Genomic DNA, 72,089 nt, shown 5'->3' on the forward strand with positions numbered 1-72,089 from the left:
AGCTGAGCCTAACCTTTGAGTCGTCCTAACCAGGCACAGACGTGAGCAAAACATACCCGAACACGATTCCAGCCTTGATGAATTCTAACAGCGAATGACTCATGGAAGGATAAAGCATTAAAAAAAAAAAAAAAAAAAGGACTATTTGGTCTTCTAATCTGATACTCTTTAGCATGCAGAAGTTTTTATCTCATTAATTACTCAGTTGAACAGAGTACAGTCATGAAGTAGAGGTTAGAAATTTGCTCCAAAGCATTTATATCCCTCCCCCAAATTTCCACCCTTTATGACCATCAACATAATGTGTAAGACAGCAGCAGTTAGGTGTCCAAGGTATTGAGAAGTGTACCCTGGGCCTCTAGCAGGCTCTATCAATACACATTTGAAACAAAAATTCACTCTGAATAACAGCAGAATGATTTCCCAATAGTTATGCAATTCTGCTATTTTTTTCCCCTATAGTCTCATCTATAAGAAAAAGACATGATTACTGAAGAGTATAAAAAACTGACATGTACCAAAAATTTATGAAATTTATCTTAGTCCAATGCCCAGACCCCAATAATCCCAAACACAAGGTTGGCAGGTGTATATGATAGGGACTTTTTGTTGTAAAAGGCAAACTGAAGTATACTGAACATTTGCTCCTATATGCCTAATAATATATTTTTTTCATTTGTCCAACTTTATTGAATTATAAGTCATAAGCAAAATAAAATTCCATGATTTTAAGTGTCCAGCTCAATGAGCTCTGATAAATGTATACAGTCTGGTATCAGCGCCACAATCAGTACACCAATGCACAGAATATCTGCATCACTTCAAAACATTCTTTTGTTCCCTTTCACAGTGAATTGCCCTACCCAGCCCCTGGCAATCACTGACATGCCTTCTCTTGTTAAGAGTTTTGACTTTTCTAGGTTTTCATGTAATGCAGTCATACAGAGAGTGTGTTCTTTTATGTCTGGTTTCTTTTACTTAGTATAGCCATTTTCTGATATTCACCCACGTTGCTGCATTTATCAGCAGACGTTTCCTGTCATTGTGGAGTTGTATTTTAACATAAGGGTATCTTATAACCTGGTTATCCATTTACCTGCTGATGGGTATTTCTGTTATTTCCAAATGGCTATTGAGAATAAAGCTGCTATGAAAACTCAAGTACAAAACTTACATTTTTCTTGGCTAAAATATTCAGGAATGAGGAATTATGGTTTTAGTACCAAGAAATATTCATCTTTCCTAAATCAACTATCCTAGAAAAAATGAAAAATAGAAACCTTCCTTAGTTATACTTCTTAACAAAATTTATCAGCATACTTGTGGGAAGAGAACTGAAGAAGTCACACATCTTCAAGCTCTGAAGAGTCACACACAACCATACATTCAATTCCAAAATAATGCTTAATAATGTGTAGGAAGATACCATTCCTTATAAACTACATTATGAATAAAATACATTCATATTATTATTTGAACAAAGAAGTTTCAGAAACTCTGTTGTGATTTTCTCCTAGGTGCAAAAGTAAGACTTTCAGAATCTAATTTAAAAAGAAGGTGATTTCAATTAGTCCACCTTCTAAGAAATGTTTATAAAATGCCTACATGCTTCTTACATTAGTTAAGCCTGCTCTAATTAGAGAAGGAAAATGTTTCTCACTTCCTAAATGAGAAACATTCCCTAAATTCACAACATCCCCCAGATTGTTCTTAGCCTAAACCTCTGTATAGAAGTGTCTGGAATAGAAGTGTGCAAATATCAGAATTCAAGGATATAAGCTTTCACGCTGAAAAGTGCGTAGACTTTCAACATTGACAAAAATCAAAACTGTCACTTCAATATCTCTTGTTTAAATAACAGTGATGTCACTTTACAGTTAACTGTAGGTAATCACTGAATTGTAACACATGTAGAGATTAAGGAAATTTCCAGTGTTTCTAAATATCTATCATTATAAAAATGAATATTTTACCAAATTATGGTCTCTAAAGATATAAAGATTATGATCTAAGAAACTTCAGCAATGACAAAGTAAAATTTTTACCTTCATTTCCAGCAGCTTTCTAAAATTACCATTCTAAATCTTATTGAATTAACGAAAATAAAATTTATCCCAAAACAGATTTCTGTGGCAGAAACTAAATCTTTAAAAAATACATGAAGTAAAAGTAACATGAGAGGTTTCCTGAAACAAATTATAAGAGTTAGATCCCCTTAACCAATTCTCAGAAATACAACATTGTTGTTTGTAAACTTGTCATATAAAATGATTCTAAGGTACAAATGAGTTTTTACATCAACCAGTTGACAAGCTGCCACCTCACCACCCATCACCAACAGCATCTGGTGGAAGCTTCTGGTACTTAAAACACATTTCACCACCTGTCAAGGAGGCGGACTCCAGGGTAGAGAAAGAAGACCGGAGCTCTAAGACACAGGTGACCAAGTGCCACATGGGGGTGGTGTTGGCCAGTGGAACAAGAGGGGTGCTGAGATCCCCCAGGCCCCAGGAAGGCTGCTCTGTCTGCATCAAGGTACCCAGTCCCTTGGGTGGCGCAAAACTTCTAGAATTTCAGCTTCTTTGGAGTTCTCTGAGGGTGAATGCATGTACTCCCATCTATGGAGGTTTAAAACAGAAGCAAAAACATGTAGTAACAATAAAAAATAAATGAACAACATACACACCTCTTTATCTAAACTAAACAAAATTCTAAGGGTAATAAAAAGTCCTATCACCCTTTGTCTCCACTAAGCTTTCAAAAAATATTTGCTGCTAAAGAAATAAAGTTTTTTAATAATTCCTGGAGCATAGTCTATGAATGAATATGAATATTCCAGAGCCAAAACACACTTTTACTACAATCGAGGGTTTTGTAAAGTATAGAACCTCAGATGATCCATGGGCAAACTTTTTTTTTTTTCAGCTTAGTACTTTTGCTTTTATTTTAATGTGTTCATTTCTATTTATGACAAAAATGTTGGTTTGCCTTTAATTTTCTCTCTGAAAAAAATGAGTATAAAATTTAAGCAAATAATATACAAATATATAGACAATGGTGAAAATGGCTAAACTGTAGTATGAAGTCTGGTAAACACCGGTTTAGATTGGGGGCTGGCAAACTTTGGGCTTCAGTGATGGTAGAAGACACAGGTTCAATCCCTGGATCGGGAAGATCCCCTGAAGAAGGAAATGGCAACCTACTCCAGTATTCTTGCCTGGGAAATCCCATGGACAGAGGAGCCTGGCAGGCTACAGTCTATGGGGTTGCAAAGAGTCGGACACGACTTAGCAAACTTTCCCTGTAAAGGGTTGAATAATAAATATCTTGGGCTCTTGGGGTCACATACATATTGCCGTCTGTTGCCTGTTCCTTTTTTGCCTGTAATTTTCTTATAAAGACAGCAAAGTCAAAACCAATGAAGTCTTTAGGAAAGCTATTTGTGGTATCAATGTTCAGGCTTTGTAGGGGTCAGAGGACTGGGGCGCGGGGTGGGGAATAACTATCATTCTCATGAGTTATTCTTACCGGGCAGTGAGAGGTAAAGACATCAAGATGCTTTCGATCCTGGATCCTGGAGTGAAGAGGCCAAACTTTGTACCGCGATCATACAACAGGTTAAATTCTACATACCTGAGATGAAGATATCAAATAAGATTAAGAGCTGGTGAGTAAAGTCTTACAATTAGTCCATAATAAGTACTTCATGGGGGGAGATGTGTTGGGGGGGGGGGGCGGTGTGGGGGTTGGTGGGCAACTTCCCACCCGCCCCCCCACCAACCCATCAGCTGTAACTGGCACAGGAAACACCAATCTCATCAGCTGACTTTTCTCCATCCGGACAGGCGTAAAGAAAAGGGTATTCTATCCAGCAAACAAGAGGATATAGATTCAGGCCCAGCACAGAGCAGCTACAGAACAATAAGGTTATGTTTTCCAATAAATAAACAGGATCAACACAAAGCTAAGAACTTGAAGCCACAAAAACAATTAAGAAGAGCGAACGGCACCCGTTATCAGGATAGAGCAGCTCTCTCTGGGCCTCCCCTAGAGTCTGAGATGTTTGAGTTGAAGACTTCATTCCACTGCTAATAACTCACACGAACTAAGACAGTGTAAAGTTCTTGTAACTGAAAAGCCAAGAACAGTTAACAGAACTCTATCTATAGTTACCAACATATCCCAGATACTTCCCTTCCTTAAAGTAGTTTACAGCATTAATAAGCAGTCATACAATTCTGTCTTGCTGCAGATTGATGACAAAAGTCATAATGAAAGGTAGTAGTGATTTGCATTGTGGTGATTAGCTTTATTTTCTTAGAAGAATATCCTTAACATCACCTAAAACGTGGTTCAGGGTATAAATCTTCCATTAACTGCCACAGAGTCAAAACTAAACTCTGTCTGGCTTAAAACTCTGTGATTTCCTTTAACATCAAAAGATTCTTTCTAAAAGGGTTTTTTTCAAAATAAATAAATAAATAAAAGGGTTTTTTCTCTCCAACTTCTTGGAGATATTTCAAAAAGATCATTTCTACTAGCCCAAAGAATTGAACATGACTCATAAAGCTGAAAATTTCAATAAACAGTTCCCCCTTCAAATCATTTCTCAACTCCTTCAAAAACTACTCTCTTGGTCCAAATTTCCCTCAGATATTATTATCATTAATGCACTGGTTACTGTAATTTAATCACAACTTTAAAAAAAAAAAATATTCTCTAGATTCTGACAGTGCTTCAATTTTTAGAAAGCACCCTTCACTGTGGAAACTTGCCAATGGCTCTGAGAAAATTTACATAAATTACATTCATGGACCCCTTTCTACTTCTCATCATTTATCACTGATTGAGTTTTGTGCACTAATAACTAATACTTTCTTTGCTGCTGCTGCTAAGTCACTTCAGTCATGTCCGACTCTGTGAGACCCCATCCCTGGGATTCTCCAGGCAAGAACACTGGAGTGGGTTGCCATTTCCTTCTCCAATGCATAAAAGTGAAACGTGAAAGTGAAGTCACTCAGTCATGTCAGACTCTTTGCGACCCCATGGACTGCAGCCTACCAGGCTCCTCCGTCCATGGGGTTTTCCAGGCAAGAGTACTGGAGTGGGGTGCCATTGCCTTCTCCGATACCTTCTTTAGTCTGTTTCAAAAGATAACTTAAGTGAATCTTCTTAACTTCTTCCTAAGACCACAGAAAAAAAAAATCAGTCTCTCAAATCCCTTTCTCACCCCTGATGTTATCTTTCTGAAATGTGATACTTAAGGAATGGCTGTGATTCTCTATTTGTACTAATGTCTTGTTCAGAGACCCTTGTAAGGAGCTCCCAAATGAGCCTCTTGTGCTCATGAGCGAATCCTTGTGCTGCCTTCCTGTTTGAGTGAACAATGTCCCTTCCTGTGTACTAGCCTGACTTTCACCAGGTTTTGCTTAGACCTGATCTTTCCAATCCTTTTCATACATTTATCCTTTCCGAGATATCTGTAAACTATGAACCTCAGCCATTCCCTTCAATTTAACTGATCTCTACATTGTATCCTGCTTCCCTGTCCCAAAAGTACAACAAAACAAGTTACAGACACTTAGTTTCTCTGAAAAAGAAACTAGAAAAGCACCTCCCAAGTCTGGAGGTCCAAGGTCTGGGGAGACCACAGAAGTCACAGGCCAAGCACGTGTGCTCAGTCGTGTCTAGCTCTTTGCGACCCCGTGGACTGCAGCCTGCCAGACTTCTCTGTCCATGGGACTTCCCAGACAAGAATAATGCAGTGGGTTTCCACTTCCTCCTCCAGGGGATCTTCCCGACCTAGGGATCCAACCCGCGTCTCCTGCATTGGCAGGCCGGGCTTTACCAGCGTTCCACCACAAGACCGAATGAGATTGCCAAAGAAGAGTCGGTAAAGTCAAAAGATAAGCAGCCTGACCACCACAGGAGAAAGTTGTATTTGGGGCGACAGGAAGTGGGGAAAAGTAATACAGATAATGGGTTATGAATGCCATGTAAGAAAGTGACGTCAGGGCTCATAACCGCACAAAAGAGCTGGGGTTATCCTAAGTCCCAGAGTTGACTGCCACTTTAAGGCCCAGAGGTAGAAGGGGTCTCTCTTTGCGAGTACAGTCACCTACCACACCACCGAAAATTAACCTAACACCCTGCACTTCTGCCAAATTCAAAAAACACGACATGCGATGATACACATAGATGGGACTCTCAAAATACGTTGTCAATTAATAACAATAATAAAACAAATAGAATAAGACATTGTTCCTATGTCCAAAAAGTTTTAAAGGCTTCACCTGATGAGTAGTCACAAACCCTGCTGGCTTTGCATTAAGAAATCTCATGTAAAACTAGAACACTGCACTTTCCACAGAGTTCGGTTTAATTATTTATTAATTTTTAGTTTCTCTTTTTTTGTTGTTTTGTTTTACTTTTGTTTTGCTTTTTTTAAAAAAATTTTTCCAGAGTTTTAATCTACCCTCTTGGGATGGTCTTCCCCACTAAACTGTGAACATCTCTGCCCAGCATGGGCCCTAGCCATGGGGACATAAAATAAATGTCAAGAGAAAGGGGAGGAGGAGTAAGGGTGTATCTGGGAAATCATAGGACCAAAAACACACCCGTCCTAAAAAAAAAATGCCCCTGTTTAATAAATGTTTGACGAGAACACAATTCTCATTTTCCCAAGTTTTATACATGGGGAGCAGGTAGGCACAGGCAGTTCTAAGCAAGAGTAAACAACAAACATTTATCTTTAGACTTGGGACAGTATCTAGGTGAAGTTTTCAGGGCATTAGCTTTATCTCCTTAAGTTCCCAAAGCTTCATATGCCCAAGACAGAATTAATGTAAGTGAGGAAATCCATTTTTGGAGGCATGGACCAGTAGGACACATGCAATTAAGCCGGGACTGAGAAACCACCGTGAGTTAGAGTGCTAACCTGCAGCAGATTCACAATCACACCCCGGCTGAAGATGCCCTCCTGCGGATCATCCAACTGAGCTCACCAACTCAACGCACAAAGCAGGGGGGCCAAGGTGGGCATCGTGGCTGGAAATCACTAACTGCTTAACCGTTCCCCTGGAGAAGGTCTGCAGGTTTTGAAGCCTCAGTGACCTGGTTCCACATCTGCGGTCTTTGCTTTACCAGCTGTGTAAACTTGGGCAAGGGACTTACTTCGCTGAGACTAAGTTTTATCATCTGTAAAACGATGAATAGTTATACCAATTCCACAGGTTTGTGAAGAAAATTAGATGCAAACTGCCTAACCTACTGGCCAGCACATATGAACAGTTCCATAACAAACAAATATCATTACAGTTCCATAACGAACAATTTCTAAAACAATCATTCTCATTATAATGACTTCCATGGAAACCTGAAGTTAAACCAAAAAAGGTATGATTCAAAATTTACAAAGCAGCAAAAACATTAAATGATTCTCCTACGTTGGCAGAAGGTTGGAAGGTATTGCTCAAAGACAAACTAAAAGAAATCAGCCGAATTAAATTCAACAGGTACTTACCATGAGCCTAATATGAGTCTCTAATGTACAGACAGATTAAACAGACTTTGCTCTTTTTATAATACTATTTCACAGGGTTTTTATAAGTCACTTTGTTATTTATCTAGTGATGAAAAGAAATCAGGGTGAGCATTAACACAGCTCTGACAAAGCACTGCCCAAGATGACCATCACCCCCTATTGCTGCAGTTGCTCCACCCCACCCCTCCACCTCTCCTGACACGAGAGGGTCCGTGCTCCTGTCGCTCACTCACCGTCCTCTTCGGAGCTGTTGCCACAGCTTCTCCTGGGGAGTGAAGGCGTCGTTACAGTGCCTCTTCACGAGGGGGACATAAGAAGGAATGATGGCCTGGGTACAGCTCTGCACAAAGCGAAACACCTCCTCCTTGGATGGAGAGTCGAGGTCATCAAAAAAGATACCCCCGATGCCCCTCCGCTCCCCACGGTGGGCTATGAAAAAGTAATCGTCACACCTGGAAAACAGCAAGACCACAGAAGGAAAGAGAGACGGACGTGAAAATCAGCGCGAGCAGTCCAGCTCCATCCCTGACTAACGCCAGCACAGTGCCCTTTCTTTTTGTCCACATCTGAAATGAAACTAGAGTTTTAGATTTCCTGCAGTTATTACCAATGTAGAAAATGCTTACGCTTTTACCTACAAATCAAGTAGGCAAGTGAATACATGTCTATCTAATGTGGCATTGTAAGACTGTTACTGAAAAGAAAAACAAAGAGTCCACCCTTAACACTCGTGTTTCTTAAAACAAGTGATGTTGCTGCCCTCGGTAGAATTGCTCCTTTCGCAGGAAGCAGGAACCCTCCACCAACAATGACGCCAACCAAGTCCATGACCAGGTGCTAACCCCGAAGCTGCCTGAATCAGTTCTTATTCACCAAAGGAAGGTACAGTAAATTACCTCTAAGGTCTCTCTCAGCAGTAAAACGTGATGACTCTACAGCACGCGTGACTCAGGGGAGGGTTGGTGGAAAGAAATGTTCAGAGGATAAGAGTCCTCAGAACGTTAAAGGTTGCCCTTGTGAGCTGGCACATGAGACTATCAATTTGTTCTAGAGTCTTCCCCATCTGTGCCTACTAGAGCACATTTCCTAAGTCACTTCTTAATTGCTAAATCTGTGGTACAGTTGGCTTCGTGGAAATAGTTGACTTCCTTCCATTATCTCGATAATAATCAGGGTTTGTAGACAGGAAAAATTGTACAAACAAAAACTAAAAACTATTGAAAAGGTTATTGTGAAAATAGTCTTAATAGTTTAAAATTTTTAAAAAAAGGGGGGGGGGGGGCGGTGGGCAGAAGACACAAATCTCTAGAACTGATGCACTGGTTTAATTCCCCTTGACTGCAACTTCTTGACTTTTTTTCACACATACATTTTATTAACAGAGTTAAAGAACAGCCTGAGCAAGGCTGTAAAGCCAGCTTTAGTGAAATCATATTATTTCCACATCTCTCTTCATGGGATTATGAAATTAAGAGATTTAACTAAATACACTAAAAACTTTTTAACTAGCCTGCATCCAAGATATTTTCTTAATACGACTCAGATAAAGTTCTCCAGCAACAGGGATAAAAGGAATCCAAAAAAAAAAAGAGAATACCCCATCCTCCTGCTGGAAGGAAGCTAATATGTAACAAAAAACCAATTCTCACACCTCTGTGTCCACGGCTGTGCAGTGCTCAGTGGTAATGTCAAATCAAAAAGAGATTATGTAAATGTGTTATCTTTTCTGAGGATTTTAAAACTGCACTCCACATTCTTACATAAATAACAGCAAGATTCAACAAATATTAGCACTAAAAACAAAGCAAAAAACAACCCACCCCAAACCCTTTCTGTTCCTCCTTTTGCTAGAATGGCATTTAGTTCTAAGCAGTGATGAGTACATTATTCTTATTCCAGATAACTCATGCAGAGATTCCATTTCATACCTATCAAATACCCTGGGGAACTCTTTTTTTCACCATTAGAGTTTCTTTCACAAAGTTTCCAATCCCAGTGTTCTCCTTGTACCCGATCTCAGTACATCTGCACCTCTCCTGATGGTTCTCCAACTCTTCCCATGCGCTAACACATTTCTATGGCAACAACGATGATAGTCCTCATGTAGGGTGAGGATTTAACACAGCAAGTCCCTTACGTACGAACCTTCAAGTTGCAAATTTTCAGACTCTACAGTTGCGCATGTCCAACCTCCTAAGCTAGTTCACATGTCTGGTGTACACTGCCACACGCACGCATCCTCTGCAAGTACACGTGCTTCCGTGCACTTCACAGTAAGGTACTACAAGTGTACAGTATCCTTATCCCAAGCCCAGGATGCTCAGAAGCAAGCATAAAAACGGCAGTCTGTAGCTGGTACTCCACTGTACTTTTCAAGGTACTGTACTGCAAGATTAAAAATGTTTTATTTCCTGTCTGTGTTTGTCTATTTATGTATTATTTGTGTGAAAAGCATTATAAATCTATTCCAGTACAATACTATATGACTGATTGGATTACCTGGGTACCTAGGCTAACTTTGTTGGACTTATGAACAAACTGGACTTATGAATGCACTCTTGGAATGGAACTTGTTTATTTGCAGGGGACTTACTGTAGCCCACCTTAGGATTAAAAAGCCTCTGATTCTCAGGCATAGATCACCTTCAAGTTTATATACTAATCATCTGGTTTAACGTTCAAACCATGTAAAACTGGTATCTCACGTCTGCTGGGCAAAGAAAACAGCTCAACCTTCATAAGCTGCGAAAGGTATGTAGTGACACAGTAGTGCCTTCAGGAGCTATAGAAGGAAGTGGAAACATGTAGGGATCATGAGAAGTTCAATAATTTTACCTACCACTTTTTAAATTTGGGATAGAGATCTGGACCATGCTGGTCACACGCCTCTTTGAGAGTCCTGTGAAAATGGACTGCATCCTCTTGGTTCAAGTATGTTGGGGTAAGGTCACATCCACCGCCAAACCACCACAGCGTGTTACCTACCAAATCAAGACACGTGATTCAAGTGGATGCTGATCAAAAGGAAAAGTCAGATACATTGCTTTAAATGCCATCACCTGCAGAGACACGCACAGCAGTGGCATGCACTGCTCGGGAGCTTGGACAGGCTAACAGTCAGCCCAACTAATGGCACACACGTAGGCTGGAACTATATTTACATCATGAGGCATGATCAACTGTACCCCATCTTAGAAGTCCAATGCGCTATCCACTGCGCCACAGAGCCGGACTGTACCCCATCTTAAAGCCACTGATAATGCACTGAGGACCAGCAAAGCTACGCATGTGGAAAATAATTTCCAAAAGCAAGTTCTCAGTGGCAACTTAACACTGCACGTGAGGTTTCCCTTTGCTTGTAATAAATTAGTATTTGCAAAGAACCCTATGTGCACTTTTAGTTCAGGTTCATTACACCATTCCTTGTGTGTTGGAGGAAATATGGGGACATCAGAGTCCAGCCAACACCGCTTTCACTTTTCGTGTCTAGGGTATATAATCCACTGCACCAGCCAAGGAGTAAGCCTTCCCGTGCCTCCTGAAACAATTAAGACTGTACTTACTTTTTCTTGACTTTAGATGTTATGCCTAGTAACCCGTTTTAAAACACTCATTTTGCACAATAATACTTTCCACAGCTTGAGACGCTTACCATCAGCTTCTTCCACCTCAAAGTATCTGTAGTTGAAGTGGATAGTAGGAGCATGAGGATTCTTGGGGTGAATGACAGAGCTCACACCCATGGCAGAAAACGGCAATTTACCTGGAAAGGCATACAGAGAACTGCACTTGAATACCTGGCTTGATACAAATTAATTCCAACACGGTTTCTGCATCAATTTTCAAAGGTTGTTTTTTAATTTCTCTCTTCAAACATAATTTTTAAAAAATAATTGTGAGGAATCCCCAGGTGGTCCAGAGCTTAGGACTCCTCGCTCTGACTGCCGAAAGCCGGCAGTTCAATCCCTGGTCAGGGAACTAAGATCCCACATACCTCAAGGTCAAAAGACAAACAAACAACTGTTAACATTTTAGCACATGTGCCTATGTGCAAATGTGTGTGTGTATATATATATATATAGCTACATATGTTTGTGTGTGTGCCTAGTTGATCAGTCATGTCCAACTCTTTGTGACCCCATGGACTGTTGCCTGCAAGGTTCCTCTGTCAATGGAATTCTTCAAGCAAGAATACTGGAGTGGGTTGTCATAAAAAAAAAAGTAACTGTGAACAGGCTCATCTGGTATATGCACCCGAATGGAATTTTACAGAAGTAATGTTAATTTTACAAATAAAACTTATGGGGAGAAAATGTTTGCAGGAACTATTAAAGGCTACTGAGATTGTCTGCATATTAAAAAGCAGAGACATTACTTTGCCAACAAACGTCCGTCTCGTCAAGGCTATGGTTTTTTCAGTAGTCATGTATGGATGTGAGAGTTGGACTATAAAGAAAGCTGAGCGCCGAAGAATTGATGCTTTTGAACTGTGGTGTTGGAGAAAACTCTTGAGAGTCCCTGGGACTGCAAGGAGATCCAACCAGTCCATCCTAAAGGAGATCAGTCCTGGGTGTTCATTGGAAGGACTGATGTTGAAGATGAAACTCCAATACTTTGGCCACCTGATGCAAAGAGCTGACTCATTTGAAAAGACCCTGATGCCGGGAAAGATTGAGGGCAGGAGGAGAAGGGGACAACAGAGGATGAGATGGTTGGATGGCATCACTGACTCAATGGACATGAGTTTGAGTAAACTCTGGGAGTTGGTGATGGACAGGGAGGCCTGGCGTGCTGTGGTCCACGAGGTCGCGAAGAGTCAGACACAACTCAGCGACTGAACTGAACTGAACTGAGATTGTCTGATTTACCATCTTTCGCCTTCAGCAGTTTTCCTCTGCTTCTCATTTGTTTTGCCGCTTCCTCAGAAAGATTTCCATGAACGACAGAAATGCTAACCCCAGCCTTTTCAAAAACATGCCCATCTTGAAGTACACAGCTGATGCCACCACCTCCTGTGAACAGAAATGTAAAATGAAGAGAGAATGTAAGGGTATGTGCAAAGCTGAAAACTACTGCTGCAAGAAGATGGTGGGATTAGGAGTTATTTTCCTTCTCTACTTTCCAAATCTTCCATAATATCAATATATTTATAATTGTTAAGTACAATAAAATTAGATAACCAGCTTAGCTCTATGATATTTGCTACTGACTATAAGCAAATATTTTAACTCTTCACATCACCATTTCTTCTGTCATTGTTTGTTGTTGTTTAGTTGCTAAGTCCTGTCTGACTCTTTGCAACCCCATGGACTGTAGCCCGCTAGGCTTCTCTGTTCATGGGACTTTCCAGGCAAGAATACTGGAGTGAGTTGCCATTTCCTTTTCTAGGGGATTTTCCCGACCCAGGCTTGGAATCCACATCTCCTGCATTAGCACATAGATTCTTTACCACTGAGACACTTGGGAAGCCCCTACATCCTTACATCATCCTCTAAAATAAATCACTGAAATAGTTTCCCTTCAAATAAGACCATTCAGAACAGCATCTATTTGTTATGGTATGTGAGAAAACTAAGATTAAAAACTGGAATGAATATATTTGAAGAATATATTATACCAAATTTAAGAGTTCCATATTGTTTCAATTGTTTTTCTCTCAGTGTGCTGTTTGCCTTTTAATTTTGCTTACAGGTAATTAAAAAACAGTAGATATTTGAACGCTTAAGGGATTCAGAGGCTTAAACTGAGACACACATTAGCATTTAGGTATATGACCTTTAAGGCTTCTCAGGTGGTGCTAGTGGTAAAGAACCCACCTGCCAATGCAGCAAATGTAAGAGAAGCGGGTTCAATCCCTTTGTGGGGAAGATCCCCTGGAGAAGGAAATGGCAACCACTCCAATATTCTTGCCTGGAGAATTCCTTGGGCAGAGGAGTCTGGAGGGCTACAGTCCATGGGGTTGCAAAGAGTCAATATGAGCTTTACTCCCAGTAGCTGGTATGTTTGTTTTTTAGGACACTAGAATGAATTGTTTCCTGAAGTTTCATGTTTGGCTTGTTTTATTTCTAAGAATTTTTAGAGCTGGATGGGATCCAGTACAACAACCCTTGTATATTTCAAATGAGAAAACTGAGGCCCAGAAAGCAAAACACCGTCTTCAGAAACACAGAACTAGCAAATGGCCCAAACAATCTGTCTCAGTGCCTTCTAAGCATCAAGCAGTATCTGCAGCAGTTCATATATATTCATGTTATTTTATCCTTACAATACCCCCGATATATAATTTCATTTCATAGATGAGGAAACAGAGGCACAAAAAGTAACTTTGGAAGGTCACACAGCCAGTCCAGGTTGTCTCCTGAATCAACAGTCTTCACTTAAAAACATTACAAGATACGGAATTCCCTGGCAGTCCAGTGGTTAGGACTCTGAGCCGTAACTGCTGAGGGCCAAGGTTCAGTCCCCAATCAGGGAACTAAGGTCCCCACAAGCCACGAGGCAAGGCCAGGAGGAAAAAAAAAAAAGGCTTAAAAAAAAAGCTACAAGATGGAAAACACTAAGAAAACCAGATTTAGTTTCACTTTAAATCAATGCGTCAATATCACCATCCCAAACCAGCGGATAAGTTGCTGTAGTGTTCCCAGGTAAGAAGGATCAAAAATCCTTTAAGTTAATGACCAAGATACAGGGTTTCACTGTATAGGTAATAACATGAATATACGACTCCATAAGAACTGGGTTTTAATACTCAAGTATTTTGCCAACGGAAGTAAAGATTCTTCTAGCAGGAAATATGATGGGTGCACTTGGCTGAACTACAAGCCATTTCTTGCGAAACCTGGGGAAAAGACACAAGGGCAAACACCCTCAGCGGGAGGAGTCTAGCTGACAGTAAGGAACACACTTTCTTTTTCCATCTCCAGAGACGGAAAATGGGTAAAAGAACCCGGAGGGAGAGGTGAAATGTAGAGACAAATCTATGCTCGATTACAACCTTGGGCATCCTTGCCTGTGCGTGAAAACTGACCTTAAGACTTCTTTGAAGAATGCCATATAAAATTGCAAAAGAGTTTTGAAAGGTCCAGGACTGGAGTGACAGCAGGTCTGGGTCCACACTTGCAAGCTGAGGGCTGACGGCCCTGTCAGCGTGAACCGTTTCAAAGGTGAACCTTTTAACCTGGCAGCCGCTATGTAGGTACCCCTTCTCTACTCCCATTCCTTATTCTGAGTCATTTTCTCCCCGCAAACTAAAGCCCGACCTCTCTTCCCCATCTCCACCTCCCGCTAGGGGCCGACCTCCTCACCTTCCTTCCTCTCCCACCGGTCCACAGAAAAGCGGGCGCCCCCGTCCACCTGTGCCAGCGCCTGGCACACCTGGGCCTGGGTCTCCAGTATCAGCAGCTCCATCTTGCTTTTCATGTCGTCCGGCCGCCTCCGCAGCTCGCGCAGGTCGGTCACCGGCGGGGCCATGAAGCAGCGGCAGCGGCGGGCCAGCTCATCGTCGTCCTCCTCCTCGGGCCTGCCGGGCGATGCGCTCTGCGCCCCGGAGCTCTTGCGCACCATCTCCGCCCGCTCCACGTGCCCGAAGGCGGCGGCGGCCAGTCCCACCAGCCCCGCCAGCCCCGCAGCTAGCGGAGTCCTCAGCCGGGAGCCGCCTCCCACCCGGGGGCCGTACCCCAGGCCGCGGCTCTGCTCGCGGCAAGCGGTACCGGGGGGGCGGCACAGGCGTCCGGCTGCGCAGCGCGGGGACCAAGCGCGCAGCTCCCCGCAGGCGTGCAGCTCCCCGCAAGCGCCCCGCACCGCGCGCCAGCAGGGACCCGCGCTCAGCCAGCGCAGGTGCACGGCCATGCTCTCGCGCTGTCACCGCGAGCAGTGCCCGCCTCCCGCAGGCCGGCCCCTGAGTCCCCCGAGATCCCAGGTGGCAAGTGGCGCCGGTACTGGGAACCTTTGCTGGAGAAGAGATACTACCGGGTCGGCCCGCGGCGGCGGCGGCGGCGGGCGGGAAGCGGGGGATGCCGGGATCTGTAGTCCCGGCTCCTATCGCCGCCTGCAGGGGCGCGCCGGCGAGATTAAAGAATCCAGCGTCCCCAGAAGGGCGGGTCCCATGGGAGGAGAGCTGGGGCGCCGGGTAGGAGCGGGCAGGGAAAGCGAAGGCCGAGATAAGAGAGACCTTCTAGTCACGTACAACCTCTGTCGGGTCAACCGATCACAGGGAGAAGGCAAAATAGGGCTGGCCGCGCCGAGGGCTAAACAGAGCAGAAATATGGCCAGAGACCCCTGCCCCGACTTTTATTTTTTAAACCGAGTTGCAAATTCTGACTCTTGTGTTTCCCTTTGTCCCCACTTCTAGTCCTCAAAGGCTTCCAGAGCTTGGACGATTGTGGGGGGGAGCCTGGGAAACTCCTTACCAACGAACTAGTTTTTAAAGGGAGTAAGAAAATCTGTAACAGTTAAAGGGCTCATAAGAAAATTCTAGGAAAAGAATCTCTGGGATCAGCTACATAGCACAGGTCTAGCAATTAAAATCTTCCCGGGCCTTGTCTAGACAGTGCCCACTCAATTATTTTACAAATAAGAAAAGCAAAGTATTGCCCTGTTGCGGGGGTGGGGTGTGTGTGTGTGTAATTGCTTCGGGTTCTGTCTCCTCACAACAAACAATTGAAGCGACAGACAGACCAGCGTTATGGCCCTTGGACAGACGAGTGTCACAGCCCTGGGTTGGACTAGTGTTTCAGCTCTGCGTTACACCTGAGTTTTATTTAGATAGTAAAGGAAAAGACATCCTCAAGCTGTGAGGGTTTGCTGACTCAAAAGACCCAAAGAGAGGCCCCCAGCTCAATTTTGGCTCCTCTTTTTATATGTTTTTTCTCCTCCCCTCGGGCCTGCCCTATGTAAATTAGGCTAGGCAGGAGTGCTGTTTGTTTTACCTGAGGTCCTCACTCTCGTCCTCAGACCTTCCTTTGTTTTCTTTTCGCGGGCTTTTTCCTTCCTTGTCTTTTAGCCACTGCCATTCTGGACTCCTTTTTCCTATTCTAACTACCTAACCGTACTAAAATAGCATAAAACTCATGACATGGTGTGTTTGAGTGATCAAGGAATAGAGATTTAAAAATACTTGTCCTACAGTTGTAGGATCCTGCCAAGTATTTTTCACGCTTCGAACAACTGTTAACTAGGCAGAACATTTGCCTACCCCCTATACACGCACACACAGACACACACACACACACACACACACACACACACCACACATTCACCTACCCCCTACACATACACACACACACATTCACCTACCCCCTACACACACACACACACACACACACACACACACACACACTCACACTCACTCACTTTAGAGAAATAAGGAAAGAAGCTAACAGAGATTTGATAGATTATTTTTTGTTCTTGTATCCATGCCACAGTTCCATTATGTCTGGACATGTAAGTGTAAGAAGGAAGGACTTCCCTGGCAGTCCAGTGGTTAAAGGCCGCCCTTTCACTGCTGTGGGCCCTAGTTGGATCTCCAGGGGGAAACTAAGGTCCTAGAGCCAGGCCATGAAGCCAAAAGAAAAATAAAAATAAAACTTTAAGAAAGACTGTCATGGGCTAATTTGTCCCTTAAATCTCCAAGATGATTTTAATTTCTAGTAGTAGATAATTAAGCCATTGGTTGTGGTCTCTACATTTTTTTCTTTGTGGCTAGATGTAGCAATGGCACTTCCATGGCTACAGGTCAAACCAGATGTTCAAGGCAGATATTTTATCATCCATAGATAACGGCATCCAGTGGCTCTCACACAAAGACCATTCTTGGCTGGGTGAGTGTGCTTGACTTCCTAGCAGATTCAATGAGTGTTAGATGCCTGGATTAAGAAGTGGATAAACTACATTAGGGGAAGTTTTAGCCACATTATAACTTGCTGGGAGGCTGAGTTGGCAAAGGAAGAGAAAGATAACTATTACTGGATAACGTGACCCACTGCAGGGAACATAGGGGCCGAGTGAGCACCAGGAGGGCACCGAGCCAAACCTGGAAGCCTGGTAGGACTTTTGGCGGAAGAGAAGCAGAGCTGAAGAAGCTTAAGGCGGTTTGGCCCTCAGCAGGGACAGGGAGAGTCTGGGGGCCGCGCGGGCGAGGATAAAGAAATGCCGTTGCCGAAGTCGACTTAGTTCCTAAGTCATGTCCAACTCTTTGTGACCCTATAGACTGTAGCCCACCAGGCTCCTCTGTCCATGGGGTTTTCCCGGCAAGAATACTGGAGTGGGTTGCAATTTCCTTCTCCAGGGAATCTTCCCAACCCAGGGATGGAACCTGTGTCTCCTGCATTGGCAGGCACATTCTTTACCACTGAGCCACCAGGGAAGCCCAAAAGAAACGCTAGTTGGGTGTTAACCCTTCTTGGGTGGTCTAGACCATTGGAAAGAATACCTCAAGATGTAAAAGAGGCGGTGAAGGGCAGATGGTGTCTGTGTTCAGAGAAGAAAGATCCACTGGGCCGGCAGGGACCTCAACCGCATCAGGGATACTCTTGGTGCATCCTGGATTCCAGGCCAGTGCACCAGCCCACAGTCACTAATCACTGCTAATCCCATTGCTGCCGCCCCTCTCTTCACCTGACCAACTCTTGTGTGCCTTTCAGAACTGGGCTCTGGCCTCGCCTCCCATGATGCCATCCCTGACACTCCCAGGTTGCCTTGGATAGCATCTTCTCCTCCCCTCGGCCCCTGTGCTCACCTCTACCTAATACTTGTCCTACAGACAACAATGTCTGTTTACCCTACCAGACTGTGAGCTTCATTAGAGCGGGGTCTTTGTATCCCCAGCACCTACCACAGTGCCCAGAATGTAGTTGGCCCTGAATGTTTATAATATGAATGAACAGAGGGCAGACTAGACTGGAGAAATGGCCAGGTGTTCCGAAGGAGTCAAGAAGAGTGTTGTGAGACAGTGAAATGGGGGTAGGGGGACAAAATGAATGAAGGGAGTTAAAAGATACAAACTTTCAGTTATAAAATAAGTTCTGGGGCTGTAAGCTACAGCATGGTGACTATAGTTAACAATACTATATTGTATATTTGAAAGTTGCTAAAGGAGTAGGTCTTAAAAGTTCTTATCACAAGAAAAAAATGCTAACTCTGTATGGTGATGGTGTCAACTAGCTTATTGCAACCATCATTCTGCAATAGATACATGTTTATAAAATCATTATGTTGTACACCTAAAATCAATTTAATATTATAGGTCAATTATACCTTAATTAAAAAAAAAAAAAAAAACAGAAAAAGAACTGTAACTCAAGAAAGGTTTTCTTTACCTTTTCCAGATGCCTGTGATGGAATTTGACTGAGTCTGGCTGTGATGAATAAACTTCATTAATAAAAAGGAAACTCTCTGGCCCATTAGTGCCTTAATTCTTGGAATACCCATAAAGTTATTTAAAGATAAGCAGTCACAGGCTGTTTTGAACATTTGTCCAGGCAGATAGGCTGGTCTTGAGCCCAGCTGTCTTGTAGTTTCCAGATTTCCACCACTCCGCATCCTTTGCCTTTCTGTGCACAGGGCTTCTCTCATTTCTTCCTCTGGTTTCCAGTGCCTTCCCTACCCTCAGCTTGTTATGCTATGCTTGAAAAAGACCTTAACAGCCTGATCAGTGTGAATTTTAACCACAATTCCTAGGGATTCAAATGGTCTTCAGGGCAGACACTAGTATGTAAGTTTTATTTGTCAATGTGGAGTAAAAGACAAGTCCTAATCAAGCAATTTCAAGCATCAGAAAGTTGATGGGGATAAAATCTTTTAAGTTTACAGTAAGTAGTAAGACATCAGGTGTAAGGTAGAGGTTCTCATCTGACTAGCCTTATTCAAGGTCACAAGGGATAGGTACATTATCAGTTTTCCAAATCCATGTGCTTCCCAGAATCCTTATGGTCTTCCCCTCCTCTATGCCCTAAAGTTGTCAACTAAAAAAACATTTCACAACCTAAATGTTAAGAGTTATGTTTCACAGATCACCAGCCCAGGTTGGATACATGAGACAAGTGCTCAGGGCTGGTGCACTGGGAAGGCCTAGAGGGATCGGGTGGGGAGGGAGGTGGGAGGGGGGATCGGGATGGGGAACACATTTAAATCCATGACTGATTCATATCAATGTATGGCAAAAACCGCTACAATATTGTAAAGTAATTAGCCTCCAACTAATAAAAATAAATGGAAAAATGAATAGATCACATCCTGGGCCATAAATCTGGTCTTGGAAAATTCAAAAAAATTGAAATCATTCCAGTCATCTTTTCTGACCACAGTGCAGTAAGATTAGATCTCAATTACAGGAAAAAAATTGTTAAAAATTCAAACATATGGAGGCTAAATAACACGCTTCTGAATAACCAACAAATCATAGAAGAAATCAAAAAAGAAATCAAAATATGTATAGAAATGAATGAAAATGAAAACACAACAACCCAAAACCTATGGGACACTGTAAAAGCAGTGCTAAGGGGAAGGTTCATAGCATTACAGGCTTACATCAAGAAACAAGAAAAAAGCCAAATAAATAACCTAACTCTACACCTAAAGCAATTAGAGAAGGAAGAAATGAAGAACCCCAGGGTTAGCAGAAGGAAAGAAATCTTAAAGATTAGGGCAGAAATAAATGCAAAAGAAACTAAAGAGACCATAGCAAAAATCAACAAAGCTAAAAGCTGGTTTTTTGAAAAAATAAACAAAATTGACAAACCATTAGCAAGACTCATTAAGAAACAAAGAGAGAAGAACCAAAGTAACAAAATTAGAAATGAAAATGGAGAGATCACAACAGACAACCCTGAAATACAAAGGACCATAAGAGACTACTACCAGCAGCTCTATGCCAATAAAATGGACAACTTGGATGAAATGGACAAATTCTTAGAAAAGTATAACTTTCCAAAACTGAACCAGGAAGAAATAGAAGATCTTAACAGACCCATCACAAGCAAGGAAATCGAAACTGTCATCAAAAATCTTCCAGCAAACAAAAGCCCAGGACCAGATGGCTTCACAGCTGAATTCTACCAAAAATTTAGAGAAGAGCTAACACCTATCTTACTCAAACTCTTCCAGAAAATTGCAGATGAAGGTAAACTTCCAAACTCATTCTATGAGGCCACCATCACCCTATTTCCAAAACCAGACAAAGATGCCACAAAAAAAGAAAACTACAGGCCAATATCACTGATGAACATAGATGCAAAAATCCTTAACAAAATTCTAGCAAACAGAATCCAACAACATATTAAAAAAAATCATACACCATGACCAAGTGGGCTTTATCCCAGGAATGCAAGGATTCTTTAATATCCGCAAATCAATCAATGTAATACACCACATTAACAAATTGAAAGATAAAAACCATATGATTATCTCAATAGATGCAGAGAAAGCCTTTGACAAAATTCAACACTCATTTATGATTAAAACTCTCCAGAAAGCAGGAATAGAAGGAACATACCTCAATATAATAAAAGCTATATATGACAGACCCACAGCAAGCATCACCCTCAATGGTGAAAAATTGAAAGCATTTCCCCTGAAATCAGGAACAAGACACGGGTGCCCACTCTCACCACTACTATTCAACATAGTGTTGGAAGTTTTGGCCACAGCAATCAGAGCAGAAAAAGAAGTAAAAGGAATCCAGATAGGAAAAGAAGAAGTGAAACTCTCGCTGTTTGCAGATGACTTGATCCTCTACATAGAAAACCCTAAAGACTCTTCCAGAAAATTACTAGAGCTAATCAATGAATATAGTAAAGTTGCAGGATATAAAATTAACACACAGAAATCCCTTGCATTCCTATATACTAACAATGAAAAAACAGAAAGAGAAATTGAGGAAACAATACCATTCACCATTGCAACAAAAAGAATAAAATACTTAGGAGTATATCTACCTAAAGAAACAAAGGACCTATACATAGAAAACTATAAAACACTGATGAAAGAAATCAAAGAGGACACAAACAGATGGAGAAACATACCGTGTTCATGGATTGGAAGAATCAATATTGTCAAAATAGCTATTCTACCCAAAGCAACCTATAGATTCAATGCAATCCCTATCAAGCTACCAACGGTATTTTTCACAGAACTAGAACAAATAATTTCACAATTTGTATGGAAATACAAAAAACCTCGAATGGCCAAAGTAATCTTGAGAAAGAAGAATGGAACTGGAGGAATCAACCTGCCTGACTTCAGACTCTACTACAAAGCCACAGTCATCAAGACAGTATGGTACTGGCACAAAGACAGAAATATAGATCAATGGAACAGAATAGAAAGCCCAGAGATAAACCCACGAACCTATGGACACCTTATCTTTGACAAAGGAGGCAAGGATATACAATGGAAAAAAGACAACCTCTTTAACAAGTGGTGCTGGGAAAACTGGTCAACCACTTGTAAAAGAATGAAACTAGAACACTTTCTAACACCATACACAAAAATAAACTCAAAATGGATTAAAGATCTAAATGTAAGACCAGAAACTATAAAACTCCTAGAGGAGAACATAGGCAAAACACTCTCCGACATAAATCACAGCAAGATCCTCTATGACCCACCTCCCAGAATATTGGAAATAAAAGCAAAAATAAACAAGTGGGACCTAATGAAACTTAAAAGCTTTTGCACTACAAAGGAAACTATAAGTAAGGTGAAAAGACAGCCCTCAGATTGGGAGAAAATAATAGCAAATGAAGAAACAGACAAAGGATTAATCTCAAAAATATACAAGCAACTCCTGCAGCTCAATTCCAGAAAAATAAATGACCCAATCAAAAAATGGGCCAAAGAACTAAACAGACATTTCTCCAAAGAAGACATACAGATGGCTAACAAACACATGAAAAGATGCTCAACATCACTCATTATTAGAGAAATGCAAATCAAAACCACAATGAGGTACCATTACACGCCAGTCAGGATGGCTTCTATCCAAAAGTCTACAAGCAATAAATGCTGGAGAGGGTGTGGAGAAAAGGGAACCCTCTTACACTGTTGGTGGGAATGCAAACTAGTACAGCCACTATGGAAAACAGTGTGGAGATTTCTTAAAAAACTGGAAATAGAACTGCCATATGACCCAGCAATCCCACTTCTGGGCATACACACTGAGGAAACCAGATCTGAAAGAGACACATGCACCCCAATGTTCATTGCAGCACTGTTTATAATAGCCAGGACATGGAAGCAACCTAGATGCCCATCAGCAGACGAATGGATAAGGAAGCTGTGGTACATATACACCATGGAATATTACTCAGCCATTAAAAAGAATTCATTTGAATCAGTTCTAATGAGATGGATGAAACTGGAGCCCATTATACAGAGTGAAGTAAGCCAGAAAGATAAAGAACATTACAGCGTACTAACACATATATATGGAATTTAGAAAGATGGTAATGATAACCCTATATGCAAAACAGAAAAAGAGACACAGAAGTACAGAACAGACTTTTGAACTCTGCGGGAGAAGGAGAGGGTGGGATGTTTTGAAAGAACAGCATGTATACTATCTATGGTGAAACAGATCACCAGCCCAGGTGGGATGCATGAGACAAGTGCTCCGGCCTGGTGCACTGGGAAGACCCAGAGGAATCGGGTGGAGAGGGAGGTGGGAGCGGGGATCGGGATGGGGAATATGTGTAAATCCATGGCTGATTCATATCAATGTATGACAAAACCCACTGAAATGTTGTGAAGTAATTAGCCTCCAACTAATTAAAAAAAAAAAGAAAGAAAGAAATGGAAAAATAAATAAAGGGAAGGACAGCTCAAAAAAAAAAAAGAGTTATGTTTCATTTGATGTCAATTTTCAGGAGGCAGCATCTCAAGTAATCCTGAGAGAACTGTTTGGAGAAGGTGAGGGGTGGTGGTGGGGAGTCAGGATATATAGAAATTTTGCAACAAAGGGCAGGTAGTCAGAAGTCAAAAGGTTATTAACAATAAAGAAAACCAGGTAGCTCAAGTTAAGGAATTTAGTGCTTTTTCTATGCATGAGAAGGTGAGGAGCCTGGGCTCACTGAAATCATTCCTTTGACATGCACCTCACCTGTCTGGGGCCAGTATCCTTTGATTTCACAACCTGGATTCCCTCAGGGCTCACTAGCTCACTGTTCAGTGGTGGCTGCAATCTCTGATGACTGTGATAGCCTTTGTTTACTGATACGGCAGGAAATACCCCATTTATCAAAGCGCTGTGGAACATAACTGACTTCAGGCCTGCCAATAATATAGGAGTCTGCCCTGTTGTAGAGAGAATTAGAAGAGACCCTGACATCCCTCTGGTAACTGTCCTGCCTTCTGACAACACATACACAGTCATAATGCCACTGCATTTACTAAATTGTACTATTTTCACCAATTCCCAAATTTGGAGAGCCAAACTTGAGAAATGTATTATTCAAGTGACTCAGTTTGGTTGCTTTCAGCTAGCTACAGAAAGTCAGGCTAATTATTAGCAAAGAACTGTATTGCCAAACAGATATGTTTGCCTTGGCTTACTTAGGCCAATTTATCAGAAATTCTAATGGGGGTGGTTGTTGGTTTATAGGGCTTCTCAGATGTTGTTAGTGGTAAAGAACCCAGTGCAGGAGACGTAAGAGGCTCGGGTTCTATCCCTGGGTTAGGAAGATCCCCTGGAGGAGGGCACAGCAACCCACTCCAGTATTCTTGCCTGGAGAATCCCATGGACAGAGGAGCCTGGAGGGCTACAATCCATCGGGTTGCACAGAATCAGACATGACTAAAGCAGGTTAGTACGTGCAAATGTGGGTTGATAGCAGTGAGATTATCAAAGAAGTGGAATTTTTGAGATTTTTACTCTATTTTTGACTGAGAATTTGCATTCTAAACTTTTAGGTCTTCAGAGGCAAATATTTACATGAATCATTAAAATGGTTTTTAAAGCTAAATATAAGCTAAATATCCAATTCAGTGTTGCTGACTTGTTCTTTTTCTTTACTGAAGTAATTTTGAAAATCATTTTTCATAGAAGTATAGATATTACCAAGTATTCTGGAAATTTTTTATAAAATAAAACCATGGTACCAGCCCCTGAAGTCTTTCATGTTCTGTCTTAACTCCTCTGTAATTCTTCTCTATAGTAATACGTATGTGATATCTGGAGCTGCAGCAATCATTTTGTGACCAAGATTAAGAAAGTCCCATGAGAAATATATTTCTCCTTCAATATTACAGAGCAGTAATATTGAAGGAGCCTGGCTCCTGATGACATTCTTGAGCAGATGCACCAGCCTTGGGCTGCCTACCTTTGTAGTAGTTGTTATACAGGAAAAAATAAATAAGGTACTAAAAAATAATAAATAAGGTACTGGTTGTCAGATTTTCTTTTACTTGAAGCTTAAGTCTTTCTAATACTCTAATTATTCCTCCTTTGCTCAGATGCCCACCCTGGAAGCAATCAACAATAGCTAAGGATAGGAGATAGGATCATGTTAAGACACAGGGGACCTCCCTCTGTAATTAGTGTTGAAGAGAATGGGCGGTGAGTGTGGGATGTCATTTCTAGAAAAGGGGATATATGATAAGCAAATGATATTATAAATGCCTACTTTAGAGAGAAGTTTTTGAAGATGATTCCAGCTATTGAGCCAGTGTAGATCTAAAATTAACAAAAATATGAAATTCAGAAAGAGAGGAGACAGGAGGTAATCACTTTGATCCAGGCAGTTATTGAAAGAGTTGTTTCCACCAGCTTAGCTGAAGCTCTCCGGATGTTCATTTGTGTGAATGCAGGAGTTCCACTTCTTTCCACCCACCCCTTCACTACACTATGTTCTCAACATTCATTAAAAATATCATGAGTCAACTGAAAAGAGGGGGTTGGGGGAGTCATTTTGGAAAATGTCAGGAAAAAAGTGTGACATATGCAAGTGTCCATTCTGTTAGGCAGTCAAGGAACAATGGGCGTTAGATTGCTATTGAGTAATCCTAAAGAGCAGACAGAAATGAGAATAACAATAACATTTCTCCTGGGTACCTGCCTCCATGATGACTTCACGACACTTGCAACCGGTGGTTTTTGCATAAGAGATGAAAGCTGCTCCTCCCATTTATGTCATGGAGAATTCTTCTCAGGTGGTGGATGGACTAGAATGCTGCTGCTGCTGCTGCTAAGTTGGTTCAGTCGTGTCTGACTCTGTGCAACCCCATTGACAACAGTCCACCAGGCTCCTCCGTCCATGGGATTTTCCAGGCAAGAGAACTGAAGTGGGTTGCCATTGCCTTCTCCAATGGGCTAGAATACTGTCTTGGAAAAGGAGAGGGTAACAGGCAGGAAGGCTAGGGGCCCCCAAAAGGAGGAACTAGAATGCAAGTGTCAGATATTTTTTATCTCTCTCTTAAGTGGCAGGACAAAAAAAGCTACAAGTGTCAGATTTTTTTTTCCCTTCTCTATACAAAATTAAAAGGAGGTTTCTTTTAGAATTCTGTCTTGCCATGATGGTACCTAGTTCCACCGGAACTTAACTTTTCTCAAACCTTGAGCTAACCAATGTGTTTTTCTATGGAAATATTCTTCTTAAGCTATGTTTCTTTCTTCAAGTCAGTTCTGCCTAAGACTCAGAACCTATAATGGCTCAACAAACCAGTGTGTTTTACCCATGGAAATGTTCTCTTAAGGTATGTTAATGAGCCTATGTATTTGCTTGGAAACCTGTCTTTCTTCAAGATTCAAGTCGATCATTTTATGGCCCAGGATGACTTACCTTGTGCCATTGTTATCTCAAAATGAATGTTGTGGGAAAGGGGCCTGATGCCACTCTCTGAGATTTAAGACATTTCCTTTCTCTATAATTGGAGAGCCTGCTGATAGGTATATAACTCCTTGCTAAAAACTAGCAATGGGGCATTCTTTCTGCCCCCTTCTGATGGTCTCTGTCAGAAGCTTTCTCTCTTTTACAGTTTAATAAAGCTTTATTACATAAAAACTGTGAGTGATCAAGCCTTGTCACCGGCCCTGGATCAAATTCCTCTCCTCCGGAGGCCAAAAATCCAGGCATCTTTCATGGCTCAGCAGCAACCTTTCAGAAAAATATACATTTAAAGCCTTTTAACTTAAACCCATTAAACCCAAACATTTTAGTAAGTTTAGGAGTCAAGAATCAGTTTCGTTTTTTCTCTGCCTCTATCTAGAGTGACCTTTTCTCTCGTATCTATCTGTTTAGCTCAGACCAGGAGCTGCTTCTAGAAGTGATGGGGTTGAATGAGTGTAGAGGGAGAGAGAAGTACATTTAAAACACTTCCCTCATTACAGACACATTGAACTCAAGATCCTGGTGGTCTGTGTAAACTGAAATGTGGGTCTAGAGAGGCATAAGGACTGAAAGGGGAGATTTATGAGATGCCCATAGCTAAAGTGATGAAAAGTTCACAGAATAACTTTGAAACAGAGGGATGAAGGGCTCAAAGTTAGATGACAGGGCACCAGACACATTTAGGGACAAAAGAAACAAGAAGTCTTATGTCCTAGAGGCATGCGATGGGGAGCCAAGGAGGAAAGTGTGGCCAGTGGATAGAAAGCTGCACCTTCTGACCAGAGAGCTTAGTGCTGAGTCCTGGATACTAGAAATTATGAAATCACTGGATTCCTTTGCCACAAGAGCTTCAGAAAACCAGAGGAGAGGGGAGGTAATTTAAAAGAAGGCATAGAACAATAGTAGCTTGGGTAGGCACTTATAAGCCTGATCTTTTGTCTGAGTTGGAAGACTTGAGCATGCTTTTGTTTTTTGCTGAGAAGAGTGAGGCAACAGAGAGAACTAAAAATGCAAGAATAGGCACCATCAGGAGACCCCGTGGCCAGACCCAAGGTTTAATTCCTTTGCTCCTTTTCCCAAATTGAACCATTCAACCTCCAGTAAGACAGCACAAAGGTCAAGGGGAATAGGAATGAGGATGGAGGGAAAAGATTAAATACTTTTGGTCCTAATATATGTAGCTTCAAGGGATCAGGCTTTCTTGCTCTAAGTATTTGACGACCACCGCCCCCCCCCACCCTCATTCCAACCAGTTCTGAGGCAGCCTGTCCTAGTCTCCACTGTAATCAAGAGGTTATGAGAACTTTGTGGGATAATTATTCTCAGTCATACTGAGTCCTGGTCATTCATTCTTCCTATAGACATTTATTTAGCACCTTCTATGTGCTATGTTGAAAACAACCCCATAAAAGAAAGAGCCACTGTTACTACCTTCACATGATGGATCAAGAAACTGAAGCTTAGGTTTAGACATAGAGCAAGCGTGGAGTTTGTTTCTGATGTTTTAACATTACTTTACTATCTGATTCAGAGTCATTCTACTAAAACAATGAGACCAATGTTTTCTAAATCCCTACATCTTGCTAGAAACTTCAGAGTACACAAAGGAGCTAGTACCCTCTCCCACTCTCCTAGAAAGAAATTCCATTTGAGCCACCAGACAATCTCCTTAAATGAAATATCACACAGTCAGTACCCATTTTGCATGGTACTTTGGGATCATAAAAATGACCATGTGAACAGAAGCCTAACAAATCAATCTTAATAGTCAATGTGAAAAAAGAACTGACTGTTCTGTAATCTTTAAAATATTTTGTCAAAACATTAAAGATTTGGTTACTGTAAGTTATAAATTAAAAAATATCAAAACTAATATTTACTTAGTATCCTTCAATTTAAAACATTAGAAACATTCAGAAGTAAAGTGTTTTATTTCTTTGTACTTATCAAGAATAGTTTTGGGAATTGCCTGGCTATCCAGTGGTTAGGACTCTGTCCTTTCACTGCACATGGGTTCAGTCCCTGGCTGGGAAACTAAGATATTGCAAGTAGGGAGATGTAGCCAAAAAAAAAAAAAAACTGCCTTTTTTGTTGTATATTTTGCAATATGAAACAAGCATCTTTTCTATTCCTTGGTGAATTGTCAGTCTCCTTTCTAAGTTTGTATTAGCTTCCTTTATTTTATCCTTGAACTTTTGGTATTTTCACATATTCCAAGAGTTCTGTAATGTGACAATATCTTGTTTGTTTCTTTGTTTACCACCAACATTTCCTCTGGGACGTCTTTATCTGGCTTGTCATAACCACTTTTTTCATCTATGTCAATAAGTTAACCTTCACGAAGTTCCTGTGATGCTTAATGTTATGTGTCAACTTGGTTGGGCCACTGTGTCCAGATATTTAGTCACATTCTTGAATTGCACCATCAGCTTTCACCTAGGTCCCCAGTACACTTGTTCACTCAGCACATTTTCACTTGTTGGCCTCCATAGTCACGTGAACCAACTCTTTAAAATACGTCTCTCACTGTGTGTGTGTGTGTGTGTGTGTGTGTGTGTGTGTGTGTGTGTATGCACGTCCTATTTATTCTGTTTCTCTGGAGAACATGGACTAACAGTTCCTCTAGCTAAGCATCTGTGTCTCGAACAGTGGCAGTGATGACATTTCCTTGATCAGCTTTTTCTAATTCCATTTATATTCAATTAGACTTTCACTTTTTGTTTCTTTACTCCACTTTCATCTCTATTGTCCAATTATCATTTTTGTAAAATGTCACATGGGTTTATCACTGGTAGACAAAGAAGCAACGTAGCTACACACTTTGCTCTCTGTATGTAAACTGAGCAGCAGATGTGCAGTGGCCAGTCACCAACAACCCTTCTTTTTTTAATTTTTATTTTATATTGGAGTATAGTTGATTGACAATGTTGTGATAGTTTCGGGTGCACGGCAAAGTGATTCAGTTATACTGATGTGCATACATCTATGACCCCATTTTTTTCAAATTATCTTCCCATATAGGTTATTAAAGAATATTGAGTAGAATTCCTAGAGCTACACATTAGGTCCTCATTGATTACCTGTTTTTAAAAACAATCCATCTTATTTATTTTTAGTTGCACTGGATCTTTGTTGCTGCATGCCGGCTTTCTCTAGCTGCAGTGAGCAAGGGCTATTCTTCATTGCCACGCGTGGACTTCTTATTGTGGTGACTTCTCTCATTGCAGAGCACAAGCTCTAGGCACACAGGCTTCAGTAGTTGCAACACTCAGGCTCGGTAGTTGTGTTGCATGGGCACAGCTGTTCCACGGCATGCGGGATCTTCCTGGACCAGGGATCCAACCTGTGTCCCCTGCATTGGCAGGCAGATCTCCATCCATTGTGCTGCCAGGAAAGTCCTAATTATTTATTTTATATGTAGTAGTGTATATGTGGTAATCCCAACTTCCCAATGTATCCCTCCCCCAGCCCCATTTCCTCTTTGGTAAGCATAAGTTTGTTTTTGAAGTCTGTGAGTCTGTTTGTATTTTAAGTATAAGTTTGTTTGTATCATTTTTAAAATCCCACATATAAGTGATTTCATATGGCATCTGTCTTTGTCAGACATATTGCACTTAGTATGATCATTTCTAGGTACACCCAAGTTGCTGCAAATGGCATTATTTCATTTTTTATGGCTGAGTGATATTCCATTATATATATGTACTACATCGTTTTTATCCATTCCTCTGTCACTGGACATTTAGGTTGCCACCAACAGACTTTCAAAAAAAGTAATGTGATTGGTCAGTGAATAGCATGTGCGTCTGTTATCTGTGTAGTGATCTGTGGACTGAAGAGCTAGCACCAAGTTTGTACTTTATATATCCATCTCTATCTCTGTCTACCACTTATACATGTGTGTGTGTAGGTGGGTGTGTGAGTGTAGTAACTGAAATTTGAACTGTGTGGTTGGGCAACCAGTCATATTTAACTAAAGCACAGTAACTAACTTAAATGTATGCATACTGAAGCCATGCAACACAAGGACTGCTTCTATTTACTTTCGAACTGATTGTCTAGGTCCATAAATCTCTACTATGAAGGACAGTCCCTTGGACAGCAAAGAGATCAAACCAGTCAATCAACCAGATCAAAACAGATCAAACCAGATCAAACTAGATCAAACCAGTAAAGAAAATTAACCCTGACTATTCATTGAAAGGACTGATGCTGAAGCTGGAGCTCCAATACTGTGGCCACCTGATTCAAAAAGCTGACCCATTGGGAAAGACCCTGATAAAGCTTGAGCGCAGGAGGAGAAGGGGGCAAAAGAGGATGAGATGGTTGGATGACATCACCCACTCAATGGACATGAGTTTGAGCAAACTCTAGGAGATAGTAAAGGACAGGGAAGCCTGGCATGCTGCAGTCCATGGGGTTTCAAAGAGTCATACACGACTGAGCAACTGAACAACAACTCTGATGGATAAGAAAACAGGTTCTCAACTGAATCAGCAGCACCTATGTAAAAGTTGTATCATTTCATTAACTGTTATTTTTGAAATACCAGATAGTTGCTTTCTGGCCTATTTTCCGTGAATAGCTGGCTGCTTAGAAAATCACATAAAAATGTTCAAATATAGAAGGTGGTTTGTGGTACAGACAGCTATTTGTCCACTGAAAATCCATTCTCCAATTCTTCCTTGAATTATGAAAGTCAAAGTTTTATTGCAGCATATAGCTCTCTCACTAAAGACTACATTCCCACCCTCCCTTGAAGATTATGGCCAAATTCTGGCCTATGGGATGTGAGCAAAATTGTTGCATGCCACTTCTGGGTTTGTCATTAAAAGGAAAGGATGTGTTCTTCCCTGGCCATTTTTCCATTGGTTAGGATACAGATGGAAGTGGATCAGCTATTCTGAACCCCAAATGGAATTTGTATGTTGAGTGTAGCTGTCAGAGCTACTATCTCTGAATAGTTATATTAGAGAGAATAAACGTCAATCTTGCTTTAGCCACTACATTTTGGGATCTTCTTGTTATAGACATTTAATTCTAACTAATGGATGGTTTCCTGTTTGGCAATAAGCAATAGTGTAACACAATAATACAGGGGATTTACATATATTTATATCACACTGAAGAGTTAATTGATTCTCTTCCCTTCCAGCTCTAACTTAAAGAGGACAAGAAAAAACAGAAGGTTCTAAGTGTAATCCTCTTCTGAGAAAATAAATTGAGCAGACCCTGTTGAAGACAATTAATGATGTCATGAAGCCACCACAGATAGGATGAGTAAGATCTGTCCCTCTGCAGAGTGCATTTCATGTTTCACATTTAGCAGTTACTGTGCACTAAGGCTATGAACCTCTATTTCTAGTCATCAGACGTGCTGGGATGGAGGCTTCCAATAATTAAATTTCTAGGAGCTGCTAAAATCTGATGAGAGACAGTTACTGGAATAATTACATAATTTTTGTGGCAAAATAAATTTAATATAGTGTTAATCAGTTAAGTCGTTGACATGGAAATACTTTATCCTAATGCAGTTCTTAAAATCTGTGCATCATGAAATATGACTCTTCAGTAAGTGAAGTGAAGTGGCTCAGTCATGTCCGACTCTTTGGGACCCCTTGGACTATAGCCCACCAGGCTCCTCCGTCCATGGGATTTTCCTGGCAAGAATACTGGAGTGGGTTGCCATTTCCTTCTCCAGGAGATCTTCCTGACCCAGGGATTGAACCCAGGTCTCCAGCATTGTAGGCAGACGCTTTACCATCTGAGCCACTAGGGAAGTCAAGCAACAGATTAAAAAGATCTGATTTAACATGAACAAATGCATAACACTTCCTTTGTGCCTCAGCTGGTAAAGAATCCGCCTGCAATGCAGGAGACTTGGGTTTGATTCCTGGGTTTCGAAGATCGCCTGGAGAAGGAAAAGGCTACCCACTCCAGTATTCTGGCCTAGAGTTTCATGGACTGTGTTCGTTAGTCCACGGAGTCGCAATTTCAATTCGTCAATTCAATGTGTAACACTTGTGTATATGCACTAGAGGGCACTCACCTACTGTTTTCTAGTTGAGCAAAATGGTTTCAAACAAGCCTATTGAAGAATTACCTTAGAATCTTGTTTAAAATGTATACTCTTATACTATAAAGGAACCCTGTGAATCTGCATTTTTAGTAAGAGCTTATTATGAGGGACCGTGGTTAAGAGGATGGCTTGTGAAGCTTGACTGCCAGGATTTGAAACCTGGCTTTGACACTTGTGAACTTGGATAATTATTTAATCTCTCTTTACCTAAGCTTCCTTATCCGCCAGGTGGAGTCAGGAATAGCACCTATGTCTTAGGTTGTTGAAAAGATGAAGAGAGTTAACCTAGAACATACAATGTAATGCCTGGCAGTAAATATTCACCCTATTATTAAAAGTTTTTTGTTTGTTTGTGGTTTTGGTTTTTGGTTTACCCAAAGAGTTTTATTTGGGCAGCCCTGTGGACTCGGAGGGCCTGCACATAAAATAAGGTGTTGGGGCCTCTTGTTGGCGAAGTGTGGCTTGTGCTAGCAACACAGGGCCTGATGGGGCAGGGAGAAGTGGATCTTGGAGTAGCGGAACTGCTTGACTCCTGGTCAGTGGCACTTGCTGACCATGGCCTCCTCCACCTTCATGATCTGTATTCAATGTGCTCAGGCACCCACATCTCTGTCTGCAGGGATTGAGACAGGGCATGGTACATGTGTACATTCCCCCAAACCTCCCATCACATGTAGGGGAAGAGGGCACTCGGGGACCCAACGGCCACAGCCTCTGTCCCCAGCAGGCACTGGCTACCAGAGGTGTAGAACCTTCAAATTCATTTTGAGGGGCAAGGCCACAGCCTCCCAAAGGCATTAAAATCCACTTGGTACTAGCACCTTTGTTTAAACTACAGATAAGGAACAGCGGGCTTCACTAGGGGCTCAATGATAAGGAATCCACCTGCCAATGCAGGAGACTCAAGTTGGATCCCTGGGTCAGGAAGATCCCCTGGAGAAGGAAATGCAACCCACTCTAGAATCCTTGCCTGGGGAATCCCATGGACGTAGGAGTCTGCGGGGGCTACAGTCCATGGGATTGCAGAGTCAAACACGACTTAGTGACTCAACAAGAAACAGCAGTTTTCAGGTTTAGGTGCTTAGAAGTATCTTTTTAATAAAGATGCACATTGATTTTGTTGCAAGAAGACTTGAGAGCTACTCATGAGCAACACAAGACTATTTTAAAAAGAAAAAAGAAGATATTCTCAACATTCTACCCAGCTGGGCTAAAACTTCAGGTTCTGACCCCCAGCTAGAGTGATCACAGAATGGGAAGAACCAAAGGTACAGGATAAAGCTGGTGTGTGTCTGTTCTGCCAAACAGTTTTTACTTCAGTCAGGAGTCAATGGAAATTCATCTCAGGCATTGAGGCAGAAGATGGCATAATCAGGTCTATATTTGAGATGGATTACTCTGCAAGCAGAGTGGGAGTTGGAATGTGTGGGGTTACACTGGAGGCAGATGGGTGAGGGGGCTCGGGAAGATGCAACGCTTCTCCTTTTCCAGCCCAGAGAACGGTCTCCAGAAAGCATTGCAATTATCCACATTAGTGATTCTAGTATTAACAATTTGAACCTTGTAAATCTTTTCTTCTTAGGTGAAAATAGAGTGGAGTTTGTAATGAAGCACTCTGTGCCAACCCTACCCGATGTTTTTACACACTAGAGCATACACAGTGCCCGGCAGGCATCCTCCCTAAGTTTTGAGGCAGCCAGTCCTGCAGAGAAGACTCATTAGCTATGCAGTCATCAAGGAAAAACGGGACTGCTTTCCACGATACCAGAGGCTATGAAAGGACCACATTCTGTGTCTCAACTGGTGAGCCTGTCGAGGTTGGGGTCGATTTCCAGGAACTGTGGCAGCGTTGAAGGGTCTGACCTCAGACACATTAAAATAAACTTCAGTTCTGCTCTATCACACCCCAGCGAAAATGGGAGGAGCCGTCAGGGGCCAGGAGGAAGTGGTGGAGGAGGAGGGGAAACTGAAGTCACAGTCCCCTCATTCGCTTTACCCTGAATTCACCAACACTGCTCTGCCGTCATCGAATTAGCAGAGGCAACAGTGCTTGGGGAAATAGCGACAATACATGAGTCTTTTCTCTAGTTCCTGAGGATTGTCTATGAATGATCTTATGAGAAAAGAATCCATCCCTGGGGCCCCCTCTAATAGGATCAATTCCTACTTGTTCCCTCAGCCAAGCCTCTTGTATTGCCCATGTACGTAGTCACTAAGTTCCTTAGAAACATATCTGAGTCTCTGAAAACATGCAAAATATAAAAAGATAAAACAAATCTTCCCTCTGTTAAGATTGCAGAATCAATCTTAGACTGCTTAGAGCTAGAAAAGAATCTAATCCAATGGTTTGCAAGTTTGTTTTAGTATCTGATCCCTTCAGATGAAATCGGGTGAAGAAGTTCAAATAATATGTGAATAGAAAGCAGAGCTGCTTTTATTGAAAGGGATTTCTGGCTGGGCAATGCCTCTGTGTTTGTCACATCTCCAACACCCTATTTTGTGAATTAATCCTTTGAATACCCAGGACTTAAATAAAGGAGCAAAGTCTGAAAGTCATGATTAAACAAGTTCTTCCATTTTACAGAGGACAAAAATGAGTCCCAGAGAGTTCATAGTCATTTGGTTTTATGAGGGCTCCCCAGAGTAGTCATTTGCTAAGAAACACTTGTGAAAAAAATTATGTTTTCTTGATGGATGATGATGTAGGTACACAGATATAGTAAATGCAACTTGAGCATTTATCAGTGGATAGTCTTTTTTATTCAGCCTCTTAATTTTCACATTATGTTTTAAAAGGTAGAGGAAGTGAATTTGCCATTAACCATATGAAAATTTTTGGAACAAACTGATTCTCCCTAAAGCTTACTAAGAGAAAAATTTAACCCTAAAGTTATAACCAAATGTTTGACACTATGAGAAAATCAGAATACTCAAAAATTAATCCAGGAAATGAGTGTATCCTGTGTGTGCATGCGTGCTCAGTCATGTCTGGCTCTTTGAGACCTCATGGACTGTAGCCCGCCAGGCTCCTCTGTCCATGGGATTTCCCAGGCAAGAATTCTGGAGTGGGTTGCCATTTCCTTCTCCAGAAGATCTTCCTGACCCAGGGATTGAACCCACATCTCTTGCATTGACAGGTGGATTCTTTACTGCTGGGCCACCGGGAAAACCCATGACACTTTGTAACTTGTATTTTATATATATATATATATATATATATATATATATATTACATATATATATAGTAGCTTTATTGAGCTATAATTCACATATTATGCAATTCACCATTTAAAATATATAGTTGTGGAGTAGGAAGAACCTAAGCTCACCTCCCACGGGCATATCAAAATTACAACTATTTCCAGAGCAACTATTATGAGAAGGATGTGAAGACTAGCTGAGATCCTCTACAGCTAAAGATACGAAGAAGAACACTACAATAAAGATGGGTAAGAGGGGCAGAGATGTGAGATACGTAAGACCCACATTCCCAGGCAGATGACACAAACAAAAAGATAATTGCAGACATTCTCCCAAAGGAGCTAGGAGTCTGAGCCCAATACAGAGCTCTAGGCCTAAAGAATCCAACACTGGGAGGATAAGCCACCGAAACAGTTGGCTTGGAAGGCCAGTGGGGGTTTTATATACATATATGTGGTATGTTAGATCACAAAACCCATCTCAGTAAATTTAAGAAGACTGAAACTATATCAAGCATCTTTTCCAACAACAATATAGAACTAGAAATCAAGTATAAGGGGAAAAAAAATTGTGGAAAACCACAAACACACAGAGGCCAAATAACATGCTACTAAACAACCACTGGGGCTTCCCATATGATGTAGAAGTAAAGAATCTGCCTGCCAATGCAGGAGACTCAGGAGACATGGGTTCAATCCCTGGATCAGAAAGATTCCCTGGAGTAGGAAATGGCAAGCTGCTGCAGTATTTTTGCCTGGAAAATTCCATGGACAGAGAAAACTGGTGGGCATGAAAACTGATCCATAGGGTCACAGAGTCAGACGCTACTGACCAACTGAGAACACACAACCAACCAATGGGTCAATGAAGATATCAAAGAGGAAGTTAAAAAAAAAAAAAACACCTGAAGACAAATGAAAATGAAAACACTGATCCAAAAATCTGTGGGATGCAGCAAAAGCAGTGCCAGGAGGGAAGGTGACAGCAATACAACCCTTCCCTAAGGAAATAAGAAAAATCTCAATCTAAACATACACCTGAAGGGACTAGAAAAAGGAGGACAAGCAAAACTCAGCTGAGAATGTTTCCTTTAAATCAAAGATTAACCAGTGTAATTCACCACTGTAACAGAATAAAGGAAAAACAACAACAACAACATAAGAACTAAACAGGCGATGATAAAGGCATTTGATAAACTTCAACATTTATTCGTGGTTTAAAAACCTCCGTGGTATAGCCACACTGGGAAATAGTTCAGCACTTCCTTATAAAACTAAACATGAAACCACAGCAATTTTCACTCATGGGCATTTATCCCAGAGAAGTGAAAACTTACATTCACACAAAAATCTATACATAAATTTCCAGAGCAGCTTTATTTGTATAGCCCCAAACTGAAACAACCCAGATGTCTTTCAATGGGTGAATGTTTGCACAAAGTGTGATATATCCATCCTAAGGAAAGCAGTAAAAAAGAATGAACTTTTTGTCTGTGAAACAACTTGGATGAATCTCCAGGGAATTATATTGAGTAAAAAAAAAAAAAAAGAAGAAGAAAACAGTTTCTGAAGATTGCATACTACATGATCTATTTGATTTGTATAAAATTTTTAGAGATGAAATTTTAGAAATTAAGAACAGATTAGTGCTTCCTAGGAGTTAGGGAAAGAGATGTGCATACAAAAGGGCCACATGAGCAATCTTTGTGGTGATGAAAATGTTCTGTATTTTTACTATGGTCAACTTACATGTGATGAAATCACATAGAACCAAATACACATGAGTATAAGTAAAATGGGAGAGGTCTGAATAAGATCATGGGATTGTAACGTCAAGGTCCTGATTGTAACATTACACTATATCTCTGCAAGATGGTACCATGTGAAAAAACTGAATAGGTGGTACAGACTTTCTCAGGATTATTTCTTACAACTGCGTGTTAATCTTTAAGTTACCTCAAAAGAAAACTTTAGTTCAAAAAACTTCTCCCAAAAAACTAGTAATAGATGAGAACTTCCAAATCTGATCAACAGTAGTTCTAAAAAGCGTATAACAAACATACTTTTGGGGAAAATATTGAAAGCTTTTCTTGAATATTAAGAATAAGGCAAATGCCTGCTTTCCCCCATTTTTATTCGGCACTGTATTAAAGGTTCTAGCTACAGAATAATGAAAAATAAATAAATAAACCTAAGTTATAAGGGCAGGAAAAGAACTAAAATTGTTACTAGTCACAGGTCAGATGGTTGCATAAGTAAAATTCCAAAAGGAAGTACAGCTAGATTTCAGAATTAATATGTGTATTAGCAAGGCTACAGGAAAAGTCAATGTACAAGACTGTATTATAGTTTTCAAAAATCAATTGTAACGTTAGCCAAAAGAACCCCAAAATATTTTAAATACTCCATTTAAAATAAAATTAAACACATGAATAAATCTACCAAAAGATATGCAAGGCCTCTACACAGAAAACTATTAGCATTATTAGGAAAAATGCTTGTTGTTCAGTCACTCAGTCATGTCCAACTCTTTGTGATCCCATGGGCTGAAGCATGCCAGTCTTCCCTATCCTTCACCATCTCCAGGAGTTTACTCAAACTCATGTCCATCGAGTCAGTGATGCCATCCAACCATTTCATCCTCGGTCATATACCACAGATGTTTTAAATACCCGTATTATAAAGTGGTCAAGTTCCTGAGTTAATCTATGGAGCAGGTGCAATACTGATCAAAATCCCAATGAATTTTTGTTATTGCCTTTTCTGAAATTGACAAGTGGTTTTGTAATTTATGTTGAAATGTAGAGAGGTAAGGAAAGACAAACTACTATTAAAGAACATCATAGGAAGGACCTCCCTGGTCATCCAGGGGCTAAGGCGTCACACTTCCAACGCAAGCGGCGCAAGTTTGGTCCTTTGTCCGGAACTAGATGCCACATCCGCAACTAAGTTCACATATGCCACAACTGAAAAAAAGAACCTGCCACAAAGAAGATCTCGTGTGCCACAACTGAGACCCAGTGCAGCCAAATAAATTAATTTTTAAAAAATCATGGGAAATTTTGCTCTGAGAATTAGTTAACAGAACTACTTAAACTATTAAAATCTTACAGAGGTTAAAGGAGTACAATTTGTTGTTGTTCAGTTGCTAAGTCATATATGACTCTTGGTCGCAACCCCATGGCCCATAGCATGCCAGGCTCCCTTGTTCTTCACTGTCTCCTGGAGTTTGCTCAAACTCATGCCCATTGAGTCGGTGATGCTACTCAACCATCTTGTCCTCTGTTGCCCACTTCTCCTGCTGCCCTCAATCTTTCCCAGCATCAGGGTCTGTCCCAGTGAATACAAAGGAGTACAATACTGGTGCAAAAACTGGACCAAAAGACCACTAAAACAGAAGAGAACATGTGGAAACAGGCCATGAATAGATGGATACACAATTATGACAAAAGTGGAGCTACAGAGAAGTGGGTAAAAGACAGTCTTTTCAATAAATAGTGTTGGATCAATGTGTAAATTTTCTGTAGCTACCATAACAAATAACCACAAATGTAGTGGCTTAAAGCAACACATTTATTATCTTACCATTATCTAAGTCAGCAGCCCAACATAAACCTCATTAGAATAAAATAAACGATCGGCAGAAACGTTCTTTTCTGGAGGCTCTAGGAGGGAATTAATTTCCTTGCCATGTCCAGATTCATAAAACCACCCACATTCCCTATTCTACTTTGGCTTGTGGCACCTTTTCCTCAATCTTCAAGATCAACAGTGTTGCATCTCTCTGGCTGTTCTTCCCTAATTAAACTTCCCTTTGACCAAAGCCTGGAAAGATTCTATTTTAGACCTCTATTTGGTTAGGTTGGGCTCAGTCAGATAACACAGGATAAACTGGTCATCCCAGAGTCGTATCTGCAAGGTCCTCTTTGCAGCAGAAGGTAACATATTATGAGGCTCCAGGGATCAGGACCAGGACATCTTTGTGGGGTCCTCATTCTGCCTACCACAGTCAACTAGAAACTCTTTGTAAAAAAATAAGAAAACTTCCTTCACCACTCACCAAATACAAAATCAATTCCAGAATGGGCCATAACTCTACATGTGAGAGTTTGAAAAATTAAACTTTTGGAAGAAAATATAGAAAAACATCTTCATGATATTGTGATGGTGAAGGATTTCATGACCAGAACACACACACACACACACACACACACACACACACAAATACCTAAGATTGAGAAATTGATCTAGATTAAAGTTAAGAATTTTTCAGCAAAATCTAAAAATAACGAAAATGCAAGCCACAGAGTGGGAAAAGGTACAGGCAACACACATGATCAGTGAAGGTCTGTGTCAAAGTTTGGGTTCCCCTGAAAGCAGAACCCGAGAAAAAGGCTTGATACAGGACCTTCCAGGGATCCGTCGTGTATGTTAGGCTTCACAATAAAACAAGTTAACACCAATAAAAACAAATGTCTTCAATGTAATAGCTAACATTTATTCAATGCTTTCTATGTGCTAAACTCTGTTCTAAGCATTTTATGCGAATCAACTCAGTTAACACCTCAGACATGCCCAGAAGTAGATGCCTTTATGGGCTTCCCTGGTGGCTTAGACAGTAAAGAATCTGCTTGCAATGCAGGAGACCCAAGTTCAATCCCTGGGTCGGGAAGATCCCCTGGAGAAGGGCATGGCAACCCACTCCAGTATTCTTGCCTGGAAAATCCCACGGACAGAGGAGCCTGGCAGGCTACAGTCCATGGGGTCGCAAAAGAGTCAGACTTGACTGAAGCGATTTAGCAAGCAAGCAAGATGCCTTTGTAATCCCTGGGGAAGGAAACTGAATCACAGTATAGTTAATGTAGTTAACCGTGTAGTAGGCACAGTGTGATGGCAGGGACTGTTGTCTGTTTTATTGACTGCTACATTCCCACCGCCTGGAAAAGTGCCTCTTCATTGAATAATGTGGCAAAATAAGATTCACACCCACCCTGCCTTTGGCAAATCTTGCATTCTTAACCATAACACAGAACAGCTCATAATGTTATTCACTTAAAATCTCCTATTCAGATCCAGGGTATAACAATGAAGATAATAAAAGCACAGAAAAATTAAAATTATTTTTAATTAAAAATAAGTTTTTATTAAAAAAAATAAAGATACATTTAAAAATGTTATCCATTCATCTAAATTTCTTAGAAGAAAGGGGGATGGGAGAAACCAAAGGCCAGAAGAATGTTTTCAAATACTTTTCTTCCCCACAGGTTTGTTTAGGATCATATTCCCGTCTTTGCCAGCCAGCATTTTAGCCCTTGCCAATGAACTTCCCAGATCATGGAAAGCCACCTCATAACCCTTTTCCCAAGACCCTCTCTCGACTGAAAGACATGTTCGTGTTGACTGTTGGTTCAGCAGTTGTATTTCTAGCCACTGAATCAAATAAAACTGAAATCAAAACCAAACACATGTTCCTCTCAGAAACAGCCAAGACTTTCACGCTAAATACCAAACATTCTCCCCCCAGCAGTTCAAGAGTTCTAGCACACAACTTTAAGATGTTGACCAAGAATTGTCCAGACTACAGATCATTGCTTGGAAATTTTTCGTTGCTGCTGGTGGTGATGATGTGTGTGTGTGTATGTTTAAAACCAGTGTAGAAAAGTTCATGCAACAATGTGCTCCCATTTTAAGAAAAAATGATTGCAGTATAATTTTGTACAATAAAGTCTCTTCTGAGAGATCACAATTTTTTTTTCTGTTGGATGATGTTTTTGGTGGTCAAGGGAAATTATTGAAAAGTAGTATTCAGTTTTTTTAATGAAATGGGCATTTAAATGAACCATAAATCAACATTGGTCAAATGAAGCTATGGAAGTGACTGTTACAAGGACTTTATTTATTTTTTTATTTTATATTGGTGTAGATCAACAATGTCGTGTTAGTTTCAAGTATATAGTAAATTGATTAACTTATATATATATATACATATATATATATATATTCTTTTTCAAATTCTTTTCCCATTCACATTGTTACAAAATATTGAGTAGAGTTCCCTGTGCTATACAGTAGGTCCTTGTTGGTTAACCATTTTAAATATAGCAGTGTGTACATGTCCATCCCAAACTCCCAAGGTTTTGATGCTTGTGATAATGTCTCCAAAGAAACTATACAGTCTAAAATAATAATATATTACTACTCTTTGTACATTTTACTTTCTATGAACTATATGTGCATATCCGTTTTCATATCAAATCATAATGACTGCTTATTATTATTTCCTTGAGCCTATTAAAATAAATCATTTATATTTTCCCTAGAAGTTCATATATAGTGTTTTTTTATTCAGTCATAAAAATTTTTTTTAAAAACTAAGATCATGGCATCCAGTCTTATCACTTCATGGCAAATAAAAAGGAGAAAACTAGAAGCGGTGACATATTTTATTTTCTTGAACTCAAAATTCACTGCAGTGACTGCAGCCATGTAATTAAAAGACACTTGTTCCTTGGAAGGAAAGCTATGACAAACCTAGGCAGCATGTTAAAAAGCAGAGACATCACTTTGCTAACAAAGGTCTATCTAGTCAAAGTAATGGATTTTCACTGTCATATACAGATGTGAGAGCTGGATCATAAGGGTGAGCACCACAGAATTGATGCTTTGGAATTGCGGTGCTGGAGAAGACTCTTGAGAGTCCCTTGGATTGAAAGGAGAGCAAACCAATGAAATGAATCCTAAAGAAAATCAACCCTGAACATTCATTGAAAGGACTAATGCTGAAGCTGAAGCTCCAATACTTTGGCTATCTGATGGGAAGAGCCAACTCACTGGAAAAGACCCTGATGCTGGGAAAGATCAAAGGCAACAGGAGAAAGAAGTGGCAGAGGACGAAATGGCTCGATAATGTAACTGACTCAATGGACGTGAATTTGAGCAAACGCTGGAAGACAGCGAAGGACAGGGAAGCCTGGCGTGCTACAGTCCATGGGGTTGCAAAGAGTCAGACATGACTGAACGACTGAACAGCAACAATGAACAATAAAACTCTATTCATTCAAATTATTGACTTAAGAAATATAAATTAAAAAGAAGACAAAGTAGACTGTAATGCCTTGTAACATGTCACTAGAGCCTTGTGCTAAGGTGTTCCCAATCCAATAAACGGCTACTTTGATTTTCAGATGCCTGCTAGTGTAACTACATGTACTATCATCTGGTACATATTTCTACATCTTTTCAACCAAGATATAAATGTCTTTAGTTGTATTCTGGCATTTCTCTCCAATATTCTTTAAACATTACCAAAGTACTTCCTATAGTCACTTACAGAAGTCATTATTCCAACCAAAGAATAAAGTTCATCTAGACCTGGACGTGTTCTAACTAGATTTAAATTATCTAGGTACCCTTATTCCCTACTACTCTATCTGGACTTCTTTCAGGCTTCTTGGGTGGCTCAGACAGTGAAAAAAATCTGCCTGCAATGCAGGAGACTTGGGTTTGATCCCTGGGTTGAGAAGATCCTCTGGAGAAAGGAATGGCAATTCCTTCAGTATTCTTGCCTGGAGAATCCCATGGACAGAGCAGTCTGGTGGGCTATAGTCTATGGGGTCACAAAGAGTCGGACACAACTCAGTGACTAACACACACACACACACACACACTACTTCCTACTTCCCTACTACTAATATTTCTCTATTAATATTTGAGATTTGGTTTATCTACATATTTCTCTTTTATATACCACTTCAGATATTCTGCTTTCTCTCTGTCTTTGCCTAACTTCAATTTTTGTCCCATTAGTGTGTCTCTTTCTCTCTACTTTGTTCTTTTTTTAACTTTAATTTTATTTATTTTTGGCTGTTCTGGGTCTTCATTGTTGTGCGCAGACTTTCTCTAGTTTCGGCAGGCGGGGGCTACTCTCTAGTGGCGGAGCTTGGACTTCTCGTTGCAGGGGCTTCTCTCGTTTCAGAGCACGGGCTCCAGATGCACAGGCTTCAGTAGTTGTGGTGCACGGGCTCAGTTGTCCTGAGGCATGCGGAATCTTCCTGCACCAGGGATCAAAGCCTTGTCCCCTGAACTGGCAGGCAGATTCTTAACCACTGGACCACCAGGGAATTTCTCTACTTTGTTCTTTTGGGCCAAAAACATCTCCATCTCCTAACCCTGCCATGTACTTCTTGCCTCAAATCTTTGTTGCTGTTAGCTTTAAACATATGAATAGATAAGAAAGTTTATATTGCCTGATATTTCTTTTACATTTTCATTCCCCCCCATATATTTGTCTTCCATGTGTTTGTTTTTGCCCTCCCAATATTTGACCATTTACTTATTTACTCTTAGTGGAGGAATATCTATTGACGACCTGCAACGTCCAGGTCTATGCTAGATGATGGTAATACAAAGTCATGACCCAGCAAGCACCTTCAAAGAGCTCATGAACTAGTAGAGAATTCATACAGATAAGGAGGAAGTTACAAAGATGTGGAAAGAATGACTACGACCAAGGAGCACGGCGGTGGGGATACCAAACCCAGACTGTGAAAGTCAGATAAGATAGTCTGGCAGATAAGATAGTCTGGCAGATAAGATAGCCATTCTAAGGCCAGAAGAAAAGGCTGCAGGACATATGTGCAGGCACATGGATTTCTGGAGATGTCATCTCTTTTTTGTCATCAGAACCACTTCTGACATCTTAACTTTTAAGCTTTCCTCTCGAGCTATCTTGATAAATTACTTCTCAGTCTTTCATTAATAAAAATGTTTAAGGACCCACTCAGTACCAGGACCACAGTAAGTGTGGTCTTTTCTTTTTAAGGCTCATTGTTTAATATTTATTTTTATTTACTTATTTTCTCTTAGCTGTAGCATGTGGGTTCTTCGATCTACATTGAGTCACAGAATCTTTTTTAGTTGTGGCTTGTGGGATCTATTTCCCTGACCAGGGATCAAACCTTTATTGGAAGCATGAAGTCTTAGCTACTAGACCACCAGGGAAGTCCCTAAGACTCATTTTAAACATGCAAGGAATTCCCTGCTTTCACCCTCCCCCATAATTTGGGGGAACTTAACCTGCTTTTCCAAAATGCAAAGTACTCATTTGACTCTTGCTACTGTTTCTTCCTTGACAACAAATGACTTTAAATTTTTAGGTTCCTTTTTACTTTGAAATTGCTCAGTGTAATTTATTGAGTGCTTGCTATGGACAAGACACCATACTATGAGCTCTGAGAGATATACAAAGATGACTAAGCTTCCTCATGAAGCTTATAAACTAATAAGGGAAATGTGCACAAAGAACAGGATATAGAGGATAATAGATGCTCTACTAAAGATATTTTATGTTTAAAGATAAGAATTTCTTAGTTTTAATTAAATTCAGAAGAGCACTGCTTGTTTTTTCCTGAATCGTTAGAGAGTTGATAAGATTAGAGCAGAAAGTCTAGATTAGGTCAAAACATTTTTGAGAGGCATTGTGTAATTTTTTTAAAACTATTTTTGTTTTCAATACATCCCAGAGGAAAGGGTGCCTGTACCAGTCTGATTGTATCCAATAATTCAGAAGTCAGTTCATTAGATTAACAAAATTTAATAGTGGTATTATGGATCAAATTAGATTTTAAAATAGGTATTGAAATTTCAGTGTTACCCCTGGGCTTTCACATTCTACATTATGTATTTCTGTAATTTTGGAATAATTTTTAGTAATGATAATGCATTACTTTTTTAATTAGGAAAAAATACATTTGTAAATACATATATGGAGCTTCAATTAGGAAAATGAATGTGAGTGCTAAGTCGCTTCAGTCATGTCTGACTCTTTGCAACTCTATGGACTGTAGCCCACAAGGCTCCTCTGTCCATGGAATTTTCCAGGCAAGAAATCCTGGAATGGGTTGCCCTTTCCTACTCCAGGGGATCTTCCTGACCCAGATTGAACATTCACCTCTTATGTCTCCTGCATTGGCAGGTGGGTTCTTCACCACCAGCGCCACCTGGGAAGCCCAATTAGGAAAATACATTGTGCTAATTCTCCAGAAAGGTATGTGTTAGCTTCCTTTTTCAAAATGAAATATATATATAATTATAAAAGTTGAAAAACTACAGAAAAAAAAAATTACCTATAAAGCTACTACACTAACTCAGTTGTTTTTTAAGATGTGTTTTTTCCTCTTGTTTTTTCTACACATTGATGAGGTTGTTTTTAAGTGATTAGATAGCAACAGTTCATTTTACAATTTTAATTTGTCTTATTGAAGTATGGCTGACTTACAATGTTGTGTTAGTTTCTGGTGTCGAGCAGATAATTCAGTTATACATGCATGTAATAGTTTGCATTTGTTTATCCCACACTCCCAGTGCATTCTTCCCCAGCCCCCCTCCTTTTTGGCAATCACGAATCTGTTCTCTGTGTCCTGTGAGTCTGCTTCTGCTTATGGATAAGTTCGTTTGTGTCATAGCTTATTTATTTATATTTTATATTGAAATATAGTTGATTAACAATGTTGTTAGTTTCAAGTATACAGCAAAGTGATTCAGGTTTATATATATATATATATATATATATATATATATATATATATATATATATATATATATATATATATATATATATATATATATATATATAAAAGTGAAAATTACTCAGTCATATCTGATTCTTTGTGGCCCCATGGACTATACAGTCCATGGAATTCTCCAGGCCAGAATACTGGAGTGGGTAGCCTTTCCCTTCTCTGGGGATCTTCCTAAACCAGGGATTGAACCTAGTTCTCCCGCACTGCAGGCAGATTCTTTACCAGCTGAGGCACCAGGGAAGCCCAAGAATATTGGAGTGGGTAGTCTATCCCTTCTCCAGGGGAACTTCCCGATCCAGGAATCAAACTGGAGTCTCCTGCATTGCAGGTGGATTCTTTACCAGCTATACATGTGTTTATTCTTTTTTCAAATTCTTTTCCCATTTAGGTTATTATAGAGTATTGAGTAGAGTTCCCTGTGCTATACAACGAGTCCTTGCTGGTTGTCTATTTTAAATATAGTAGTGTAAAAAAAAAATAAATAAAAAAATGAAAATAGTAGTGTGTCACACCAATGTTTGTTGCAGTGCTGTTTACAACAGTCAATACATGTAAGCAACCTAAATGTTCATCAATAGAAGAATGGATAAATATGACGTGGTATATATATATATATATATAATGGAATATTACTCAGCCATTAAAAAGAATGAAATAATGCTATTTGCAGCAACATGAATGGACTTAGAAATTATCATACTAAGTGAAGTAAGTCAGAGAAAGACAAACATCATATGATACCACTTTTATGCAGAATCTAAGCAAAATAATACAAATGAACTTGTATTTACAAAACAGAAATAGGCTCACAGACTTAGAAAACAAATGTATGGTTACCAGAGGGAGAATGAAGTGTGGTGAGGGATAAATTGGGAGTTTGGGATTGAGAGAGCAATATTTCTTAATAATATTTAACCCACAGGAATAGGAACATTTTCTTCACATGTACACAGTTCTGTGTTTTTAGCCCAGACGGAAAGGTAGAATCATGGAATATATACATGAAAATATCTTATAGATTATCCTGAAATATTCAAACTCTAATTATCATCTCCCACTAGGTAAAACCATTATCTTCCAGATTTACTACTTTGTAGATGGAGTCATATTAACAGCAATAATCCAGATTTTATTGACACTTGTCATGAACAGAGGTTCATGACATTGTACAGGAGGCAGGGATCAGAAAAAGAAATGAAAAAAAGCACAATGGCTGTCTGAGGAGGCCTTACAAATAGCTGTGAAAAGAAGAGAAGTGAAAAGCAAAGGAGAAAGGAAAGATATACCCATTTGAATGCAGAGTTCCAAAGCATAGCAAGGAGACATAAGAAAGCCTTCCTCAGTGATCAGTGCAAAGAAATAGAGGAAAACAATAGAATGGGAAAGAATAGAGCTCTCTGCAAGAAAATTAGAGATACCAACGGAACATTTCATGCAAAGATGGGTGCAATAAAGGACAGAAATTATATGGACCTAACAGTAGCAGAAGATATTAAGAAGAGGTGGCAAGAATACACAGAACTGTACAAAAAAGATCTTCATGCTCCAGATAACCAGGATGGTGTGATCACTCACCTAGAGCCAGACATCCTGGAATGTGAAGTCAAGTGGGACTTAAGAAGCATCACTATGAACAAAGCTAGTGGAGGTGATGAAATTCCAGTTGAGCTATTTCAAATCCTGAAAGATGATGCTGTGAAAGTGCTACATTCAATATGCCAGCAAATTTGGAAAACTCAGCAGTGGCCACAGGACTGGAAAAGGTCAGTTTTCATTCCAGTCTCAAAGAATGGCAATGCCAGAGAAACCTCAAACTACCATACAATTGCACTCATCTCACATGCTAACAAAGTAATGCTCAAAATTCTCCAAGCCAGGCTTCAACAGTACATGAACTATGAACTTCCAGATGTTCAAGCTGGATTTAGAAAAGGCAGAGGAACCAGAGATCAAATTGCCAACATGCGTTGGATCATTGAAAAAGTAAGAGAGTTCCAGAAAAACGTCTACTTCTGCTTTATTGACTATGTCAAACCCTTGACTGTGTGGATCACAACAAATTGTGGAAAATTCTTAAAGAGATGGGAATACAAGACCACCTGACCTGCCTACTGAGAAATCTGTATGCAGGTCAAGAAGCAACAGTTAGAAATGGACATGGAACAACAGACTGGTTCCAAACAGGGAAAGGAGTACATCAAGGCTGTATATTGTCACCCTGCTTATTTAACTTCTATGCGGAGAACATCACGAGAAACGCTGGGCTGGATGAAGCACAAGCTGGAATCAAGATTGCTGGGAGAAATATCAATAACCTCAGATATGCAGATGACACCACCCTTATGGCAGAAAGCGAAGAACTACAGAGCCTCTTGATGAAAGTGAAAGAGGAGAGTGAAAAAGTTGGCTTAAAACTCAACATTCAGAAAACTAAGATCATGGCATCTGGTCCCATCACTTCATGGCAAATAGATGGGGAAACAGTGGGAACAGTGAGAGACTTTATTTTGGGGGGCTCCAAAATCACTGCAGATGGTGACTGCAGCCATGAAATTAAAAGACACTTGCTCCTTGGAAGAAAAGCTATGACCAACCTAGACAACATATTAAAAAGTAGAGACATCACTTTGCCAACAAAGTTCTATCTAGTCAAAGCTATGGTTTTTCCAGTAGTCATGTATGGATGTGAGAGTTGGACTATAAAGAAAGCTGAGTGCTGAAGAATTGATGCTTTTGAACTATGATGTTGGAGAAGACTCTTGAGAGTCCCTTGGACTGCAAAGAGATTCAACCAGTCCATCCTAAAGGAAATTAGTCCTGAATATTCATTGGAAGGACTGATGCTGAAGCTTCAACTCCAATACTTGGCCACTTGATTTGAAGAACTGACTCTTTTGAAAAGACCCTGATGCTGGGAAAGATTGAAGGGAGGAGAAGGGGACAACAGATGATGAGATGGTTGGATGGCATCACCGACTCAATGGACATGAGTTTGAGTAAGCTCCAGGAGTTGGTGATGGACAGGGAGGCCTGGCATGATGCAGTCTATGGGGTCTCAAAGATTTGGACATGACTGTGTGACTGAACTGAACTGAACTGAACTGAACTGTCCTCACTTCTCACATAGGACCCTAATCTCCTGAAAAGGTCCCCCAAATTTTTCTGGGACTTCAGATAATGTTTCACTTGTGCTATAAATAAAACCAGTTACCTGTCTAGTCACCTGTTTTCTTTCCTCATCTCAGCTCTAACCATCATGGGCTAGATGTTGCTGAGTTTCCTGGCGACACTGCCTTCCCCAGGATGCTGCCACAGACATCCTGGAAATGCCAAAACAGTTCTGCGGTGTATGCAGAAGCATAGACTGCACTTCCCTGGTGGTTGAGAATCTGCCTTCCAATGCAGGGGACATGGATTCAGTCCCAGGTCAGGAAACTAATATCCCGCATGCTGCAGGGTGACTAAGCCCTGAGTGTCACAATGAAGATCCCCAGTGCCTCAATTCAGACCTATTTATGTTGATGTATGACAGAAACCAAACCAGTATTATAAAGCAATCATCAGTCAATTAAAAATAAATTTTTAAAATAATATAAATAAATTTTTTTAAACATAGGAAGCACAGAATGTCCCCTTCTCCTCTCCTATTGGAGGTTCCCCAGCGTGTCCCGTGTCTTGGAACACTTTCTACTCAAAATGTGGTCCATGAACCAGCATCATTGGGCAGAATTGTTAGAAATGCAGACTCTCAGGCACTGTGTATCAGAATCTGCCTTTTAAGAAGAGTCCCAGGTGATTCATATACAAGTGATGGTCTGAGGAGCACCTACTCCGGACACATTCTGAGGCTACGACAAGAATTCATTTGGGACAAGGGCACTGTTGGGTCAGAAAACAAAAGTAGCAAATAATAGGCCCTTTTATAATGATTTCTTCTCTTTGAAGACCTTGTCTTTATGACTCGGCCAAACGTAGGCTAGGTGGCCCCTTCTCCTAGGATGCACTCTCCCTCAGGAGCCCCTCGCTCCTCACTGCCTCACCGAGAGAGACTTTTGGTGACCTGTCACTTCTATTTCATTGCAACAAGACGTGACTTAGGCTCAAAATAAGAATCTGCCACACTATGGGAGATCTTATACTGTAAAATAATTTTTTTTTTGTAACAAATATTGATTCAGCACCTATTATTTCCTAGTGGAGAAGAACCAAAAGGTTCCCACATGGAAGAGTCACTGTAGCTTGGAGAAACCAGCCTTGTATCTTGACCTTACAGCCTGTCTGTGCCCTTCCTCCAGGTGAAACACCCTCTTCCAGTTCTATTTCTCTACATTCTTACCCATGCTCCAAGGCCAATTTCAGATGCCAGTTTATCAATGTAATCGGCTGTAATCCCCTCCTATAAATATGCCTTTAACAATCCAGAAGCTTGTGTGTGTTCAGTCATGTCTGACTCTTTGCAACCCCGTGGATTGTAGCTCACAAGGTTCTCTGTCCGTGGAATTTTCCAGGCAAGAATGCTGGAATGGGTTGCCATTTCCTCCTCCAGGGGATCTTCCCAACCTAGGGATCGAACCCACGTCTCTTGCATCTCCTGAGTTGGCAAGTGGATTCTTTACCACTTGAGCCATCTGTGAAACTCTGACAAGTCAGAACTCCCATCATACCCTGGTTTAAAATTGTGTATGTTGAGGTCTTATGAGAAGGGAATATGTCCCTTATAGGTAAAAAGTGTATTTTAGTCAGTTTTCTTAGATTCTCCGTAGGACCTAGCATGATGCCTTTTTTTGAAAAAAAAAAGGAAACAGTTAAAGGTAATGAGTCTATTCTGTTAATGTTTCCCCATTCAGGAAGTGTTTAAATCAGACTTCTCAAATCATAGTCAGAGAACATGAGGGCAAATACAAAACACTGGCTGGGATAGTTAGTAGGATTTAGCTTTTCCCACCTTTTTCTCTATCAGATTGGTTCTTTCATGCAAAACAACGTCCTCATTGGTAGGTTAGTAGCTGTTAATCTCAGCTGAATAGCATATCATCTTGTTTACAGCTGAATAGAAGTGGGCTGGCTACACACATATATATATTTAAGCCTGTTAGTATTTAAGAAGTCTCTTACCTTGGTAGGTAGCACTTTTTATGCCTGGTTTTTCCTAAAGCTGAGATGGCAACCCAGGCAAAGGGCCTTCTTTCTGAAGAATGTAGGGATGCTCTCAATAAAGTAGCATCTTATGAGCTGCATGTCAGTGATGCTTATTTATCTATGGTTAGTATGTGTCCTGGAGTTACTGTCAGGGGGGTTTCAGAACTGGTCCAGATAATGTATCTTACAAAGCCTTCCTCATTTTTGTTGTGGCCATGTTTGTTGTTTGATACCAGAGGAAACAACAATTTAGTGGCTGGGATTTTGCTGCTCTGAGGCCCAGTGATTTAGAGCTATGATTGCAAACTGCGGGTGAATAGTTGGGAGAATAATTCTTTTCCAGAGTATTCCCAAAACTTGCGCAGGCATCAGACACTGTTATAAATAATTTTTTCACCCATCTGCTAGTTTAGAGCAAGTGTTGATATGGTAGGGTTAATGAAATAGTTTGACTTTTGTAGAGTTCAGTGGTTTTAAACATTTTCTTAAGTTTATTGACTTATTGGCTGCACTGGGTCTTCGTGGCTGTGTGTATGTTTTCTTTAGTTACAGTGAGTGGGAACTACTCTAGTTGCAGTGCATGGGCTTCTCATTGCGGGGGCTTCTCTTATTGCAGAACACAGGCTCTAGGGCACTTGGGCTTCAGTAGTTGTGGCACTCAGGCTTAGTTGCCCCACCGTATATGGGATCTTCCTGGACCAGGAATCAAACCGGTTTCCTTTGCCTTGGTGGACAGATTCTTAACCACTGGACCATCAGAGAAGTCCCAAGATTGACTTTTGAATGTCACTTTATGCTGGACTTCTGCCAGTTGTCAACATAAACACTGGTTATGGTGCTAGCATATAGCGTTCATAAACCTGACCCTTAAAGAGGTCTAATGGCCAAATGCTAGGCACCAGCATGTTAAAACCTGGGTCGCTTCTCTTTGAGATAGCCTGGGTTTGAGAAGGCAGTTGGGGCCTTCTGGAAGTCAAAGAGAAGACTGAGAACCCTGGCATGAACAAAGAAGGCCTCTTTTGGACAGCCATAGAGATAAAGTGAGTTTGTGTGAGATTCCTGCCCTAAACACCAGCTCCTCTCACCTGCAGTCTCCCCCCATTCTTATCCCTGCTCCAGGCCTGTTATTACATCGAAGATTCAGAAGCGCCTACTTTTCATTCATTCTTCCAAGACCAAGCTGATGTGAAGAGGGAGCATGCAAAGCAGTTCATAAAATATCTAAGAAAATATAAGTGCAAAATCTGCCTTCCGGTGATTAAGGTGACGATGTAGCTTTGTTATGATGATCTCTATAGGGCCTTTGCTGGGTCTAGAAAACTAAGTTATTAGTTGTTTTCTGACTTGTTCCATTACTCATGTTCCTACATGGGATTATAGCAGCTGACTGAGGGTAAGCATGTATCTTGTCTGTAACCTCTTCATATCATTTTGAGTAAATTTCAGTCACTAAATCTTAGTTTTTCTTTTCTGAAAGAGTGATACAAAGTGTGACATCTGGACCAGCAGCACCAGCATCACCTGGGACCTTATTAGAAATGCAAATTCATGGGGCCCACTCTAAGAAACTGAGTCACCCTCTCTAAGGGTGGGGCCCAAGGAGCTAAAGAGCTTACAAGCTCTCCAGATGATTCTAATCCTCTGTATAGTTTGAGAAGATCTGCTGTTCTCTTCTAGAGTGGTTTGTATCTTATGTTAGCTCTTTAATTCAGACACACCCTCAGGTATCTAATACAGCTGCCTCTTCAATGTATTTAATAAAATAAACTCTTTTCCCCACTGGAACAGACTCTACATTTGTAGAGTTGTACATTCTAATTGCTGCATGCTGCTGCTGCCTCAGCTGCGTCGACTCTGTGCGACCCTATGGACTGCAGCCTGCCAGGCTCCTCCGTCCATGGGACTCTCTAGGCAAGAGTGAAAGAGTGGGTTGCCATGCTCTCCTCCAGGGGGTCTTCCCAATCCAGGGATTGAACCTGGGTCTCCTGCAATGCAGGCAGAGTCTTTAATGCTGAGCCACAAGGGAGGCCCTATTGCTACATACTTGTCTCTTATTTCCTCTTTCTTAGGAATAATTACTATTACCAACATAAACATGATGAATAGGGACTCACCCAAATGATAGAGAATAGGTATTTGTGTTCTAAAAGGGCTTCCCCCCATGGCTCAGACGGTAAAGAATCTGCCTGCAATGTAGGAGACCTGGGTTTGATCCCTGGGGCGGGAAGATTCCCCTGGAGGAGGGACTGGCAACCCACTCCAGTATTCTTGCCTGGAGAATCCAGTGGAGACAGGAGCCTGGTGGGCTACAGTCCTTGGGGTCTCAAAGAGTCAGACACGACTGAGAGACTAACACAGCCACACATATTTATGTTCTAAAACCAGGAAACAGAAAAAAGCAACAATCTAAAGTTGATTTACTCCTAATGTTTTTGATATACTCTAAAGAAGCAATCTAAACCTTAGTTGAAGCTATTACATTTGGAAATATCCCTCCTTATCTGAGGGGTTCTTTTTAACTCCAGGTCTCTAAAGACAACTAAATGTCTGGTGGTAATTGAACTGAACTACTCTCCAAAGCTAAAGAAATTCCAAAGCTAATGGAAGAGTGCACATAACTGCTAGTGGTATCCATGCTTTGCAGAACGTTAAAGTCACCTGGAGAGCTTTTAAAAGCCCTGCTCCTCGGTACCAATTAAGTCAGAACGTCTGCAGCTGACAGCCAGACACCAGTATTTAAGGGGCTCCACTGATTCCATCATGCCACAAAGCATGGAAACTACTGGTCTCTGCAAATCTTTAAATCTGCCCAGGAAGTAGGGTGTAACTAAGCTGCGCCTCAACTAGGACAGCGACTCCCTCTTTCTCTCCAACAGAGGCCTGATATAGATAACTGGGGAACTGGTAAACAAGCTATACTGTCTGCTCTGGAGTTGGAGAATGTGTTAAACACGCTCCTGCAAGACCTGAAGGCCTCAGCTTCTAGGAATAGAGAAACCAATGTAAGTAGCAAAGAGCTCCTTTCACTTCTAGATGATGGCTTGCTTCTAGGAAATGAACCCAAGGCAATGGATCATCTAATGTGCTTATTTCCTCTAAAGGGAGTATATGAACTTATTTCTTAGAGTAATTGGGAGGTGGGAGGAGCAGGGGCCCTGGTAAGGAGAAAGGCAACTCGATACAAGATGGAGAAGACTTTTCAGGAATAATCTGCACTCTGAATATTTAAATAAACCCATCTTGAGAGTCGCTATCCTAGACTACCCCTACAAAAGTGAATGTCAATGGTGACCTATTCTGTAGACTTCTCTGAAGTGTTCTTTGGTTAATGGTGAACACTCTATTGCAGTGATAAAATTTCTCACCAAAGTTCTTAGTTTCTCTGGAAGTTGAAGAAAATGATCTAGTAGGAAAGCTATCAAACTTGCTGCATATTGGACTCACTGTAGAGCCCTGAAAACTATCAAATGCCTGAGCCTTACACCAGAACCCTAAAATTTCAGTGCTTGGGAACGAGGTCTGGGAGCTTACTTGACACTTAACCTATGATTCAAATAGGGTGAAAAACCATTACAGGAGTAGCTTATTAAATTAATCTGTGCTTTTGATGAGATGCCTTAACACTCATACTCATTGAAAGTGGATGTTCGGTGGGAGGGGGGTTCCGGATGGAGGGGGACACATGTATACCTGTGGCAAATTCATGTTGATGTATGGCAAAAACCATCACAATATTGCAAAGTAATTATCCTCCAACTAAATAATTTTAAGAAAAGATAACATTGAAACCAACTATGCTCTAATAAATAAATCTTTAAAAAGTGGATGTTTGTATTCATCTGGAGGTCTTGAATGTCAGAGATCGATGCCTTTGAACTTCATTATGCATGTAAATCATCTAGTCCCTTCTTAAAACAGATTTTGATTTAGTAGGCCTGGAAGAGATTCGAGATTCTGTATTTCTGACAAGCTCCTAGAGCTGCTGGTCCATGAACTATAATTTGAGTAGGAGATTAGATTGTCTCCTGCTACAGACAAGGTCCTTAATGAATTTTTTCTTGTTTTTATTTCTGTAGCTCTTACGCTTCATGAAAAAGTACCTGGATGAACAGACCAGGAACATAAGCTATCTGGAATACCAGCTTAACTATCAGAAGGAGTTGGAAACGTCAGCCCAGAGTGAAGGACAGCCTGAAAATGTCGCCGGACCATCTGGAGCATCAGGTCAAAAGACAGAATCTGCCGGCAACTCTCCGAGTCCTCCTGCCCAGAAGATCCCAAAGCCAGCTCCTTAAGAATCCTGATCTCCATTTGACAGAAGTATGCTTTTCTTTTCATCTCGGATCCTAATCCTCCTTGTTGTACATGCAAATAAATGCGTTTTGCATTATGATTATGTGTGGAGAGATCGCTATTGGAGCATAAGAACGGTTAGGTTCATAAATGGGAGTTTGAAAGCTTCCTGAGGTACCGTGGATGCATTAGACTTAAAAAAAAAAAAAAAAAAATTCCCTCAACACCCAGATGTAGAGTCAGGTTCTAGCAAATTCAGTTAGTCCAAGTGGATACAGATGAAATTAAGTAGCGAAACCTAATGTCTTGCTAATTCTCCTCCCCACAACTTAATATATTGTTGCTGCTGCTAAGTCGCCTCAGTCGTGTCCAACTCTGTGCGACCCTATGGACAGCTGCCCACCAGGCTCCTCTGTCCACAGGATTCTCTAGGCAAGAACACTGGAGTGGGTTGCCATTTCTTTCTCCACTTAAATTATATTAAATTTACAAAATAGTAAGGTTTTCTAATAAATGCAAAGCTAAACTTAAACAAGAGCTCTTGGTCTAGAAAAGAGGACTTCACTTGAAAGATATACAGTGAATAGGCAGCTACAACCCTCATGCCCTTCCAGTGCTGGAGGCAGGCGTAGAGAACGGGGACACAGGTAACTAAGACACGATAGACAAGTGTTAGGATGGCCCTACCCGCTCCACTGTGGGCTAGCCAGCAGCTACTGGGGGAGTTGCTTTCAGGAGCAAAGAATGAGCATGCAATCTTGGATCACACCCAAGGGCCTCAGGTGGCTAGTACCACCTAGGTAAAGGAGGGGTCTATAACGGGCACCTAAACTCTGGGATCTAATGTCTGATGATCTGAGGTGGAGTTGATATAACAATAATAGAAATAAAGTGTGCAATAAATGTACTTGAGTCATCCTGAAACCATCCCCAACTCCTGGTTGGTAGAAAAATATCTTCCTTGAAACTGGTCACTGGTGCCAGAAGATTGGAGACCACTGCTCTATAGGATTGTGTCCTGACTTGAAGACTAACTCAATGGCTTTGAATAAGTTTTTATTTGCCTTACTCATTGATGCAGTTTAATCATCTGTAAAGTGGGATTACTATTACTTAGTTCATAAAGTTAATAAAAGGATTGTGCTGTGCTGTGCTTATTTGGTTAGTCATGTCCAAATAAAAGGATTAAAGGATTATATAAAGTATCTAAAAACAGTACCTGCTCAGATAATGTATTGTTATTTGTACAATAAATAGTGCCACTGCTTAAACACGTGGAAAGCCAGTACATATCAGAAGTACTGACGGTAAGAAAACAAATCACTGAAATTAAGCCAGAATCTTAAAATGTTTAATCTTAGAATTATCTTGTTTGAAACAAGGATAAGTGATCATGAGAAAGAACCAACTATATATCTTGGAAAAACTGAAGTTAACAAATGGGCTGAATATTCAAATAAACACAGCTAACCAAACAAGTGATCTGGAAGTAAGCTAAGAAGTTCTCTGGCAAAAGAATAAAGAAATGGTCTTTAAAAGTTAAAACATGGAGTTGCAATAAAAGATCTAATTAGAGTTTCGAGAGGAAGGAAATCAAGAGATCTATTATAGTGAAATTTTAAAGCATCAAGGATGAAGAAGTTTGCCATTAAGTCATCATTCAAGGAAAACTGATGTATTAATAACAGCTTTTTCACCAATATTAGAAGCAGAAATAAGAAAAACATCTTCCAAACACTGGAGGGGGAAATTAATAGACCTAGGATAGAATAGACCAATGCAGGTATACACTAAACTTATCAGAAGCTTTTAACCCAAAGACCTTTACTGTGAACAATATCACTGCTTCAACAGTAAAATGTAAGGGCATGGGCTTCTATGGGCAGATTCAAAGTAAACTGGCTGATATTAATATAAGTGTGCTATGCTGGAGCAATCCTAATGGGAAAGGGTATGCCCCCAGGGAATAGTCAACCACATTGTGGATTTTTCCTACCTTTCCTACAAGTCACACATCTTGAAAATCATGGCCATGGCAAGCTTGTCACCACTGGAGAAATACTAGTGTACAAAGCCTTCTTGAATAAAGTTCTTGCTTCTACAATTACTAATTTATATTAATTTTATACTTATTAGTGAATGACAGAAATTCACATTAAATGGAGAATAAGACAAGACCACATTATCCTCAGCACTACTTGTGTTCTGAACGTTCTCAAACAGCATTTCTCAACCTCAGTACTATTTTTTTTTTTAATTGATGATATTCCCCATTCTATATATTACATCCCTGGGACTAATTTTTTTATAATTTTATTTTTATATATTTATTTTTGGCTGTGCTGGGTCCTCACTGCTGAGTGGGCTTTTCTCTAGTTGTGGCGAGTGGGGGGCTCCTCTCTGGTTGTGGTGCACAGGCTTCTCACTGTGGGTTGGCGCTTCCTCTTGCTCTGGAACACAGGCTCTAAGGCATACGGGCTTCAGTAGTTGCAGCACATGGACCTAGTTTTTTCGAGTTTCAGGCTCTAGAGCTCAGGATCAATACTTATGGCACAAGGGCTTAGTTGCTCCATGGCATGTGGGATCCTCCTAGAAAAGGGATTGAACCCATGTCTCCTGCATTGGCAGGCAGATTCTTTACCACTGAGCCACCAAAGAAGCCCTCAACCTCAGTAATATTAATATTTTGAGGCTAATGACCCATCGTTATAGGGAGTATTCCTTCACATTGTACGGTGTCTAGGAGCATCCCTGACCTCTAAATACTAGATAGAGCCTTATCCAGTTGTAACAAAAATGTCATTCTCTTTTGCGGCTAAGCAACTTTCTATTGTATACACATACTACATCTTCTTTATCCATTCCTCTGTTGATGGATTCTTAGGTTGCTTCCATACTTTGGCAATTGTAACTAATGCTGCTGTGAATGTTGGGGAACATGTATCTTTGGGAAATAGTGTTTTTGTTCTTTTCAAAATTTACCTAGGAATGAAGTTGCTGGGCCATGTGGTATTTCTGTTTTTAGTTTTTTGGGAAGCCTCCATACTGCTTTCCACAGTGGCTGCACCAATTTACATTCCCACCAACACTTTAGGAGAGTTCCCTTTTCTACACATCCTCACCAACATTTATTTCTACTCTTTTTTAAAAATGTGACTTTGGATTGTTCTTTTTATACTTATTTATTTATTTATGTTCCACTTCATGGCATGTAGGATCTTAGTTCCCCCACCAAAGATGGAAGCTGAGGCCCCTGAACTGGAAGTATGGAATATTAACCAACAGACTGCCAAGGAAGTTTTCTATTTGTGTTCTTTTTGATGATAATCGTTCTGACCACTGTGAGGTGACATTCACATTGTGGTTTTGATTTGCATTTCTTTGATGATTAGTGATGTTGAGCATCTTTTTATGTGCCTTTTGACCATCTGCATTTCCTCTTTGAAAAATATGTATTCAGTTCTTCTGTCCATCTTTTAAATGGATTATTTGTTTTTTTGATGTTGAGTTGTATGAGCTATTTATATATGTTGAATATTAACCCCTTATTAGTCATGTCATTTGCAAATATTTTCTCCCATTCAGTAGACTCTCTTTTTGTTTTGTTGATGGTTCCCTTTGCTGTGCAAAAGCTTTTAAGTTTAATTAGGTCCCATTTGTTTATTTGTTCTTTTGTTTCCTTTGCTTTGGGAGAGGGATCCAAAAAAAATATTGCTACGATTTCTGTCACAGAGTGTTCTGCCTATGTATTCCTCAAGGAGCTTTATAGTATCTGCTCTTACATTTTGGTCTTTAATCCATTTTGAGTTATTTTTTGCACATGGTGTTAGAGAATACGTTCATTTCATTCTTTTATATGTGTCTATCTAGTTTTCCTAGCACCATTTATTGAAGAGACTATCTTTTCTCCATTGTATATTCTTGCCCCCTTTGTCATAGATTAATTAATCATAAGTACATGGGTTTATTTCTGGGCTTTCTTTCCTATTCCATTGATTAATGTATCTGTTTTTGTGCCAGTGCCATACTATTTTGATTACTGTGGCTTTGTGGTATAGTCTGAAGGCAGGGAGTATGATTCTCCCAGCTCTGTTCTTCTTTTTCTAGATTGTTTTGACCATTTGGGGTCTTTTATGTTTCCATACAAAATTTAAAGTTATTATAGTCTTATGAAAAATGCCATTAGTTCTATTTTCTTGAATCTGCCACCTCTGTGTGACTCCTCATCCAAACGTATTCTACTTCTAACTCCAACTCTCTCATTGCACTAACCCTCTTTGATCACAGAAGTTCTCACTGATAATGGGACCTCATCCTTTTGGGAGTGAATATTTACTATTGATTTCTGACACCTACCACTTTTGCAAATCCTGTTCTCAGAAACACCTGCAGCACTATTGTGGCTTTCTTAACTAAAGCCTATGACTTCAGATGCTCCAAACAGTTATCATCTAGGATACTTAAAGGAAGAGAATGAGGAGAAAAAAATCCAGTAATAATAGAGTGTGTGTCATAAAGCACACACGCTAAAATGTTTACTTCCTAAAAGTGAGGAATACTTCTTAAGTGCAGAAATCATATCATTTGTCTGCTAATGAGGTTTCAGTAATAGGGCTATGCAAACAGAAGGTCCTTTTGGAAACTTTAGGTACATAAATGCAAAATGGCAAGCCCTCATAAAGAATCATGAAGGCAACCTAGATTGGAGGAAGCCAGTTAATTTTGTGACTACAGAAAATAGAGATACTGCTTTAGAAAAAAGTATCAAAATCACTTAGCCTAGATGACCATCCAGGTCATTTCTCACCTACAGGAAATTCTTAAAAATGAATGATTTAGAAATCCCCATCTCAAATAACAATGATCAATACAAAAGAAGAAAGGGCTTAGTGGGGAACCGATATGTAGATGCTATTAGAGAAAAAGGAAGGGAAATAAACCATAGCTTATTAACATATGAAGACTACTTTGATATGGAATAGTTGAAAACTGTGATCAAACAGTTTAATTTTAGCTATTCTAGTGGGTATACAGTACATCCTATTGTAGTTTTCATTTGCATTTCCCTGATGACTATGAAAAGCAAATGTTTAAAACTGGTACAAAATAATATTGGAGAATAACTTAACCTTCTGCCCTGGTTCTTTGAAGGAGCAGAACTGAGTCTGATTAAGAGGAATATTACAAATGCAGTCTACTAGAATGGAAGCATACAGACACTGAAGGCTCTCTAGGATCCTGCCTGTTAGCATTAGAGGTGTGAATACTGGGTCACTGCATGGGGGTTTGCTGATGCTCACAGATACTATTATTACCAATATTGTTATGCATATTTTTTATTTTTTGTTTATTCATTTATTTTTGGCTGTAATGGGTCTTTGTTGCTGTGTGTGGGCCCTCTCTAGTTGTGCACAGGCTTCTCATTGCATCTGAAGTGGCATTGCTTGTCATGGAGCTAGGGTTCTATGGCGTGCAGGCTTCAGTAGGTGCAGGAAGTGGGCTCAGTAGTTGCGGCTTTCAGGCGCTAGAGCATGCAAACTCAGTATTTGTGGCACAGGGGCTTAGTTGCCCTGTGGTATGCGGGATCTTCCTGGAACTGGGGTTGAAACTGTGTCTCCTGCACTGACGGGCAGATTCTTAACCACTGGACCACCAGGGAAGTCCTGTTTTGTTTACTTGAATCCTGAAAGATGAAAGAGCAATTATGCCTGTCCAAATAATTTATCCATGCCTCTTTAATTCCTAGCAATATGATGTTACCAGTAGAAAAAAAATTTTCTTCTTAAAAACACTGCAGAGAAATCTCCTCAAACACTAGAAAACAAAACTGTTAGATTTTGTATCTCTTCAAGTCATAATGAGTCAGCTCAATGAAACAAGTACCTGTAGAGTACCTTCTATTTATCATGGACTTTGTTCGGATGCTGGGAATACAAAATTGAATGAGCTTTGCCATCAAGATGTACACTATCTAGTGAAGGATGCATAGTTATGTAAATAATTAGAATTCAATGTGGTAAATGCACCAATAAAGGCCTATGTGAGGTAGAGTAGAAAACAGAGAAAGAGTGACCATTTGTGTCAACGTAAGGGGAACACAGGGCTTCCCAGGTGACTCAATGGTAAGGAATCTGCCTGCCAAGCAGGAGACTCAGGTTTTATCCCTGGGTCAGGAAAGTTCCCTGGAGAAGGAAATCGCAACCCACTTAGGTATTCGTGCTTTGGAGATCCCATGGACAGAGGAGCCTGGCAGGCCATAGTTCATGGGGTCACAAGAGTCGGACATGACTTAGTGACTAAACAGCAGTGGCCACACCAAGGAGGATGCAGCATAAAAAAAGCATCTGATGTGCACATGAGCAGATGACTCAGGGTTCAGTGGGATGGGGAAGCAGAATAGAAACTTCAGGCTTAGCCAGTGGCATAAGTTCAGATGCTGAGGTGTTTTACAGCATGTTAACATCCCTTAATTTTGTTCTTCAGAGGGTGGGATCGAAACAAGCTGTTTAGACAAAGTTTATGACTTGATAAACTTGGTCAGTTTATGACTTGATCAGATTTGCAGTTTAGAACAATAACCGTGGTAGCACAGTAGCTGATGGTGTTCTTTTTATTCTGACATTGCTGTCTGTATTATGTGATAAAAAAAATAACTATTTACATTGGTGTTTTTGAGAACCGAGATTTTCTGTGTGAAATGAAAATGTAGGATTAAGGAGATGAAGTAAAAATCCTATAGATGTTTCATCATAAATATCAGAATGAGCTCATGATATAGTTATCTTTTAAAGAAAATTCTTAACTGTCCACTGAAAAGACTTAGAAGCAAGTAGCAAGGGGCACCCAGCCAATCTCATTTTGGTCTCTGAATACCTTTTGTCAGTAAAAGGAACAAGGGCTCCTTTGAGAAATGGTTGTAGTTCTGAGTCAGGAAATATATTAAATAATCCTGAAACATGTTGTCATATTAGAAATCAAAGCTGTCAAAAAGAAGTCAGAACAGAGCAAACTAGTGGTCACCAGTGAGGAGGGGAAATATAGACCAGGTGGGGAGCAGGAGGTATGAAGAATCTAGTGTAAGATGGGCTACAAGGATGTGTTGTTCAACACGGGGAATATAGCCAGTATTTGTCATAACTGTAAATGGAGTGTAATCTTTAAAAATTATATTTAAAAAAATTTTAATTGTAAAAAAAAGAACTCAGAGCAAACTTGAAGAGGCTTCCTTTGGGTAAGGTTAGCCACTTTGAGAAAAAATAACTGCAGTGGACTACATGCCTGCTAAGTCACTTCAGTAATGTCTGACTTTTTGCAACCCAACCCTATGGACTGTAGCCTGCCAGGCTCCTCTGTCCATGGGGATTCTCCAGGCAAGAATACTGGAGTGGGTTGCCATATCTTCCTCCAGGGGATCTTCTCAACCCACAGATCAAACCCATGTGTCTTGTATCTCCTGTATTGGCAAGTGGATTCTTTACCACTAGCCCCACCTAGGAAGCAGTGGACTAAGACATACCATATGCTTGAATTTATGAATAAAATATTAAATAATAATAAATTATTAATAATTGTTACTATTTAATGATTATAATAAATGATACTAAAAAATAGTAGTCACCATTGGAGGATAGTAGAGACCTAACTGAAAAATGTATATTGTCACCCTGCTTATTTAACTTATATGCAGAATACATCATGAGAAACACTGGGTTGAATGAAGCACAAGCTGGAATCAAGATTGCCAGGAGAAATATCAGTAACCTCAGATATGCAGATGACACCACCCTTATGGCAGAAAGTAAAGAAGAATTAAAGAGCCTCTTGATGAAAGTGAAAGAGGAGAGTGGAAAAGTTGTCTTAAAGCTCAACATTCAGCAAACTAAGATCACGGCATCCAGTCCCATCACTTCATGGGAAATAGATGGGGAAAGAGTGGAAACAGTGACAGACTTTATTTTGGGGGGCTCCAAAATCACTGCAGATGGTGATTGCAGCCATGAAATTAAAAGATGCTTACTCCTTGGAAGGAAGGAGTGTTATGACCAACCTAGACAGCATATTAAAAAGCAGAGACATTACTTTGTCAACAATGGTCCATCTAATCAAGGCTATGGTTTTTCCAGTGGTCATGTATGGATGTGAGAGTTGGACTATAAAGAAAGCTGAGCACTAAAGAATTGATGCTTTTGAACTGTGGTGTTGGACAAGACTCTTGAGAGTCCCTTGGACTGCAAGGAGATCCAACCAGTCCATCATAAATGAGATTAGTCCTGGGTGTTCATTGGAAGGACTGATGCTGAAGCTGAAAGTCCAATACTTTGGCCACCTGATGTGAAGAGTTGACTCATTTGACAAAACCCTGGTGCTGGGAAAGATTGAGGGCAGGAGAAGGGGACGACAGAGGATGAGATGGTTGGATGGCATCACCAATTAAATGGACATGAGTATGGGTGAACTCTGGGAGTTGGTGATGGACAGGGAGGCCGAGCATGTTGCCGTTCATGGGGTCGCAAACAGTCAGACATGACTGAGTGCCAACTGAACTGGAAACTGGTAAAAGAAAGAATCAAAGATTTATTTTAACCTGTCTTTCCTACATGAACTACCTTAGAATAACCAAGTAGTTATAAGGGAAGGTTTTTCTTGCTAGAAAATAATACAGTGTGAAATTTGCCCTTTTGCCAGTCTTTGAAAACAACTAGGCAATGATCATCAATGGCTATCAACAGAAGGAAAACCACTCAGGCATTTTGTGTCTGCTAACAAAATCACACACTGCTACTTATGAAGTCATTTTGAAAAGAAAAGGTGAAACTACATCATACCAAGCCTCAAGGTTTCACTTCCCCCTTTAGGAAATATGGGAGAGAGGTGTCTATTGAAGAACAGCAGAAATGTAATCAACAAAACCCAGAATGTGAGAAATTATTGAACAAATGTCTCAAGTTCTCCAACAAATTATATGGAGAGAAGAAGGAGAAAAGAGGCGTGTGGCCTTTGATCCTGATTAAATCAAATTTCTAAAACTTTAAAGAATTCTGTCTCATAAACTTTATGAGACAACCAGTAAAATCTGAACATTGATATAATATTTGATATTAAGGAACCATTATCAATTATTTTCAGTGTGATCATTATATTATGGTTATGTATAAAATAAGAATCTTTACAAGTACATTTTAGAAATAGAAATTAAAATATTTATAAATGAAATGATGAAATTTTAAAGGGAGAAAAGAGAATGGGGTAACGATGAAACAACATTGGTTATTGTTGAAACTGGGTGATGGGATCCTTGGGGGTTTATTACACTATACCATATACTTTTCAAAAATAACTTTTTAAAGTTGCTTTTGAAGGGCAATTTTATTTCTTTAATATCTGATTCAGAACAGGGGAAGGTCAGTTCACCACAGTCTCTACGTGCTGATATTGACACCCTGAATTTCTTGCCCAGGTGTCCACCTTTCCTTCACAGAGCTCTCTGTCTAACCATCATTACATTAATGTTCACCTTGTTGTGCTTTACGGAGAGGTCAGAGGTCTTTTTAATTTTTATTAATTTATTTGTTTATAACTGTGCTGGGTCTTCGGTGCTGTGTGGCTTTGCCTAGTTGCCACGAATGGGGGCTTCTCGTCCTTGTGGTGCGGTGGCTTCTTGGTTGAGGAGACAGGCACTAATGCGCAGGCTCAGTAATTGTGGGGCACGGGGCTTGGCTGCTCCGAGGCAAGTAGGGTCCTCCCTGGCCAGGGATTGAACCCATGTCCCCTGCGTTGGCAGAGGGATTCCTAAGTGCTAGACCATCAGGGAAGTCTCAAAGAGGTCAGAGTTTCGAAAACTAGTCATGTAGTCCCTTTCAAGTTGCTACAGTTATCACTGGACCCAAGGATGTCTGGTTTCCTGTTTCCTCGAGTAAAGCACAGTGCAGATTGCCACCAGTAAATTACTGGACTATTTTAAGAGTGCTCTTTTCTGCCTAGTCTTTCTTTAGGACAGAAGGGTTTCCAAAAATGGCCTCCAAACCATTTTATCCTTGATGACCCTGAGTTTCACATCAAATCCAAAGGGTCTCACTTAACATCTTCTCAGGTGGGCTCCCTGTGTGTAGTCCATGCGGCTGCCATGATTGAGTTCTCCCTAGCTTCAACTTATGCCTGCATGTGAGTGCATTGCAGATTTTCCTGAGGAGTTAGATGTAATAAATTAAAAGTACACAAAGGACAAAAAAAGGCAACACGTAAATAGAATACTAGCCATTTCACTACCCCAAAGCCTCTCAGCCATCCTGCCATCTCTAGCCATCTTCTCTTCGGAATCAACCAGAATATTGTGGGTCCACACCTCTCTGTTCTAGGCTTTCTCCAACATCTCAGCATTTGGATCTCCATCATGGACAAGTGAAGAATCTAAAAATTATTCCTTCTTTAATATGAAAGCCCTAAACTCTTCTTTGTCTGAACCTGACCCAGAGGGCCAAAATCTGCTCATGTGTTTTACTGAACAAATGTGTAGCTGTCTCTCCAATAGGAATTCTGCTTTCCTCCAAGCTAACAAGCTCCAACTGGTGCTTACCTTCCAGGATAACAAGCTTTTACAATAAAGTTTTTCTATTTTCCTTTCACAATATTCCTCCTTAAATGACAGTAGGCACTATGATTTCCCTTACACATTGAAAGAAAATAAAAATAAGATGATCAGTTATGCACATAGAAAAAGAACACCTAGTTGGGAGCAAATATATCCACAATAAATATACCCAGAAACTATGTAGATTTTTACTATTTACTTTATGTTTTAGGAGGTGTACTGTCTTAAAATACTGTCTGGAATGGGAAAAATGACCTTCTTGTACTGTGACTAAATTTTGCTTTTGTTTGTGGTAAGCTGACCTATGGTGAAGCTGAAATTATAAACATTCATGGAAAAGCAGCTTAAAAGTGCTACTTACTAATAAGCATAAAATGATGTAGACGCATGACACATTTTAAAAACTACCTTCTAGATTTGGGGTGATGACCATAAAAGTTAATATTTCCCGAGGGCGTGTGATGTTATACTTCTAAATGCTTCACACTGGTGCACTTGATTACCTTAATCATCCTAAATGGTTCTTCAGAGTTAATGCAAGGAACCCTCTTTGCAGGAAGTACTGATATTAGTCCCAACTACAGTGAGGAAACTGAGGGGCTAAGTAATCAGCAAGTCATTCTGGTGAGTTACTCTTTTTTTTTTTTTTTGGTGGTGAGTTACTCTTAAGCCAGTGGTCCTTGCCTGTTCATTTATGTGCAACTCTTTGTGACCCTTTGGACTGCAGCTTACCAGGCTCTTCTCTCCATGAATTTTTCAGGCAAGAATGCTGGAGTGGGTTGCTATTTTCCTCTTCTGGAAGATCTTCCTGACACAGAGATTGAACCCAAGTCTCCTGTGTTTCCCGCATCGCAGGCGGATTCTTCACCCGTTGAGCCTTCAGGGAAGCCCTGCTCCGTGGCAGTGAGTCTGTTATGAGGATCCTAAGTGATTTAAATTAGAAACAAATGCAGGTAATCTCTTGGTTCCTTGTTCTCCAGAGCTACATCCTGTTCTGTCCTGTCTCTATATGTGCACCTGCTTCTTTCTTTTCCTTTTTCCAGTTTCTCTACGTTACTAGCTCATAGTCAACTGAGTCCTCTCAATTTGGTATGTCCTTCATTTAAGCAACCAGCGAAAACTGACCACTAACTTTAAATTTCAATTCCAAAGTACTGTGAGAAAGACTTCAATTAGCCTTAGCAGTCAGGGATCCCTTCCCCCTGGGGACAAAGGCAGTGGCTATAGGAGTAAAACAAGGTCATATACATATATGACATATGGCTGTCAGAGTTCACTAGTTCTGAAATTCATTTTTAGAGACGTATGGGTGTATGGGTTGGCAGAAAAGACCCAAATACATCTATTATTAGGCTGGGGTAATGTGTTCACTGCATTGGTATCTTTTGCATGTACAAGTCTGTTTGGATGAAGGTCACAAGAATGTTTTTAGACAGACACACTCTTTCAGCCCGTTCCAGAGCAATGCTTGCTTGTATTCTTCCATGGCCTGACAAATACAGAATCTGTATAGACTTACAGCAGCAATCTGGGTTCACTCTCTGGAGCCACCACAACAGACTAAGTGGCTTATAAGAACAGAAATTCATTCTCCCACAGTCCTGTAGGCCAAGGTCCAAAATCAAGGTGTTAGCATCGCTGGTTCCTCCTTGAGACTCTAAAGGAGAACATGTTTCATGCCTCTCTCCTAACTTCTGGTGGTTGCTGGCAACTCTTGGCATTCCTTGGCTTGTGGAAGCATCCCTGCAACCTCTGTCTCTATCTTCACATTGCCTTCTCCCTGCCTTTCCCCTCTCCTGTCTCCTGTAAGGACATGTGCATTGGCTTTAGGGCTCACCCTAACTCAGCATGATTTCATTTTGATCCTTATTCTAATTATATCTGAAAAGACTCTTATTGCAAATAAGATCTCATTTTGAGTTTCTGGGTAGATATGAATTTAGGGGGACCTCATCCAACCTACCAAAAGATCCATAAAGCGTCTTTGCCACTGACACCATAACACCCCTACTTATTGCCTCTAAATTGATTTGTTCTACTTTTATCAAATACTTACTCTATGGCAGGTACAGTTCTCAGCATTTTACAGATGATAATTCATTTAATAGTTGTTACCAATTGGTGGGGGTTTCCCCGGTGGCTCAGTGGTAAAAAGTCCACCTGCCAATGCAGGTAGACATAAGAGATGTGGGTTCGATCCCTGGATCAGGAAGATCCTCTGGAGGAGGGCATGGCAACCCACTCCAGTATTCTTGCCTGGAGAATCCCATGGACAGAGGAACCTGGCGGGCTACAGTCCACGGGGATGCAGAGTCAGACACGACTGAGCTGACTTAGCATGTATACACACACACACACACACACACACACACACACACACACACACACACACGTGAATTGGTGGTGTTTTTCTCCTGGATTATTGCTCCCATGTATAAAAGACAGGCAGCACTTTCCTTTGCAGCTGGTGCAGTGCCCTGGGCTCTGTGCATGGGAATTTTGATAAAGACTAAGCTGAGCCCCAGCTGCAGCGCCTGATTCTGACACTTCATGCAGTCTCTCACTTAAGAGTAATGTGTCACCTCCTGGAGAGAGCTAAGTAAGACATTCAGGAAACTAACACATAGGACTTAAGATCCCTTGTGCAAGTATCTCCTTGGAAAATGAGCAGCAGGAGAGCTCCCTAAGGAAAGAAGGGGACAATAATGAAGACGGTCACACAGCCACAGCAGGAAACAGACCTGGCTGAGTCATTCCACACGGTATTCAGGGATGTTTCCAGAGTTTCAGGAACAGGGAGGAGATGTCCAGATCACGGGCACCACCCACCAAGTTTTCCTAGATTTCTGCTTTTGTCTTCGTCTCCTCCACTTAGACCCAGAGGGACAATTCCTAAATAAGGTGCTAAATTGAGCTGAATATTTAGTTTTTGTTCTGTTTTAAAATACTATGAGGATCTATAATGTAGCAGTCTGGGGGCCAGATTAAGAATCCAGCAAATGGGGACTTCCCTGGTGGTCCAGAGGCTAGGATTGTGCCCCCCGTGCAGGGGTCTTGGGTTCAATCCCTGGTCAGGGGACTAGATCTCACATGACATGACTAAGAGTTCATATGCCACAACTAAGCTTGGTGCAGCCAAATAAATAAATAAAAATAAATTTAAAACTTAGAATCCAGCAAATGAATTTTATTTCCTTCTAGTGGAGTAAAAAGTATTAAGAGTGTATGTAGCATTTGGAGCTATTGATTTACTTGGAATGTATATGTATCAGCCTGGGATTCAATGCTATTTCTTCAGTATGTTTATGCCTTCACAAAGCATAGATGAGCTGAAGTTTTTATTCTGTAGGCACTCCATAAAATCTTATGATACTTGTGGTCAGCCAGAAGGGTTAACTTCTACCAGATGACAAAGGCAGATGTCACAGAACACTAAAAGAATAAAAACGATACGTGTGATAGAATTTTTTTTAAAAAAAGAATGAAATCTTACATTTGGGACAACATTCTAAGGGGTATTATGCTATGTGAAGTAAGTTACAGAAAGACAAATACTGCATGATTTCACTTATATGTGGCATCCAAAAAACAAAACAAATGAAAACGAACAAACATTTAAAAACCAGAAACAGTTACAGATACAGGGACCAAAAGTGGTTGCCAGAGTAGAGGGAGGTAGGGGGAAGAAAGAAATAGATAAGAGAGGTTATGAGGGACAGACTTCCAGTTGCAAAACAAGTGAGTCACAAGTATAAGTGTGGGGAATATAATCAACAATTATGTAATATCTTTGTATGGTGACATATCATAAATAGACTTACCATGATGATCATTTTGAAATGTATGGGGGGGAAGAAAATCACTACGTTATGTAACAGGAACCAAGGTAGTGTAGCTAATTGTACTTCAAAATTGAGTGCAATCACACTCATAGAAAAAGAGATCAAATTTGTGGTTATCAGAGGTGGGGGGCATGCAGGGAGGAGGAATTGGGTGAAGGCAGTCAAAAGATACAAACTTCCAGTTACAAGACAAATAAATACTAGGGCTGTAATGTACAACATGGTAGCTATAATAACCGTGGCTGTATGGTGAGAGTAAATCCCCAAAGTTTTCATCACACAAATTATTTTTTACTATTTCTTCAATTTTGTGTCTGTGTGAAATGATGGATGGTCACTAAAGTTCTGGATAATAATTTCATGATGTATTTTAAATCAAAACATTATGCCGAAAGCCCTAAAATTATGTAGTTCTATTTTAATTATATTTCAATACAACTGGAAAAAAATATTGGCCACAATAAGAAGTACTGAAAACTGGAGTAAATTATGATGTCCTCTATTCCAAAAACAAGGAAATGGACGACTACAACCCAATCCAGGCAGGATTACTATGAACCTCTACCCTTCAGGAATGAAGGTTTGGGTCACCCACCAAACAAGGAACTATGACTAACCATAACTAACTGAGGTGCTTGCGGAAGGCAAAAGAATACATAGTGGGTAGTAAAAGAAGATAGTTATAATTACCAGCTACCATCACATAACCAGTCAGAAATGAGGACTATACTGGCTATGAGTACTTACTCCTTATTATTAAGGAATATTAATAAGGAGCATTTCTTCCAATTTTATTATGAATAGATTTGTATATATATGTTGATATATAAACAGTTGACCCTTGAACAACTCAGGTTGAAACTGCACGGGTCCCCTCATACATGAATTTTCTTCAGTAGTAAATCCTACAGAACTACACGATCCATGGTTGGTTGAATCCACGGATGCAGAACTGAAGATATGGGGGACTGCGGATACGGAGAGTCAACTATAAGTTACAGACAGATTTTCAACTGCAAGGAGGGTCAATGCCCTTAACCCCCCTGTTGGTCAAGGGTCAACTGTGTATCTTTGTTTTCTTTCCTCTTTTATTCCCTTACCATGTAACATAGATGTATTGACTTTATATCATGGTCACTTTTTATTGATTATATATAAATATTAATTTAAGATAATAGTATTTAAGTTATAAGATTTTAAGGAGAAGAGTAAATACCACTCAAGGACTGTACCTTCTCTTCTGGGGAAGTGATTAGTGCTTTTTTTCCCCCTTGGCTATACCATGAGAAACGTGGGATCTTTGTTCCCCAAGCAGGGATCAAACCCATACCCCCTGCAATGAAAGTGTGGAGTCTTTTCTGCTAGACCTCCAGGAAAGTCCCAAGTGCATTTTTGATTATATACAGAATAGTTGTATCATGTTAGGCAGAATAATGATGTTGTCGTTGTCTTTATTTTGAGATTAAGCGTAGTTGAAGGAGATGGTATGGGTGCCAAGTTAATAAGGGTTGGACTTATGGTTAATTTTGTATGTCAGCTTGATGGAGTCATACAGTGCCCAGATATTTAGTTAACATTTTTTTTCTGAGTGTGTCTGTAAGAATGTTTCAGGATTACATTAGCATTTGAATCGGTGGACTCAGCAAAGCTTTCTTAATGTGGACTCAGTAAAGCAGACTGCCTTCCTCATCCAATTCACAAGGCCTTGAAGGCCTGAATAACATAAAAGGCAGAAGAAGGGAGAATTGACCCTTTCTGCCTGACTACTTGAGCTGAACACTGGTCTTCTACTGCCCTCAGAAAGACTACCATCAGTTCTCCTGGAACTCAGGTCTTTGGACTTAGACTGAATCACACCACCAGCTCTCATACATCTCCAGCCTGCAAATATATCTGATATCAGATCTATATGCTCCAATAGTTTGGCCACCTGATGCGAAGAAAGCGATCTTTGGAAAAGATCCTGATGCTGGGAAAGATTGAAAAGACCCTGATGCTGGGAAAGA

The 72,089-nt window shown here is 40.4% G+C and overlaps 1 protein-coding gene and 1 non-coding gene across 2 annotated transcripts; both read right to left on the reverse strand.

The window, feature by feature from the left end:
• Positions 1 to 652: 652 nt before the first annotated feature.
• On the reverse strand, positions 653 to 15,485 carry CPOX (coproporphyrinogen oxidase). Its single transcript, XM_061133948.1, has 7 exons — positions 14,848 to 15,485; positions 12,412 to 12,555; positions 11,196 to 11,306; positions 10,383 to 10,524; positions 7,777 to 7,995; positions 3,529 to 3,633; positions 653 to 2,618 (listed from the first exon to the last, which is right to left on the reverse strand). The coding sequence occupies exons 1-7, from the start codon at positions 15,389 to 15,391 to the stop codon at positions 2,531 to 2,533; spliced, it is 1,353 nt and encodes a 450-aa protein (XP_060989931.1). The 5' UTR covers positions 15,392 to 15,485; the 3' UTR covers positions 653 to 2,530.
• Positions 15,486 to 33,182: 17,697 nt separating this feature from the next.
• On the reverse strand, positions 33,183 to 33,310 carry LOC133050266 (small nucleolar RNA SNORA68). The gene has a single exon (XR_009691580.1). It is a non-coding gene; the product is annotated as a small nucleolar RNA SNORA68 (small nucleolar RNA).
• Positions 33,311 to 72,089: the final 38,779 nt, after the last annotated feature.

Source organism: Dama dama, chromosome 31, assembly GCF_033118175.1.
Source record: "Dama dama isolate Ldn47 chromosome 31, ASM3311817v1, whole genome shotgun sequence".
Classification (NCBI taxonomy): Eukaryota; Metazoa; Chordata; class Mammalia; order Artiodactyla; family Cervidae; genus Dama; species Dama dama.

Excerpts from the sequence above, each read along its gene's own strand:
- CPOX (XM_061133948.1), bottom strand. The coding sequence starts at position 15,391 with ATGGCCGTGCACCTGCGCTGGCTGAGCGCGGGTCCCTGCTGGCGCGCG. Across the intron at positions 3,634-7,776 it reads CAACAGCTCCGAAGAGGACG|GTATGTAGAATTTAACCTGT; the intron begins GTGAGTGAGCGA and ends TCTTCATCTCAG. Across the intron at positions 2,619-3,528 it reads TCTTTACCTCTCACTGCCCG|ATGGGAGTACATGCATTCAC; the intron begins GTAAGAATAACT and ends AAACCTCCATAG.